This window comes from Argentina anserina, chromosome 6 (assembly GCF_933775445.1).
Source record: "Argentina anserina chromosome 6, drPotAnse1.1, whole genome shotgun sequence".
Lineage (NCBI taxonomy): Eukaryota > Viridiplantae > Streptophyta > Magnoliopsida > Rosales > Rosaceae > Argentina > Argentina anserina.
Genome location: NC_065877.1, coordinates 12,778,791 through 12,850,879, shown reverse-complemented (window position 1 = coordinate 12,850,879; position 72,089 = coordinate 12,778,791). Strand labels below are relative to the sequence as shown.

Sequence of the window (72,089 nt, the reverse complement as noted above, 5' to 3'; positions counted from 1 at the left end):
GGATTGTTACTTGAGTTTTTACCATTCAGTGATCTTTCTTTGAAGGTGGGTACTGGGTAAACGAATTAGGTGTTTCTCCTCCCCTCCCACACGACCCCAAACCCCATCTTCTTCTCCTCCCCCAAATCCATCCCTCTCAATCTTAGAGCCCATCTACAACTCAACTCTACCAAAATACCACATCGAAACAGCATTCGAAGATTTTTGTATCCAATTCAAAATCTCAGTCGAGAAGCTCTTCGTGCCGCTGGAGACCGAGATCAAGTACATCGATTTTCAAAAACATTGAAAGGGTCGATTTTCGAAAACAAACCGCGGTCGGTGGCGACGGCCAGCGACTCCTCGTCAAAGAGCATCTCGACCAATTTGCCGACTAAGTAGCTAACAACTAGCGGCGACAGCTGGGGTGGGACCCAGAAGGAGGAGCCGGGGACTGTCTCAGCCGGGCACGTGCCGAAGGGGAGCCAATCGAGAGTTAACCCTTCAGGACGATGATCCGCGAACGAAATCGGCGACGGTTGGCAGCGATGCCTTACGCTGCAAAACCAAAAAAGATAAGGTTAAGTGGTTAACCCTTTGGTTTGGGTTTGCCAATTGGGCCTCAATACCCAAAGTTGTGCGTGTCCCAAACCATTTTTTTATTTTTTTATTTTTATGAGAATGGAATTTAAATATTATTATTAATTAAAAAACTGACTATTAATTATTTACAAGATAAAATTCGGAAAATATATTAACTAACATCAATATTAATTTAGAAATAAATATTTTAAGACAAGGATGTAAGTCCGTGATCATCATTGCGTCATATGGATTTTTAATATTTTAAAATAATTTCAGGTTATTGAAAATGAAATAAACATCCATTGAGAAACACAAGGCACTGACTCAGCCGGGCACGTGTCCATTTTTTAATTTTTTTTAATTTATCAAATGATTTTAGTGATTAAAAAGACCTTTAAAATAGCTTTGTTGCTCGAAAAAATACATGAAAATTATTGTGCCATCACGTTGATGCATTCTACGCGGCCATGTAATTTGTTTTGGATAATTATGATTGTATACCACGGTCTTTGTTGAGGATTTATTAGGATACAAATGGTTAACAGAGTAAATTGAGACCCAACGAAGTAAAAAAAAAAGTGAAATTTTAATGGGACACATATTTCTGTATAGTGATCACATTCTAAATAAAATTGCCCTTAGGGGTAGTGTGTTACATAGGCTTTACCATGTCAAGCGAGACCCTATGTTATTGAAAATTGGTAAAATTTCAACATTAGTCATATTTTCACTACAGTGATGACATCCTACAGTTGATTTTTTCAAATTTTATTTTGGTAGTATATTTAGTTTGTAAACATATACATTTACTCAAAGTAAGCCTTTATGGTTATGCCACATTAGTGGACATGTTGTGATTCACGTTACTAAAATTCAGAAAATAAAACTCTGACCATTTGATGTGAATAATACACTGAAATATGGCTATAGTATGAAATTCACCAACTTCTGTTTTCGTTCGGATCTCGATCTACGTGGTCAATCCTAATAACATAATACCTCCCTAAAGCGAGTTGTGTGCGTGGTTAAAAACATTTCAAAATTTTTATATGAGTCGATAGATGAGATTATTACAAAATCGTTATAATTTTCGTGGATTTGAGCTATTTTTATGATTTTTAGAATATTTCAGACCATTTAAAATAGATAAAGTCAAAGAAAGGACACTTGGCGTGCCTCTGACCACCCATTTGTACACCTCATTTCTGTTTGAATTCTCAAATGATTTTGCAACTTTAAAAACTCTTTAAAAATAGCTCAAATGTCTGAAACATTCCGTGAAAATTACTACGCACTCTCAATGATGCGCTCTATCTACTCATGTTAAATTTTACGGATAATAATATTTAGGTAACACATCCACCCTCAGGAAAAATGAGAAATAAAGATTTAATCGTGTTGATCGATACCCAAGCATTAGCGAAAACTGATCCATTTTTTTTACCACGGCTATAGTACACTATGACGATGACATTCTATAGTTGATTTTTTTTCAAATTTTATTTTTCGGTAGTATATTTAGTTTACACAAAAGCAAGCCCAATGGTTATGCTAAATTAGTGGACGTGTTGTAATTCACGTTACTAAAAATCACAAAATGAAAACTCTGACCGTTTGATGTGATCAACACACTAAAATATGGATATGGTATGAAATTCGCTAACTTTTGTTTTTGTTCAGGTCTCGATCTACGCGGTCAACCCTCCCTAAAACGAGTCGTGTGCACGGTTAAAATTATTTCAAAATATGTAATCGACTCATATAGAGGAGATTATCACAAAATCGTCATAATGTTAGTAGAATTTTTCGAGCATTTGAGCTATTTTTTATGATTTTTAGAAGATTTCAGACCATTTAAAAATAGATAAAAGTAAAAAAAACATTTTGCGCGTCTCTAACCACCCATTTGTACACCTCATTTCTGTTTGACATTTCAATTGATTTTGCAACTGTAAAACTCTTTAAAAATAACTCAAATGCTCGAAAATTTCCGCGAAAATTACTATGCGCTCTCAATGAAGCGCTCTATTTACACATGTTAAATTTTGCGGATAATTTTATTTAGGTAGCACATCCGCCATTATGAAGATTTGATAAATAAAGAGTTAATCGTGTAGATCGATACCCAAACGTTAGCGAAATTGGTGAATTTTCTACCACAGCTATAATACACTATGACAATGACATCCTACGGTTGATTTTTCAATTTTATTTCGGCAGTATATTTAGTTTGTAAATATATAAAATGACTTGTTTGGGTTTTTTTTAAAGAAAGGAATTTAATCATATGATTTTGTAACATATATTTTCTTTTGACAAGGATTTTTTTTGTTTTTTCTACTTTGCTCTAGTAATTAATGTTTTTTACCAAATAGACCGTGAATCAAGAAAATGTTGTATCTCACTTACTTTCTAAACTCCCATTAAAATGAAAAAAAAATTATGAAGGAAAAAAGGCATTAAAAACACCATAAATTTGAAAAACTCAATGATTGAATTCATAGATAGAATTTAACATCCATAGTAAAGCTATGACACATTTGCCAACTCTGTTTGTTCTTGATACCTTCAATAGTCAGCAAATATATCCGTAGTCAGAATTTAACCTCATCTTTATTGATTTCTATTGGCCTCATCTCCAACTCACGACCAACTAAATTTAAAATGTGTAACCAGAAATCCTTTCATTTTCTCTATATTTTCTTCCTCCTCTTGTTCCTCTCTAACACGCTTACGACGAAAATCCATTCTAAATTTTTATGACCTGCTCCAACAGATATTAATTGAAACTCACAAACTTTACAACAAGTCAAATTACTCAATAACATAAAATAGAAATGGACCGAAAAATGTGGTTCATGATTCATTGGCACTACCAGTTCTCTGCTGCCCCAATTGTTTATGCTTCCTCTGCCACTCTGCACATGATCACCAGGCTCATCTAATCTGCACACACACATGTATACATATTTATGACACCATGAACATCAAGATTATTGATGTATATATATTCTTTTGTATGAATTGAATTCAGTGAGGCAGTGCCAGACTGCCAGGGTGCTCCAAACAAAGACCATGATAAGGGAAATACAATTGTTGATTGGTTTTTGACAGAGCATGAGCTTATACTGTATGTGTGATAAACAATGATACAATATTTCATGAGATTATTGTTCATAAGATAAGGGTAATAAGTTTTCAAAATTAAAAACACACCTCACTACATCCTTTTCGTAGCTTCTAATGACAGTGCAGCATCCTTGAGATGAGGTGCTGGCCAACCTACGTTCCCTGCAATAGAACACAGCAATCAAGATCACTCTTATCGATCTTTACTGTCTCAAAAAAGAAAGAAGTACAAGAAAGGAAGAGGTTAATTACAAGACAAAGGTGGAGTGGTTGACAATTGACTCGAGTAGCACATGCTGCTGCACCGAAACAACACTTGCTCATGAAGTAAGTAAAATATGCCTATGAATTCCATGACCAGGACATGATCTTTTATATCAACTGCAGTTTGGCATTTGATTCCATTTTTCACCAACCTGTACATGGTATACTTTAACCAACCCATATTATCATCAATTACTGGGACTGACAACCTATTGTGTATAACATCATATATGATTTATTAAGAAATTATTCGCTTACCTGTCCAGATCAATGTTTTAAAAAACTCGCCTCAAGGCTCGTCTGAGGCTTAAAAAGCTTAAAACTACTTACATAACGCCTCTGTTTTTCGATCTGGACACCGAGACTCGTCTTTTAGGCCTTATGTTACGTTTTTACGCCTTTTACGCATTAGAAAATAATTTTTTTAAATATCTTTTTATATTTATTTATATAATGTGTTTAATTTGATGAAAACTATCTAAAACGTTTGGATTATGAATTTCATTATATCTAAATGCAATAAATTTGTAAGTTCTTATGTATATTTATTATTTTTGTATGTGTATAATTATATATTTACACATTTAACTACTAATTTTTTATAACATAAAACTTACGTCTTATGCGCCTCAAGTTCTAAGACTCAATCAAGGCTTTTAAGAAAACGCATTAGGTACGTCTTCATTTTTTAAAACATTGGTTCAGACTCCTCTTTTCTTTCTCAGCCCATACCTTCACCATATCCCTAGTATTGTGTTTGCAGTATGCCTTTTTGTATCGGCGGTCTCCTTGTTATCACCATATCCCTGAACGTTGAGATTCCAACGACATTGGTCTACTTCGAATTCTTGTTGTGGAAATGCAGGTACGTCTCGATGCTTCGCCTTGGATCGGTTTCTCCATAGCTAGGCTAAGCAAGCCAGTTCTGAAAAATCAAAATATGAAACAAATGCGTTCTGTGTTGAATTTCAACCAAGATTTGATACAACTTTCAATATTTTCCAATATTGGGAATAGGTGGAAAACCCAACTCACAACAAATAGACATGCTACCGATATCGATTATTAGTTAAATCAACGTAACACTTGCTTGCTTCTGGGAGTGCGACTTCAATCTGCTTGCAAATCGATTGGATTTTAAGTTCTAAACCCAGATCACAGTCGCGAAAGTCACCTTCACCGAGTTCAACTCATTGCGTTTAATCTGGATCCGGCTGCGAAAGGATAAATCTCACCTAACCCACTTCTCTTCAATTCAGATTTCAAACACCAGATTCCCAGAAGAGATACCATCGCGTTTCTCCTTTTCTCTTGTTAACGCCGTCGACTGGGGTTTACCAAAAAGTAAAACAACAATCACTGCTTTTGTCCACGCAGCAGTTTCAACGGTCACGATGCCCCGTGTACCGATTAAGTTTCGACCACGTTGCTCATCAGAATAATCTTTTTCGTTATCATGAGGATAAAAAGATCATGAAGCTGGATTCAGTTGATGAGCTTCTATTTTTTTAATTGAATATGTTACACAATCACCTCGAAAGATCAATTTAAGACCTATATATCTGCTTATAACGAAAAATTGACGATATGTTCATGCTCAATGAGTTCATCTGCAAATCTAAGAGAGAAATCAACTGATATTGCCGTCCATGATTGTGGGATAATTGATGATTTGACTCGGAATTAGAGTGGAGCTAATATCAGGGACTCCTTTGGGAGTTTTCTTGGTGGTGGTGGAAGACCTCTTGCGAACTTGTACTCGGCTGAGCATGCTGGGGTACTTCCCTGTCAACATGCTATTTCTATGGTGATTGCTCATGACCTTATGCCTGTTATTGTTGAGATGGATGCCCAAGTTGTGGTTAACCAACTCAATAGCAACAAGGCTTCAAATTGCCCGATGTTGGGGAGGATATAAGGTTGTTGCTCCAGCGTAGTGCTAATGGGGCAGCTCATTCTCTGGCTGCTTATTCGAAATCTCTATCTGCAGAGACATTTTTTTTTTCTGTTCCTTCGTTTGCTTTGGCTGCTATAGCAGCTGACAATTTTATTATGTAATCTTTTTGCTTCTCAATAAAGTTTTTGACCTCTTTTTATCAATATATATATATATGTAATAACCCTAATTTTCTGAACAATATTTGGTTTAGATTTGAATTCTATAAAGTTGTAAAATTCAATTAAAATGAATTTAGTGGTTTGCGACTTTACGAAACAAAAACAGAAACGTTATCGGAACGTTTAATAAAAAAACGTTATGTTTCCGCAACGTATATATTGACTTTTATTCCGTCGCTCGGTTGCGAAAACTTCCTTCACGAAAGTTGTAGAGCTCGTTGATACGAGTTCGAGGACACATCCCGCGTTCGAATCGGACGTCGTACGTAAAAGTTATTAATACGGAAGTTAGTTTCCGATTTTAGAGGGGGGGTATAAAAGGAAACTTTGTGAAATAGGGTTTCCATTTTCGGAAACCCACTCCTTCACTCACCCCCGCGCCTCCCTCCTTCTCTCTCACCCTCCCCGAGCCCTCTCTCCCCCTCTCTCAAAATCTTCGCCACGATCTTGCAGCTCCGGCCTCCGTGGCTCACAGCGCCACTCTCTAAGCCACCGCGAGCTCGACCCATCCCTCTCCTAGGCAAGACGCGACCTCCTTCATCGTCGGGAAGCTACGCCGAGCTCCTGCATCTGCTGCGACGAACTGCCGCCGCTCAAGCTTCCACCGATTGAGCTAGGGTTCAAGGCAAGTGCATCTCTGCCGCTCTTCAACCGCAGTACCCTCTGTTCGAAATATCGGTGATATCAGCGATATATCAGTGATATCAGCGATATATCGGTGATATCAGCGATATATCGCTGATATTTCGAATCCGATACGATAAGAGCATATCGGTCCAAATTTATCGGTCAACGCAAAAATGATGGTCAACGGTCAAATATCGGTCAAACTTTGATTTTTTTTCTTTCATTTTTTCATATATATTTTTAATTTATATAAATTTTAAATATATATGATGAATTTCAAGTCTAAATAATCATTCTTAAATACTTATTTTTATTATTAGATGTCGTTCGTGTACTTTAATTGTCATTAAATCAAGTATTTATTTTCTTTAGTTTACTTAGTACCGTTTTTTAGTTTATTTGGTACATATTGAAGTATAATTTTATAAATTTTATTGAAAATAAGCAAATCCGATAAAACGATATATCCCCGATAAAACCGATATATCCCCCGATATATCGTTTTACCTCTCGACCGATACGATGCCGAAAACGATATTTAGACCATTGGCAGTACCGCCTACGATCGGAGGGGAAACTCAACGATGTGCCGCTCCTCACCTCGACTCTAGCACGATCGATCCGACGAACTCCGGTGCTTCCAAGACGTTGATTTAGGTGAGAATTTGATTTTAATTGGTTGGGTTGATAGTTGTTGTGAATTTGGGATTGAAATGGAGTGATTTTGGTGGAGATTGGGGGAAGGAGGAAGGAGAGGGTACCGCCGCCTTAGGCGGCGCGTGTGGGTGCGTGGAGGGGGTAGGGGGCGGCGTGAGGCCGGAGGGAGGAGAGGGGAGGAAAGGAGATCAGTGCACTGTCAGCGCCGACCTTTCATGGAGGACTAGATCATATGGTAACTGACCATTGGATCGAGGGTATGGAGACTTATTTTGAGATGATAGAGTGCACAGAAATTGAGAAGAGAAAGATAGCTACATTCTTTCTAAAAGATGATGCTCTAGACTGGTGGAAGAGCATGAGACAGACAGTGGATGCATCTACATTCACATGGGGAGGTTTCACTACCCTTTTTCGAGAGAAGTATTTTCCAGCCTTAGTACAGGAGAACTTAGAACTTGAGTTTCTTGCGCTGGTACAGGGAGACATGACAGTTAGAGAGTATGATGCTCGTTTTTCGAAGCTGTATCGGTATGTCAGGCCTATGGGTGCGACCTCTTTAGCTCAGAAGTATCTACGAGGGCTGAAACAGGAGTACAAGACCATGATATCAGTCATTTGCCTGACTACTAAGGAGTTGATATTTGAGAGTGCCATGAGCTTGGGTAGCAAGTGGTTATCGGCTCATGAGTACTCATATTGTTTTGATGTTGGGTAGCAGGTGGTTGCCCAATATCAGTGGTGTACTACGTGAGGGGTAACAGATGTGTACCATCGTTCATTAGTACCCATATTATAAATGTATTTGGGTAACCATAAGGGTTGCCCGATTTCTCATGAGCACCTTCATTTCATATATTTTTGGGACAACCAGATGGGCCGTTCATTGACTCATGAGTGCATTTATATTTGTCGATTTGTGGATTTTCGTATATATTGATATGCGAGTTATATTTTCATTTTACTCATACGAGCTATAAGCTTACCGGGTTTGTGTTTACAATCCTGGTGCACCAATTCGATGGTGTAGGAGATAATTCCGCAGGTGTTGATTAGTGGAGGTTGAGAGGCGACTCCGGAGACTCAAAGTTGTTCATTATCCTGCTTGTGGTGAGGTTTCTAGTGCGGATTTGTGTGCGAGAACTCGTGAGGATTTATTTGTGAGTTTTGTGAGAGATTGTGAGAATTATTACATTTCTATTTTATGTAATGTTGAATTATAAATTTGGTTTGTAATAATTGGTTGTCTGAGTTGTAATGTGAACTCAGTAATGATCCGCTGTGCATTTAAAACGATTTCGATTCGTTGAGATTATTTCGGTGTTTTCTCGACTTTGAAATTTTGAGTGTCTGTTCGAAATTTTAGAGTCGTTACAATATATATATATATATATGAGATGAGTTATCTCTCTTGACAAGTACACAAGAAATTTTATGGACATGTAATTAGGCAACTGTTCCCTCTTTGATTAAATTACAGTATTCTCTCACTCCGGTTGTATTCTAATCTGTAACATGTGTAGAATTGTAAGAATCTGAATCAATACTTGTCAAGCCAAACTTAGACCAACTGCAAGTTTCTATAATCAAAGGCTTAAAATAAGCATTTCACAATCACTACAATGATTTCTTTTTATTAGATTCGAACTGTGCACCAGCTTCTTTTAATTACTTTCCTGGTTTAATGCTTGTTGTCTGTGTAACACAGTTTAAAGAAGCTAGTATAAATTAGGGATAAACAAAAGGGTATACCTCATCCTCGAGCTTCCATAATTGTTATTGTCAAGTCATTAATAGAATACAGTTCTTTTGGATCAGCAAGAATGCTTGAATTTTTGGCAAAGACAAATGCAGGCTGGTCAGGAGATGGAAGAGATGTCTCACCAGTCAACATGAACACGACCGATGACATAGCTGGCCGGTCTTTTGGATTTTCTTGCACGCACAACAGTGCAACTTGAATGCATATCAAGACTTCATCAGGTTGATATGATTGTAATGACGAATCAACTATTTCTAAGGCTGCTCCTTCTTTCCACAGATGCCAAACCTATAGTTCAAAGTTCAAACATTTTATTAGAAAGGGTGCGAAAAAGAAAGTAAAATAACTTAGATCAGACGCACAATGTTGGTACTTACATGTCCTATCAGGTTCATGGAATAATCATCCTCATAAGAACCATTGTTTCTCTTGCCACTAACAATCTCCAATAGTATAATCCCAAAACCAAACACATCTGATTTCGTGGAGAATCTCCCATACACTGCATACTCTGGTGACATGTAGCCACTGCATATTAACAATAGAAAACGTTACAGCCAGTGATGAAGAATGTGACTTTCGTGGTTTATACTACGAATGTGCAAGTGTAAGCAGGCTTCTCACTATGTTCCAACAACTTTTTTTGTCTTATCCTGAAGTTTGTCCCCATCGAAGATTCTTGCCATGCCAAAGTCTGAAATCTTCGGGGTCATCTCAGCATCTAGAAGAATATTGCTGGTTTTTAGATCCCTGTGAATAATCCTTAATCTGGAGTCCTGGTGAAGATACAAAAGCCCACGAGCAACTCCGTTGATGATGTCAAAACGCTGTTCCCAATTTAAGAAAGACCTTGTCTTATCTATATCAAGAGAATTGAACTGTGTAAATGTATGCGTACATGTTGATTAATCTTCAAGCACAAATGAAAATTTCCTTTAGACATACCAAAAAGAAAGGAGTCCAAGCTTTTATTTGGCATGTATTCCAGGACCAGTATCCTTTCTCCTCCCTTTATACAACAACCTAAAAGCTTCACAAGATTCCTGTGTTGAAGTCCTGCTATCAGTTCAACTTCATTTTTGAATTCATCAACCCCTTGTCCTGAGCTGCTAGACAGCCTTTTTACAGCAACCTTCTGTTCATTTGGTAGCTCAGCCTGAAATTACAGGTCATCACTAATATTAAACTTTCACAGTCATTACTTTTGAAAAATATCAATTCCTCATAGTAGGATCATAAGGAAAACCATCAGATCCTCAAAAAGCAGAACATTCTTGTGTTTTTTTTTTTTTTGAAATTGAACCATATGCTATTTAGGACATCTAGATTCGGACTCACCTTATAAACACAACCAAAACCACCTTCGCCAAGTTTATTAACATAAGAGAAATTATCTGTGGCAGCTATTAGTGTGTTCAGATCAAAAAATTGCAATTCCGGATGTCTCTTGCTTTCCTCAAGTTCATCCACCTCCATAAAGTCTGGCCATCATAAATACATTAGTACATAAATAGAAGAACAATTAACTTATTTCTATACCATATAAGCTCTCCGTTTTGAATGCATTGATTCACTGATTATGAAAATTGAAGATGTTCAAGTGAAGTGCTTTGATATGATTTACACACCAGAAAGGTGTTATCATATGTGAGTGTTTATCAATTCAGAGCGGACGAGTGCTTTTAATACCTTTTATCTTCCCCCTTCTCTTAAGCAACCAACATGCAAGTGCATTGATTAGTATGAGGGCCAGTAGAGAAAACAGTACTGGAATAACAAGCATGCCTCTTCTGAAGAATCCTTGTTCATTCTCAGCTACATGTAAGAGTGAGCAAGATCAGCAGAACACAGGGAACTTACATGAACAAAAGCAGTAAAGAACACAATAAAATTTCTGTTGGCAAGAAATATAGTACCTAACTGAATTTTATCCACACGAACATATAAATCTCGTCCGGCTTCTGTGTAAACCAAAATGTCCATCAAGTCATCATACCATGTCAAGCAATCACGAACCCCATCAATCTTTTTGCTCAAATATCCCCTACAAGAGCAATTTTTTAAGCACTCCTGCTCACACTCTTTGGTACTCATACTTGTTTTCAACAATGCTCCTTTCGATGGGTCTGGATCTTTCACCTTTGCCACCTTCACAAACCCTTCTCCATTCCCACACTTTGACAACCCCATCCGTTTACTCACACATCCATCTGACCCATCCCTCCTATTCCAACCACTTATAGATTTTGGTTCATACCCCGGTAAACACTCACACTCAAACAGATTACCGCTGTCGGTGCTACATTTGCTGTTAGCACCACAATGTCCATACCAGTCACACTGGTATTTCGGTGACGACCACAGCTCCTTCCATTGATGCTCACCAGCATCCCATACTAAGTGCTGATGTAATCCAGAAAACTTCAACTTCATAATTGTAAGTTCATTGGTGTTATAACCTAGTATATAAGACATTTCCTCTGCATTTCTTACCACATTAGGCCATGGCTCTGGATCACTTCGCCAATACTTGGATAAATTCTTATAAATAAAATATTGGGATATGGCATTGATGTTCCAACTATGAAGCCTAAAGGTAAAGTCCCCAGTCCCAGGGTCATCTTGTGATTTCCAAGATGTTAAAACCCATTCTACCCCAGTTTTCCAATTCATCCCAACTTTCATACCAGGGACTAGAGTATCTGTAGGATAATCAAAACTTTGCCATACAAAGATTACATCTTTATCATTCCGAAACATAACTAAGTTACCAGTATCCAAAAGCTGAACATATGCAGATAAGGTACTGCTGTTTTCAACTGGATGAGACACATTTGCAGACCATATAGGACTGGTCTCCGTGTTATAAGCATAAAGCACTAGCTCTCCGTACCTGTTTATAGTGAAAACTCCAGAGGTATCATTGATGGGGTTGTCTCTGTTTGCAATCCACACCACTGTTTTCTCAGACACTCTAGATTGAGAGTACCATATGCCCACGTATCGGTTGCTTGAATTTCCAGGGCTGAAGAAACCCAACTCAAAGTTGCTTTCTTTAGACACCAGAAGCCCACCATCTTCATCCTTGAGCTTTTCTTGGTTCGATCTCAAGGTGTCTCTGCAAGTGCAAACTTGGAAGAGGAGGAGGAGGAGACGCAAAGACTTCAAGAGCATCTTCGGGGCATTTGCAATTCCACAATGCGTGTGAAACTGTCTGTGGATACATATGACCAATTGCTTCTCTCTTGTTCGTATTTTAGTCGGTGGGATTCTCTCGGTTTTCAAACAGGGTGAATAAGATGCCTTAGAAGTTAGAACTTGTCTTCGATGGTAACCTGAAGCTATAGCTTTTAGGTCTATTTAGCTAGACCATTCCACATTGTGCAGGATTCGAAACATAGTTTTAAGATTGATAACTTACATATTTTCTCTTTTGATATTTAGCAAATGTACTAATTAGTCTAGTATATAAGTCTCATTTTTGAAAATAAGAAATCGAGACTAATCATCGATATGAATAGTATGTCATTTTGTTATTTGAATCACAAAAACAAGACTCCCTCTAACACAAGTTTTAGGTTTCGGTCTTCATATAAGACAAAGCAAGACAAGTGTTATGCCTACTGGCCTACTGGCCTACTAGCTAGCAACTTCATGTCCAAGAACTTGATATATAAGCTTGGAAGATCGCTTCTCTGATCATATCCTAAGTATTGGCTAATAGGCTTAAATTGTATGATGAAAACTAGAAAGAGACTCGGCTACAACTCTAATCGTCTAGTTTATATAAAAAAAATCAAAATAAGGACTAAGATAGTCATGGACTCATGGCTAACCTGCTAATTGACTTCGGAAAAGGCTGCTGATCACTCGTGTGTTAAAATATGATATGTTATCCTTATATCCTACACTGCCACGAATATAGAGTTATAAATAAAAATGAACTACTACAATGATTACATGTTTCGGTGGCCCGTAACACCATGCATGCACTGCATGAGTACATTACTTTCTTGGTTTTTTATTTATTTGATAAGACATCACATAATTCTTTACAAGTCAGATGAAAGACTAAAATATAACTACTGACCATCTTAATCGCATTACCAAACAAACAGAGTAGAACATTGACGACACAATTTTGAAATTTGTTGTACAGTGATTATTCAATTCGTTTCTACCGATGACTAAAATATCGACAATCATAGAAATATTGACGGTCTGAAAAATAGAAATTTCAATGAAAATATCGATTAATATAAAAAGTTACGGAAATTTGAAGATAAACATAAAAAGTTTAAATGAAACTTGAAAAGATGTTTATTTACTCAATTATTTATCATATTCAATAAAATAGCCTGGTATAACTATTAATCTATATTGAGTGTATTACTCAAGGTGAAAAAACAAAATCTAAATCATTAAGTATTCTCAAAATATTAGTTTAGACATCTAATGCATTATCTAATATGATGTAAAGTGAATAGAAATGTAATTAATGGGAGATGTAAATATTAAATTTTGTCTAATTATATAAACAAAATATTTAAAGGTTTACAAAATTTGAATTCATTGGTAAATACTAAATAGAAAGGCAAGTAAAAAATAGAAGTAATTGGGTTTTAGATTTGTGGAAGATGTTATAGTAATTAAAGTTGCCATATATGACAAGATATGTGGTTAGTCCAGTGGCAAACATATTGGGTTTTGAAATTAGGTGACCAAGTTCGAATAAGGGTAATTGGTTTTTTGAGTTGAATTTTCAAATCTGAAGGGAAATGATGAAGTGGCACGTGAAATATCATGAGATATCGGTGATTTTGCAAAATTTTGAAAAATATCGTGAAATATCGAATATATCGGACGAAAAGTTATTGGGTGGTTAAAGATATATCGCCTAGTGAAAAAAAACAAAAAATATGGCCTAAATATCAGGGATATTTTTGATTTTTCAGACCATGGTTTCTACTTTCTACTCTCTAGTTTGTTGATCAAAGAGAGGACCTGTCATTTTTCTCAAAGTTTGAACGGACAACTATACAATATCCCCTCTATACTTGTAATTCAAATCAATGACCAAATAATTAAGAGAAATTAAATTAGTACATCCAGTAGTATAAAGATACGTATACAACGAGCCTACAAGATTATATGATTATTATGTGGTGATCCTTTATTGCCATTGCCTTTTCTATTTGCCGGAGAAAGTTTTGAGTTGAAGAAACTCATTTTCCACATTTCAGACCAAGTAAAAAACTCAGTTTCCTTTCTCATAAAAAAACCCCTCAGTTTCTATCATGAACGTATGAAGCAATCCGTTCCCACCTTACTCCCCTCTTGTCCAAATCTCTCATTCAACATCTCAACAAATTTGGCACAACCGTTAAGATCTAATGTCTTTTCAGCTCCCACGCCCATCTTGTCAAGTCTATATCTAAGTTGCATACAATATATAACTACATTTACTAGTATATAAACACATAGCAGGGGTCATTGTCCATTAAGGTCTGCTGGACCTAGTCTTCATTATTGGGAAAAAGTTGATCCCATAAACATTTTCTACACTCTGGTGACTGGATCAATAGTGATACAAAAGTCCTACCAGTTCGAGTATTATTTTGTAAACATACGAGATTACCTCGTCTCTTATTCAGTCATCAGCTCCTAGGCTTACATGGGTCCCTGCTAGATAAAACTGTTTCATCAACAATTCATCTCTAGTCTGAACCATCACATTAAGATGCCAGCTCCTCTAATATGTATTAGGTATCAGAAGGATGCTGAGCAACCGCAACTAGGTCTTGAATCAAATCATGGCTTTAAACAGAGAAAATAATCTCGGATTACACCACCATTCATGCAGATGAAACAGGAAAAAATCAATGTGCAACACTTTGTTCCTGAGATAGAAACCACTCACCTGTTTCCATTCTAGCTTGTAGTTCCAGTCATGAATTTATATGCTCTTTCTATAACAACCATATGAGTTTCACATGCCCAACCCTGAAAGTAATACTCGTCTGTCAATAAGTTAAAGATAAGGGATCCTGCACTAACACAAAATTTCTAGGCATATCTGATCTATTACATAAGATTACAGGATAATAACATAACAAGATAAAATAAAATAAAATAAAAAGTTTCCAGAATGCATATCTCTTCATATAGAACTGTTGGCACAATTTGACCTTTATGGTTGCTCGTATAACCATTCTCTCTATAGTCTATAATGACGATTTCGTTGAAGAGTATAGTACTACCTGCATTACCGTCTCTTTACAATTTCTTCATTACACGCTCATAGTAAGTCATATGCCGAATAGCTTTTACGGCTTCTTCAAAGTTCCGGCTCTCAAATGTCTTGGAAAAATTATTAGACCACTCCTTCAGTTTTTCTTGCATCTGCATGAGAAAGAACACAGGTAAGTTTGGATTTAAATAAAGATAACAAAAGTGTGTTAAACTCCTCGTTATACATATGCAATTGACTGAGCAGGCGACACAAACCAGCTAGCCAGCTCTTCCATCCCAAAAAGAAGTAAACACAGAACTCTTACTATATCAAACGCCCTTTGAATCAAGAATCTAAAGTAATCTGGTGAGTGGTAATCCGTAGTTCTTTCATGAAATTGCTCTACAATTGAGTGTGCCAGCCACATATGTGTAAGCTAACAGAATTTTATACTCTTGTACTGACTGCAATTATTAATAAAGACTTGGTCACACCTGAGTCTGAATTTGATTTAACGCCTGTGCGTCAGAAGCCTCTTCAACAGCTTCCCTTATTTCCATAATCTGAAACATTTTAAAATCAGAAGAAACAGATATCTGAACTCTTACTGGGGATCAATATATCAGAAAACTAGAGTATCAGTGAGTTCCATCAAATCCAAAAAACAGGATAAAAGCAGCCCACCACTCCAAACATCTACAGGAACTATGCTTTCTCCAATATCATAAAATTATGTCCTGAATTAAGTTTAAAGAACAAAAAGATTCCTAAATATATAAATAAAGACACCATCTCCACAGAAATCATCTCAATTGCGATATTATCACTACTTCACTTGCAAAATCCCAATTTGTGTCCTAAAAAATACCATGCTCCAACCATCTTGGATTTTACAAACTTAGTGAATGTATGCCAAATACTTCCACCGCAATTGATTTTACAGAACCAGACGAGTCCCTGAGAAATGCTATTGATCTCAAACATGTTGAATTAAAAGTAAAAAAATAAAAAACTGTACATGGAGAAATAACCAGACACATGGAGCATGTGTAGATTTGAAAAATGTGAAATCATGTTCCCATTTGTAATTCACTGTTACTCTTAGGCTTCAGTATCAAGCAGATATAATACTAACTCCAAAGGACTAGATTTGTACTGATACAGCAAATTCAGGTTTGCAAATTACCTCACTTAATAAATCCAAGTCTGTAAGTGTCTCCTCTTCATCAATGTCTACACCTTCAAGCTTCAGCTGAAAAAGATATAGTTCAGTTCAATTACATAAACTTGTGGAAATCATGAATGGAAGACATCAAGCATCATTAGTAAGGAACAAAAAAATTATGCACATGATATCCTTCATGGAAGTGCTAACAATAATTAGATCTCAGTAATTTAGTATTTACTGTACCAAAATGACTACTCAAAAACAGGGTTCATCATTTGCAAGGAAGCAAAAGAAACAAATGACCTCTGGTGATGAAAATGTTTTAAGATGAGGGCAATATATTACATTTTATAAAAGCCGGACAGACTCACACCATCGGTGTCCTTTGGGAATTTTCAACATATTGATAAAAATTTCAAAGTTCTGTGGATATCAGTAGAGTAGGCTCGAATCATTGCAGTTTTTATAAATATTTTGAAACTTTCTGCATTATACCATCCTAGAGCTAACATGTCTATTATAGAGGAATGCATTACATTAAGGAAAGAATCATCAGGATGTTCAATTGATCACTCACAATATAAATTGCCCTCGCCAAGGGGTTGCTAAGAGTCCGGTATGCATCAATCACCCGAGCAGACTGCTCCGCAGCGTACTCTCTCTCCTTCTGTCAACACAATAAACAACAAGCCAATAAAATTCACCTCCTAGATAGCTGACATATTCACTTAATTCCCCCCAATACATTCAAAAGTATGAAGAAGTCTCATGAAGAAACCTCCGACTTCGAATGAACAAGATCAGGGTGCAACTTCTTCTGCCACTCCTTATACTTCCCCTCTAAATGTTCCCTCCACACTATCATACTTCCTCTCCCTGCATTTTTTTTTCAACCAAAAAAGAAAAAGAAAAAGGCACATGAGCTTCAAATGTTCACTCTTTTTACAATCACAACCACCAAAGGCATAACCTTTGTTTTCTAAGAACCACTACTTACTATCCAAGGTTCAAACTTTCCATTATGTAGCACAAAATAAACATATATAAACTACAATATGATAAATTAAGCATCAAAATCTCGAAGCTTGAGTGACTTACAGTCGGAAAATCTGGAAGTAATCGACGGTCTGGATGCAGCGACAGGAAGGGCAGAGTAGAAACGGCGTCGTAGAAGCGGCGGCGGTGCAGTTCCAGCAGTGGGCGGAGTTGGGTTGGGAGGAGGAGGAGGCGGAGAGAGGAGAGAGGAGAGAGGAGTCTGGAGGTTCTTCTTCCACATCCGGTGAACTTGGAGAGGACGGTGCCTTCTAACTTTCAAGCAGGGTTTAAGCTACAATGGCAATTCTGGAAATATTTGCTCTCAAAGAAGGATACCAGGGTAAATTTATCTCTTTTCTTTCCAACTATGTTTTACTCCGCGTCTCCCACGGATTCTGCTTCTAAATACTGCCCTACCCTTACTTCTGCTTGTTGAGTTCAAGGAACAAAATCTCCCCGATATTTCCTATATATTTTCCGATATCTCTTTTTTAAAAAAAAATGATATATTTTAGGGGTAAATATCTTGTTTTTTTCCTATATCTGTGATATTTCTCCGATAACATAAAATATCTCTGATATTTTTCCGATATTTACGATATATCCGATATATCTTCGATATTTTAGAGAAATATATGAAAATTTTCACTTAAAAAAATTTAACTCAACTTGAGGATGTCTCGGGCTCTCCTTGACATGGAGTTTTTGATTAATTAATCACTTCGAGCCTCGAGAGATATAAAAAATAAGACTATAAGAGTATTCATTCAATCGACTAATTTTTAATTTTTCATAAAAGATATTGATATGAGGAGTGAAAGTTTAAATCTTAACTCTTAAAAGTCAAGCTATATCAATGACCATTGTTCTTCTTGACCTTGAGGGAATCCAAAATAAAGGGTCACAACGTAGTCTCATGAAGGTCATAAGAGAATACCCAGAATTCCAGATGAAGAGTGAGTTTTCGAGTCATTTCAGTAACTAGTGTTCTCCTCGAGTGATATAGAAATAGTAGTAATTTTTAATTCTTTATCATTTTATCTTCTTGACGTCCTCTCAAATGATATCTAGATAAAGAGTGTTCTTCTCGAGCACTATTGGGGAAAGTAAGAAAACATGAGTCACATTGTAGTCTTTGTCTCCTATAAGTTTCCTCATACCTTCATAGATTGTTAGTAACTCGTGAACCCATCATGGAAGGATGATAATACTGAAATTTGATAGTGGTGGTGGTGGTGGTGGTAATGGTGATGGTAGTGGTGGAAGTCAACAAGGTGGTGGAGATACAACATTTGAATACAGACAATCTTATGTAGGTGGAGGATTTGAGCAGTTTACTTGGAAAGTAATTTTGATCATACTACCCAAGATGAGAATCATGGATCTAAAGTAGGCGGTCATGGTGCGCAACAGCAAAATAGGTGCGGGAGGAGGACAAGAGGAACCATTAATGATCAAAGTATTTCATCTGATGTTAGTTCAGTTGCCTTAAGTTTTGATTCTATCAGTTTAGGCACAGAGCACAGTGAGATGTCAAACGAATCACATGAAGTCAACTATCATGGTCATCATATTTACAATTATGGTCAGTTTGGAGACGTTTATGATCAATTATCGAGTTTAGTTCATTCTTACTATCTCATTCTCGAAGAAACTGTAGGTAGCTCAAAAGAGATACATGACTATCATGTTAACCATTACAATTCGTAGTATATGGCGCGTATGTCTTGGGCAGAGTATTGTAGTTTTGTTGACCAACATGCATCTTTTCAAGTACCTAAAGTCTCTTTCTGGTACTAGATAAAATTAATAATTGTATTTGTTTGTATGTAAATCAATAATAAATAAATAAATAATTTCAGAAGAGGAACGATATTTTTTTTCCAATATCCCCGATATATCTCCGATATATCCGATATCTCCATTTTTCAAAAAAACGATATATCTCCCGATACCGATATTTTGAACCTTGGTTGAGCTTACGAGCCTTTGACTTTTGGAAGCAGCGGGTGCAAAACTGATTTACCAAACACTTATGTGGGCTTTACTTATAATTACCGGAGGCAAAAAATTTACCAAACACGGCCGGAAGTTTGTAACTTTGTTTTCTTTAATCGAAAAAAAAACATTAAAATAGTGATAATAGTTGCCAAATTGATATATTACATAAACCCTTTAATTGATAAAGGAGATTGCCCATGATCGACCCTTTTTTTTTTTGAATCACGGTGAGGACTTGTTCCGTTCGGAGCCCCCAATGTTCATGGGTACTCATGTGCATGATTGACCTCATATTTAATTAGCCGTGGAAAGATGATATGTAGAGCAGAGAAGTTAGGATCGATCTCTGGAATTTAGTTCCAATAAAGTGGATAAATAATTTTAGTAGTTTGTGAATCAGCACAACTGATGATACTGCATGGAGAAGTCAGAACACTGCCACTGTTCTTTGCAAACTATCGCGAAACATGCAGCTCGATCTATGAGTGAACCAGGCAGCGAATTCTCTTGTGTTGCAGAAACCCAATGGGATGAGAAGTTTTCAGGGAACTAATAATTTTCAGATCATTTTGTGGTGGCCACGAAAGTCTTTCCTCACATATGACCTGATTAATTTGTCCGTTATAAATCGAATTCAATGTTTAGAACCTGTAAGGAAGATTTGAAGCAGGAGAAAGACTAAGAACATGACAACCAGTACATCAAACACTGTATTTAACACATAATCGACCAACATGTCCCAAGAGAAAACATACAATATATCTGCACCTATTAATTAATTTTCCATTATTACTTATTATGCAATTGGCTTTTATTTATTACAGGTACATCATTATCATCCCCCTAATTACTTGCTTGTATAATTAAACAGTTACAAACTTACAAGCCACATCAATCATGAAATGATACAATTCAATCCTCAATCCTCAAGCAATCAATTAGGCTTAGAATGTAGAACAGTGTAGTAACTTACAAAGTTTCAGTCTTGCAACTTTTAACTTAATCACCTCTTAAGAGTTAAGAATCCATCTGTCCTGAATTGATGCTGAAGCAACAGAACCCACGCCTTCTTTGCCACCTCGACTTCATCCTTTTCTTGGGACTGCTTTGATGAGTCTCACTTTCTTTGCAGCTAACTTGGTCGGTACTATGCATGATGTTATCCACTGCAGGTATTTTTGCAGTCCCATCTTTGGAGGAACACAACGGGGAAGTAGGTACTATTCTGTTATGGTCAACTTCCTTTGCGAAATAATTTGAGCCTGCATAACTGCAACATGAGAATAATAGTAAGAGTTTGAATGGCTCATAAGTATGGGTAACATTCCATATGCACTAGATGAACTTGAAACGAATTCCTAAATTATCAAGGAAGACAGGCTGACAACAGAATAGCAAGGGAACCCTTTGGCTTTTAGATAATATGGAGTTAGTTAAAGATTTTTATGGTACATTGACTTAAGTCCCTTATCTTTGTTTATCTGAAGACTAATTGAAGAGACCAAATTGTGTTAAAAGGAATACTATAATTTAACAACTTGTTTTCCATTCTTTTTCCGATCAATTGACCACGGAATGACATGATTTCGCATTACATTAAGAATAAAGGATCAAAGAAAGGTAGAAATTGATTTTCTGCAGTCAGGCTTGATGTTCGAGTGGACCAAAATTTGAAAGACTGCAATTATTATACTTGTTTCCACCTTCATGGTCTCAAGTCTCAACTATGGATTTCAGACCCCATGTAAAGTAGTATATGTAACATTCAAATGATTTTCTGATTCGTCCAAAAATAAAGATTTTTTTTGTGTTTTGAGATATTGAAAGAAATAAAGTCAGTAAGAACACGGACAAAAAGGAGGTAATAAAGATGTGACATCAACTAACCCAACCAAAAATCGACAACATGCAGGAACATGTTTACGAGTAGTACCTTATGTTTTGAATAATAGTGCTACTCCTTAAAGGTGTTGCCGGTGCCACTTCAGTGTCTTCTGTTTTAGGTACAGCAGAAAAAAGTTCACTTAAACGGACTTCATTTTTTAAGGACTTCAGGTTACCTCCATCATTTTCCTTTTGTGAGACTCCATTGTTGAAAGCAGAGGACGGCATTTCAGCATTGAGCCTGTATTGCTGAACCCTCAAAATGACCTTATCTATTGTTCCTATAGCATGTTCCACCTCAGAACTAATAAGAACATTTCTAATGCCATTTATATGTTCCCTTTCTGGAACTCTGTTGGGTGTTTGATCCTGAAGCTGCGTGCTTTCTTTGCCCTGTACCTCCTCGATCTTGCTTTTTTCGCTTTCCATCTCTTCAGTCTTGCTTTCTTCACTCTCTATCTCCTCAATCTCACAACAAGTGTTTCCGCCAGTAACATGTGTATCATCTGGGGTAGCTTTACTTGCAAGGTGTTCATTTTGGACTTCTCCATCCGTATTCACCAACTTCATATCATTTATTTTATCTGTAGTTGGATGTTTTTCAGAGAGATTGGATGCATCCAAATACAGCTTTTCTCCCCCCAGAGGCCTGTTTGATTTATTAAGTGAAGAAAGAGCTTCACGTATTCGGGAATATAGTGGGCCTCCCAAAGCCTTGCTGTAATCTTCATCACGGTTAAGCTTAGAAGAGACTACCTGAAAGTTTGTAACAGCAACAAGGATTAGAAGATAAAACAGAACGTCAGATCATGAAATCAAGGAAAAGATGTTCGCATGCAGTTACTGGCCAAGGTGTCATTTTGATTTGAACCCATCCCCCTTCCTCTTTTGATCTAGGAAATAAGGACCAAGTAAATTTCTGTAACTTCTTAAGGTTCAGCTTCCTTTGTTTTACAAATTTGCACCTTCTTCTATTTTGCTCATCATTTCTAACATCTAAAGCGTTAACTGTGACAGTATGCCAGAGTTTCAACACTTCTTAAGTTCCCTGCTGATAGCTACATATGAATAGATAACCTTTTGGCAGAAAACAGATTGAGCTGTGGTGTTAGTTCAGAAACTCATTAGAAGCTCCTTTGAATATATATACAGTGAACATACCACCTTTTGATACAGTCTGAAACCATTGCCAATAAGCTGCCTTGAGACAAAATTTATAAGGGATGGTGGCATTAAGTCCATCTTTATATCCATATTTGCTATCGTCCTACAAAATTTGACAATTCAAAACCTTTAATTACATTCCAATAGCATAGTAAACAAATACAATATTCAAGTAAGCATAACATACCGAAAGTAACTTCTATCATCAGTAACCTTCTGCAAAGCAAAGCCACCTACTACATCTATCCTAACCACATCTTTCGCTATATCAGTTGCCTCATTTTTGAGGTCACCTTCAATGCCTTCAAAATCAGAGATCTGAAACACAAAGTAACAATAAAATCACTTCATTCAGGTTTCCTTCTTTGGAATTTCAGACAAATGATGAGCGAAAAGGGAATAACATCAGCAACATATTTAAAATCACTACCGTGTTCAAGAGAACAACAATCAGGTCATCTTCATAATACTCGAAAACAAAATAGTGCACAACAGCCTCCCTAGCTGAAAGTGGCCACGGAATCTTCATCCTTTCTTTTCCATAAATATATACAAAAGTCAGCATTGGAAATAAAAAAAAAATCTGGATTTAGATAATTGATGAAAATCTGATAAATCTTTTTGGAAATGATAGAGTTTAGAGTTGGAGTTGGACAAACCTCACAACAGATATCTGTTCACCAATCCCAACCCTCTGCAAACACTTCCCAGAAAGAATTTTGAAAGTTGGAATTTTAGACTGAGGCCACCTGGAGAAGGATAAAACTAATTATGTCCAAACGACGATATCCCTACAGAGCATATTAGAAGTTCTTGAAGTTGTTTTTTCAATAAATTAAATATTCTATATACATAGTCTGTTTGTATGTGGTTGCACACGTGTGTGTATGTGCGTCTATGTAGTCCACTACCTAGGCATAGAAATAGAGCATATAATGCACGATGCCAGAATAAATATACACATACTGCAGTACCGAATTGTTGTTTTATGAGTCTTCAAACTCCTTAATGAAGCCCTCAGGTCAGCATGGCATGTAAACATCTCTCAGACATATCCTAGTTCATGTAATATGTATCAATTTGAAGACTTATGTTACCACAACAACCACTCATGTAGTAACTAGGAAAAATTTTGTTAAGGTATTAAGGGCCTCATTTCAATAAAAATACAAAGATATACATATTGGAGTTCATATAATTTCTTTTTTGAGGTTCTAAGGGCCTCATTGGAGCAATATAGCTTCTCATTTGATTAGTTGAGTCCAAAGTTTGGCAAGTTTATATATGTCGTATGTTTAACATATTGTCAAATTTTCCCATTTTGTTTGGATAAAAAGAAGCAATAAATAGTAGTTTGATGGAGAACATTTAGAATGACCCACAAAGAGGATATACCATGTGTCATTACATATATTATTTATAAAAAAAACTGGTGTACAATGCAATGTTTAAATGACCTACCATTTATAGTAAAGTTCTGCCTCACACGAGATGCATAAACCTGCAAGGAATTTTAGAGTTTTGTGAAAAAAAATTATTAAAGTAGAGATATTGGTTCAACTGTCTCTATAAGGTAGCTGATCTGAAGTTCATCCTTTTAGCATGAGGCATAAAAGTGACCAATATTTTAGCTCAACTTACAGACATCTACTGGCCCATCTACGTAACCTTCAACAAGTAATGTATGAAACGGACTGCCTTGGATCCCCTCACGATACATAACCCTGAACTCCTCATTATCCTGTTTTAACTGTAAAAAGAAGAATGTTTATTGATGATGAACCAAGAGAAGAGAACGACAATTTACGTATATAAACTTCCTAGATATATAGAGAAGAGAAAGACAAGAGCCGATATACTTTATAACAAAGTGAACAATTCTTTAAATAACCAGAGTTGGAGAAATATAATGCAGATTGATAGCATACTTTCCATTCAGGTTGTGATGAAGGCTCACTAGTTTTCAATCCCTCGTCATCACCGAGTGAAGCACTCCTCAACATGTCAAGCAAATTTGACACCTCAGAGGTCCTTTCATCTATAACATGTGGATTACAACCTGCAGAACCCAGAACAATAAACTTATAACGTGCATACCAAATGCACCAGATGAAACCAGGATGCTTTATTAGCTTATAACTTCAAGAAAATCTGTATACTGTGGGTGGGTGTTGAAGAATTGAAAATAAGAAATTCAGAAGAACTAGCCACCTTGAATTCCATTTTCTGAAGAATGGAGGAGCTGATCTTTGACAAGGAGTTTTAAAGCATCCTTATTTGTAAGATTAGGAGATGTCAGTGTCTTGTCCAGCCTCTCCCTGTATTGAGTGATCTTTCTCTTTTTCTCCATCTTTGCATTTCCAACCAAACAACAAAGAATCCTCTCAGAAAGGCGTGAGGGTTATCTAATCCAGGTATTACTAATAGATTACAGTTTCATCCCCTGAACCCAAAATGATATTTACAAAGAAGAGTCAGATCCTGTACCCCGGCGAGACCCTCTAAAAGTCTTAAATCATATATGTCAAAAGAATTTGTATAAAGAACCCTTATTGATGATAACAAATGACATATTGGGATTACACCAGCAAGTGATGACACACCAAATGTTTAAATATACTGTATTAGGCAAAAAAGCTATAGAAGCTCTAAAATATTCAACATAACTACAAGGAGTTAACATTGAAAACCTCTCCACTGATAAACATAGACTTTTCAACACGACCAGCACCCAAATATCGACTTCTAAGCATATGGGTAGTGAAAAGTTCAACAAAACCTCAATGCTCATGAACAAAAGATAATCATTCAAGTCAAAAACATACTGAGCCAATAGAATCCGAATGTAAGCATAGAAGCTGAATGTAAACATCAACTCCAATACCAGAAACCATAAACTGATCCAGTTTAAAGCAGCTGATGCAACATGAAAAAACAGAATCCAGCATACATGCATGACCATCATCACAAAATAAATCAACATCATACATAATAACATAACGAAATTCATTGAGATAGTTCAAGAATCCAAACTCACATAAAAGCTCTCCTCAGCCCCAGAAGTCCACTGCCCAGTTCCAGTTTCCTTCTTTCCAATTATGGATTCTGAACAAAACCCAGAAGTTGTGTACTGTAATATCCACCACCCAGGTGCAGATCTCAACAAAAAATAATGATTCTTTCCACTGAAACTAGGGACAAGCCCACCTGATGTGATAACCCCAACAACAATACACCCCGCCCTTTATTGGGCAAACGGATTCCAAATCTTCTCCACTCAAACATACAGACCATATAATAAAGAAAAGAAAACCCAACCAATAAAACTAACTTTTTTCTAACAGATTATAAAGTGAAACAGTAACACTTGCCCACAGCTAGTTGTTGTTTCTGAGACTTCTAGTTAAACTGGCTTTATGACAAGGGTGGTGCACAGTTATGGTGGGTGGGACAAGGCTTTTGGACAGCACCGGCTAACTGTACTCAGCTAATGAGGTGGGTCTGGGTCGGAGGAAAAACTGGTAAGACCAACTAAACTTGAAGTGTGGGACGGGGACACGTGTGATTCTGATTATGAGTTGGGGTACGTTCAGGAATTAGGTGACGTGTGGCGCGGTGCAGCGGTCGCGCACGGCGGCTATATTCGCGCCTTCACGCGCGGTTGAGGGTGTTTAAGGGCTTTAAGCGGTATCAGCCGCCCGTGTTTCTGGCTTTTTGTAAATAGATGAGGAAGTTTCTGCGAGAGAAGTAAATAATTCAACATGTTGAATATGATGTAATGGATTGATAGTAGTGGTGTGCATTTTTGCATCATTGCAAATTAAATTATTATAAGTATACAGAATATATTGTAAATAATTTGCTTTTTTGAAGAAAAAAAAGGCAAAAATATCTAACAAAGTTTTTTAAGACAATCAAAATTTGCAATATCAAAGAATAAGGCTTAGAAGCCTCACAAGAAACCATTCCAATACAAAGGGGTTTTGCTAGAGTGGTTAATACTAGCAATAACATCCGCTACAAAATTAGCCTCACGAAAAAATATGTTTAAAGCTAATGAAATCAAAATTAGTTGTCAACACTAATGTAATAATAATAATAATAATAATAATAATAATAATTGATGTCATTAGCGATATATTATACTCTAATGTAAAAACAATTTTCTTTTATAATGTCAATGATGTGAGTAAATAATATATATATCAAACTTATATTATTACTAGTTCCTCTATACTTGATGTGAGAAGCGTAGACACGATAGTAAGAAGTTGTGTCAAATATCGAAAGTCATGTGAGATAAAATAGAATTCGCTATTCATTACAGCAAAGTTGTAAAAATAATAGATAAATTATTCTCTAATAATAATGTTGTTATTGATATGAAAGATGTCTCAAATACATAGTTTGATGGTGCTTATCCATACCTAACAAAATCACAAACCTAATCAACACACAAAATCTTATGAATCCAATTTAAAAATGAATCAAATGACCTTGAATAAAAGAATCCTAAAACAAAAATATAACTATTCTAAATAAAATCAAAACTCAAATCATATAATTAAGATTACATATTCATACATCAAATCTCATCTTACATCAATACGATAGAGGCAACATACATAAAGTACTAAAAAAATTAGTTCGCACTGAAAATCAAATTCACGCGCATCATGATTTTTGTTTAATTGCTAAAACAACTTACTTCCTCTGGGAAGTAGGTAGGAAGTAGGTAGGAAGTAGGTATGGACAAATCATTGAATGACCTGGAAACTACACTTCCCTAACTTTCCATTCAAATGTCATTCATAATCTAGCTAGTTCATTTTGAGCTAATCACATAGAGTAAAGTTAACAATTGATTTACAAATACCGACATAGACGATTCTTCCTACTTTGTGAAAATAGCCAAAAATCTCAAATGTAATCAAAATATCAAATAGGCGAAAATCAGTTGTCCAAAACAGCCCATTAGAACCCGCTAAAAGACATTAAAAAAACCCCCAAGATAACTTCTTACTCTCTCTTTCGCACATGTTAACTCTAGTACTGTTGCTGCAAGTCTTCCCTTTGAACTCGGGATTTGTATAATACGTTACTAGCCTCGGAATTTCTGTACTATTTACCTCTTTTTCTTCTAAGAGAAATTGTGGAAAAACAAAACAAGATTGATGTTACAATCCCGAATTTCGAATGATAAAAATTCGAATTCGAAACCATGAAAACTCTAAAACAATCCCAAATATATTGAAATCATCTTATCATAACAATGTATCTGAGTCCCCAGCATGACTCAGTTGACTTGAATACTATAATTCAAGCATTATATCAAATGGAAATGTAAAATCCTCTCAATCCTCACCACAAAATAAAATAAAGAAACTTCAAAGTCTTCAGAGTAGTCCATCAATTCTGCTAATCCACACCTGCGAAACTATTTCATACACCATCGAATAGGTGCACCGGGATTACAAACACAAATCCGGTAAGCTTTGCAGCTCGTATGAGTAAAACAACAATATAACATGCATAGTAATACAAGAGTAAATACTGAAAACATTCGATTATAAATGTACTCATGAGTCACAAGACGGCCCATCTGATTGTCCAATAATATCTGAAAATATAATTGCTCATGAGAAATCGGGCAACCCACATGTTTACCCAATTACATTTATAATACGGGTACTCATCTGTTACCCCTCATGCAGTACACTGCCGGACATTTGGCAACCCATCTGTTACCCAATATCTCAAAAATATGGGTACTCATAAGCTGGTAACCCATATGTTACCCCTCATACAGTACACTGGCAGATAGACTAGAGCTTTAACTGAATCGTAACTGTCGCCCGGCCAAGGCTAGGTTTCAACATGCCAACACGTCCGAAGACAAAAAAACGTTTTAACATAACTCAAGTTAAAACCATGTATAATACATTTCTCACATGTTATTGCACAAAAAACAAGCGATTCATGCTTAAATAGAACAAATATCAGGTTTATAAATAAACTATAAATAAACTCATTTGAATAAGAATATGACAGTATATAATATAGCAACCCATATATATATATATATATATATATATATATATATATATATATATCCATTTTACCATTTATACACATACACAACATACTATATCATATACATATCATATTTCGATCTTTTAAAATAAGACGTAATTATGAATCACCGACAAGGGTAGACTCGTCATAGTGATTTACTCATCATATTTTCCTGAGCGTAATTTCCACAATATCGAAAGCAAACCCTTCACTTGTTTAGCCGATCACCTAGATTGGATAAGAAGTGATTAGAAACATTACGTAAAACCTCAAATGTCGAATCAGTTCTACTGTTACTGATAAGCAATTTACGGTGTTTACGCAATTACTGTTTACGTATTACTGTTCATATATGTACTGTTTACGTATTACTTTTCATGTACGTACTGTTTACGTATTACTATTTAGTAAATACTAATCACTGATTTACCTTTTCAGAAAAATTACTTTTATAATTATTGTACATAAATTATTTATACATTTACTGTACATAAATTACTTTTATATTTATTGTACATAAATTACTGTTACATTTAATGTACGTAATTTACTTTTAAAATTACTATACGTACTTTTTACAAAAATTTACTGTTTGAAAAATACTGTTCACGCGCCACCTCCGGCAGTTGCGTGTGGAGTTCACGCGCCGCTCCAACCGGCGCGTGTGGCTTGCCCACTGATCATTTCGATTACTCGAGATCAATATTAACCTTATAAGCATCGTTAGTAGTATAAAGCAAGAGGGTATCGTTCACAAACCGGGGATCCAACCAAGGTAAAGAATCACAAACATTTAACAACGAATTCATAAGAGTTTAAAGATTTGATATAGGATCAGATCAAGAACATAAAAATAAATCCTAAACTAATATATATACATGTGATCAACCAACCAACACATAAGCAATCACCAAACAATAACAGAAGAACAAAGGTAACGAAATCTACTCTCAATCATGTTCATGCCATAAGTATCATAGTTCATCTTAAATTCGATCATGCATCAAGTTCCTACTTGGTTCTTAATACATGGATATTATCGAGTTCAACTACTTGTCTTCTACGAAATCTAACATACCAATTCATCATGCAATTACGTATCACAAAGAGAAATCAACATGTTTAAAGCACCTATCCAATGTCGAACTTAAGATCATAATCGGTGGATGAACAAATGGGACAAACAATTAATCAACTACTTGTATCAAAATTGTTTTTAACTTTGAATGATTAACATATGCGACATCAACTACTTGTCTTAATCACACATGCAATATAAGAACACACCGAAAATGAATTAAGAACATAAATAAACAGAAACTCATGGCATAAAACCTAAAATAATTGAATTAAAATCGAAAACCTTAATTCATCATGTCATTCAAAAGTTACAAATATCTCATAGACAAGAATAAAAATAACTTTAACAAAACCTAAACATAAATCATCCAAGAACAAGAACATAAAAACCCGAAAACTAAACATGAAGATCATAGAGTTACACTTTATAATTCTCCTCCCAAGGTTCCTTACAAAGGTAGCACGAAATCTTCAAGAGTATGGTATCCTAGGCTCCCAAGCTTTGGACAGAAAATATGGTGAAGGGTGGTGAATTCGGATTCTATGATGGTGAATGAAAGTGTTTGGGCAGAGCTTTGGTAAGTCTTGTGAGCAAGGTTGATGATGTTTTTCTGTGGAAATGAGGTGCTATATATAGAGGAAGAAACCCAAGGGAGGATGGCCACAAAGTCCACAAAGTTGAAACCAAATTGGTTGAGGTTTTCTAGATTCGGCAGATCTGACATTTGTCCCTTATTGTGACTATAACTTTCTCTAGAAAATAGATATTGAGATGATTCCAACTAGCAATTTTAACTAGACTTCCGTGGATTTTCATCCAGATATCATAAATTTTCTCAATCATTTTGAGCTGTCCAGGGGAGCCCGTCAAAGTTGGATGATCTACACTGCCAGAATTCTGATTTCTATGAGGATTGGATATCTTTTGCATTAATTGCATATCTTCTTCATCCTTTAATGCTGATTTCTTTTGCAAAAATTTCTTCCTTAGAATGAGGGAGGCAGCAAAAGTCTTAATTGTTGCAGCCATGTTTGATTTTCTTACCTCTCCTCATTTAATTTGCTGCATGCCTTCTTTGACTTTGTTACATCTTCTCATTAAATTTTCTGCATGCCTTCTTTGACATTATTTGGTGCAGGGATTTATGGAGATTTTGATACATATTTGTGCTCTATATGCAGGAGAAACAAGGTCTCAAGTTTCCCTCATAGCCCTTGGATCAAAAGCAAATCAATGGCTGAGATAATTCCGCCGAGCTCACTGGACCTCCGAGTAATGAATTGGTCATATCTCCCTATAGGAATAAGATATTGATTTGATTCCAATTCCTACATAAACTAGACTCACATAGATTTCTATCCATGTAAGGTACGTCTTCTAACTCCATCGGAGCTATTCAGGGGAGCCCGTCGAATTTGGACTACGAATCTTGACAACATTTTGATTCTTGCATGGATTGGGCTTTTAAGTGTATCTTCTTCTCCTTTTTCCTTGTGGAACTAGGATTGCTTTTCTTCTCCAATATGGATTTGTTTTTCCTAATAAGAATAAGTATGTTAGAAACAAAGAAATACGAAAGGATGAATCCTACTCGAACAAGGAATCATATTTCAACAAGGATTCTTAACACTTAGCACGATTTTATCATCAATTCACTCATAATTGATATAAGCTCTACCTAGACATTTATTGATACAAAAGAAACTAAAACATACTAAATAAGAGGTAACAAAGAGTAAGAATATGACATAATCACATTAAGAACGTCACACTTTGTGCTCCTATCACCCACCGCCGCTTAAATCTCTTCCTTCTCTTCCCCTCTACCCTTCCACGGCCGAAGGCCGTCTCCTGCCCTCCTCACATTCCCTCACGCGACGCCCTAGGTGGTGGTATGAATATCCCCTCCTCCTCCTCCGAAACTCCTCAAATCTCCATCATTTCATCAACAATCAAACTCAACAATCAATAAAGCAAACCCTTACATAGATAGGACTTTAGAATCACCGGGAAGTCGCCGGAGGTGCTTGAATCTAGGCAGCGGCGAAATCAAGCAGGGGTGAGGCGGCGGCGCAAATCTAGCTCTAATCTCCTAGCAGGTGGCACCAGGGGTGAGAGTCAAATGTGATAAGCTAGCCCCCGTGCTCTGGTCTCGCCGGTGACGAGCTTGGACGACGGAGGAAGTCGCATAATCCTCGGGTCGTCGCTCGAGCTTCACGACGGCGAGGGTGAGTGTGTCTCGTTCGGGGTTCGATGCAGTCGAGCTTGCGGAGGTTGTGGATGCGGCGGTGTGAGCAACGACGGCCTGGGTTGAGAGATCGTCGGAGGTGATTTTGAAAGAGAGTGAGAGGGGAGAGAGAGAGGGAAATGGTTGCGGGTGAGAGGAGAGAGAGAGAGAGAGAGAGAGAGAGAAAGGAAATGAGGGTTTCCGTTTTTGGGAACCCTAGCCTCTGAAAAATCATTTTTATACCTTTTTTTCAAAATCAGAAACTAACTTCTGTCGTTAATAACTTTCACATACGACGTCCGATTAGAACGTGTGACGTGTCCACGAATTCGTATTGACAAGCTCTACAATTCTCATGAAGGAAGTTTTCAGAAACGAGTGATAAGGAGTAAAAGTTGACTCATGCGTCGCGGAAACGTAACGTTTTTCCAATTTAGGTTTCCGAAGACGGTTCCGTTTTCGATTCGACATCGTCGTGAAGCGAGAAAAATGTGATTTATTGAATTTAACAAGTTTATAAATTTCTAAGAATTCATACAAATTGAACATGAAAAATCGGGTTATTACAACTGATATTGAGTAGACTATTGAAAAGATCATCGGTAGTTTTTATTTATGCGCACTGAATTGTAGGATCGTGATTTTCTATTTCTTTTTCTCCTTCTATTATTTCTTTTCACTTTTATAATTTCCAAATTATATTCTTATCATTCAAACTAAGGACTAAAATATTTATAATTTCCTCGATATTTCCGCGAAAGTTTCCATTTTTCGGCGTATGGATATATATGTTACATACCAATCATTTTTTGATAGAAAATTTTAAATTTCCCAATATTTCCCGATATATCCGGAAATTTTCGAAAATTCCTGATATTTTCAAAATATCGCCACGTGTCAGGCAAATTTCAAATAAAATAAAAAATCACTGGTTAGGAGAATCAAACCTCTGATCCATCCTTTTATAAGCACAAAGTTATAATAATTCTACTACACCAACTTATTGTTATATATGGCTCCTTTTATTATATATTACATTCTATGTCTTAACATTCATCTAAAATTGAAATAAAACCTAACTAGTTTTTGAGGGGAATCGAACTCTTTTGGTCTAAGAGGAAGCAATGATGGACTTACTCTTATGGGGGAAATTTAACATGCTCCATTCACCATATTTATTCTCTAATGAGATGCAATTAAGTGAAAAAACATATGGACACAATATGATGCACAATCTTTACAAAACTATGGTTATGGTAAAAGTCGAGAAATACTTGATCCAAATGGGAACTACTAGTACCACAACCCACAGTCAATCATCCACGACTCATATGGTTGGCATATAAGTCAGTATATGCAAAATTATAATAGGAAAATATCATTTAATGACTATTTTTCACAGTATACTTAGGGTTTTACTCAAGGACATGATGAAGGTAGTGAAAAATTTGTACCTCATAGATCATTTATGTGGTTCTAAATCACTTATATAATTTCATATTTAATGTATTATATGTAAATAAAGCGTGATGACTTAGCTTCGTTTTGGGTAAAAAAAGAAATATATATATATATATATATATATATATATATATATATATACAGTCCTTATCCAGAGTGAAGGTTCACTCTGAAGTTTCAGAGTGAAGTTCCAATTTTTGCACACTTTTCGGTCAAATTTTTACAGTATAAGCGATTCAATATTTAGGTATGCTATTCAAGATCATCTCTATAAAGTTTCATCCAATTTGACAATGATTTGAGCTTTCAAAATTGAGATTTACACGAACGGTTCACGTTGAACAGTTTTAATTCATTCATTGATTTAATCTAATTTCAATACCTTAACGATGTCCGAATTAGATGAAATTTTGTAGAGATGATCTTGAATAGCATACCTAAATATTAAATCGCTTATACTGAAAATATTTGACCGAAAAGTGTGCCAAAATTGGAACTTCACTCTAAAACTTCAGAGTGAACCTTCACTCTGGATAGGGACTGTATATATATATATACATGTGTGTATATATATTTATATATTTTTAAGTAGATTTTTAATAATGTTCTACGATTATTTCACCTCAAATTATTATAACTCACTATAAACTAATAGTTATATAATAATTTATTATGACATATAGTAGATAATTGATCAAATAAACAATTTTTCAAAGTTTCATTCAAAATTTTCATATTTTTATATAAATTTCCACCAATTTACTTAATTATTATTTTTAAATCGAAATTTTCAATTTTCAGACCCTCGATATTTCCGTTCTCGCCAAAAATTTAGTCCTTAATTCAAACCATAGCCAGATAAATTTTAGAGTTTAATAAACAACGGACAATTTAAAAAACATAAAAATTTAACCATTCTACTCGATTTATTAATAGAAGATTTAGGAGTTTGAAGCCTTCAGATAACCTAGCCGACTTGGAATAGGAGTTTGCTGAAACTAAAGAACTTAGGACGACCTATATCTCCACCTCTTCTCCTCCATGCTCTGGTATTTCTATTTACCAAACGTCCAAAAGTCCCAATGGATGACCAGAACAGGTGCTCGGAGCATCTTCCTGATGAATTGCTTGAGATGATAGTGAAGCGTCTAGCCCTAGTCGATTCCATCAGATTTGCTGCCGTGTGTTCTCGTTGGAGACGTGTATCATCGCAATGGTTTCAACGAGTAACCCGACTTCCATGGCTCCTGCTTTTGACTTGGTTTCTAGACTCAGAAACTGTGAATTATAGTCTCTACGACTCTACAGTCCAAGTGAAAACGCATTAATTCCTCCACCTCAAGCTTCCACGCGAAAGTGCTTGCACGGGCTCTATCGATGGCTAGTTGATAATTTCTGAACGGACAAGAGATGCGACGTCGACGTATACCAATTACTTCTTGAATCCAATGAGGGGTGATCGTATTAAGCTACCCCAGCTGACCGAAATCATCCCAAATAGCTCCACAGCCTCTACAGATCCAAGATGTTCTGATTGCATCGTTACATGTGCACAATTTTCACAGTTGGTGTTTTGCAGACCAAATAGTCATGAATCATGGACTTGGAAAGAGCAACAAAACTTTAAAATAAAACACATCAAATTTCATGAGGATGACAAGTTATACGTATCAGAAAATTATTGTAAGAACAGTGATATATTACATATATAATTTAATAAACTGAATTATAAATAATTATAAATCAGAAATGAAGAACACGAAAAGAAATTCAACCAAAATACTGAACGATTGGTGATGGAAGAACTAGTCGAGACGTGTGTGATACCACACTGTCCTTAAGACGTTTACACCTCCTCTAAAGGTGCAAGGATGCTTGGCGCTTGTCTCCCATGATATAACGACTAAACGATTCTAGGAAATTGCACTACTAACTAGAACCTTCAACGAACTCGAAATGTACCTCTTTCTATCACCAGAGAAAAATTAAGAATTTTGAGAGTGGGAGATGATTGTGTTTCGAATGGAATCATTTTACAATGAAATGATGGTGGCTATTTATACTGTGAGGATTTGCAATCAGCAATTAATAAGATGGTTGTTATAGAAATCAAAAGATCATAACATATATGAGTTACATATGTTACAAACATTGATTTCAATTCTGTTATAATTCTCCATAACACACAATAACTCAGTTGTTACAAAAGAAGAATTTGAATAGTCAAGAGAATTTGAAAAGTCAAAACCGAATTTTCGGAAATGCAAAAAGAATATGCGTTCCGACCCTCAATTCGGTGTTGCATTCGTGTCCGCAGGTCGCACGGGCATACACGAGTTTCCCTTGTGACCTAGGATTTGCACCCCCATGCGCGTGCGCGAGAGGGTATAAAGGGGCTTACACACTTTACAATCCATACACAATGGATTCTATATAAAGTCTTTTCAACAATTCTCTTTTCCAATGTGGGACAAATACATTTCTCTCATTCTAAATAGCCATCTTTGAGTGACAATTTCTTATTCACCCACAAACCAAATTACACAAACAAACATATGATCTTGTAGCCCTCATTATGGAGAACTCAATTCTATGTTCATCTTTGATTAATTATAAGTTTAACTTAATTTAATTAATCAATTAAAATTTGGTTTTAAATAGTTTTTCCAACCATTTTCCAACAATTCCCCACATGAATGAAATTGGCCACCAAAGACTCGATAGAATTTGGTGATAGATTTCTACGGTTGAAACCTGCATAGGATAGGTAGGTTTGACCCTTTGAACATTCCCTTATAAAAGTATGCTTACTTTACTAACTAAATAGTAGACGCGATGTCTTTGAACTATTCGTCATTTGTGTAAATGATGACATACTTTACACATGAGTCTCCCTGGTACACTTTGGTTCTCATTTTGGTGCCCATTTTGGCCATGGAACACACGCCTGGTTCTGCAAGTAGTTTGATAAGAGTTATGCCCTCATTAACTCCCCTAGAAGCGGCCCCACTTCTCTCTTGCATAGGTGATCTCTTAATTAAGAGTAACCCGCATTACTCTGCTCGATTTCTCGACGCATAAGAATCATTAAAAGTTTTAGCTTAACCTCATCCATACGGGTATCACTGTTTTTTATCATAGGAATGGACTTGGGGAACTCCCCACAGTGATCCGAACTAATCTCTACAATTTGGTTTTCCCTTTTGAAACTAGATCTTGGGATCTCCAGTCAGCTAGGTTGGGTATCCACTGTAGTGATTTTTAATTTCCAATGGGTTTTAGTCTCATTCCCTTCGATGATTTTTCAACTAACTCTCTATTTAACCCTTTAGTTAAAGGATCAGCAATATTATCCTTAGACTTTACATAGTCTATAGAGATAACTCCAGTTGAGAGTAGTTGTCTAATGGTATTATGTCTTCGACGAATGTGTCTAGACTTACCATTATACATCTTGCTCTGTGCCCTGCTAATTACAGATTGACTATCACAATGTATACCAATCGCAGGCACAGGTTTTGTCCATCTAGGAATGTCCTCTATGAACTGGCGTAACCATTCTGCTTCCTCCCCACATTTGTCTAGTGCTACAAACTCAGACTCCATTATGGATCTAGTTATAACTGTTTGTTTTGAGGACTTCCAGGACACGGCTGCACCCCCTAGCGTAAATACATATCCACTAGTAGACTTTGAGTCTTTCATGTCAGATATCCAGTTAGCATCAGTGAACCCTTCTATAACAGCTGGGTATGATGTGTAGTGCAACCCATAGATACGAGTATACCTTAGGTATTTGAGTACTCTAGGATTTCAGAACCTTCCTTGTCAAATTTCCCAAGAATATTGTCCACATAGTGTGTTTGACTCAACACTAGCCCTTCTGATGTTCTCGTAATTTTAATTCCTAAAATGACATCAGCAAGTCCCAAGTGTTTCATGTCAAACTTAAAATTCAACATGTCTTTAGTAGACTTGATCATCTTATCGTTGCTCCCAACGATAAGCATATCATCTACATCCAGACATAGAATGATATATCCATTTTCAGTGTCTTTGACATATACACACTTATCACCTTCATTTATTCTAAATCCACTGGTGATCATGACATTATCAAATTTCTCATGCTATTGTTTTGGTGCTTGTTTTGAGCCATATAATGACTTAACCAATCTGCACACCTTCTTACTCTGAGAAGGAGCAGAAAAACCTTCTGGTTCTTCAATGTAGATTTCTTCTTCTACATCTCCATTTAGGAAAGCCGTTTTTACATCCATTTGGTGTACTTCAAGTTTGCGCAACGCTGCAATTGCAAGTACCATCTGTATGGAGGATATTCTCGTCATAGGAGAATAAGTGTCAAAATAATCCAAACTCTCATTTTGCCTATAGCCTTTAATAACAAGTCTAGCCTTATACTTGTCTATTGACCCATCAGCTTTTAATTTCTTTTTGAAAATCCACTTGAAAGTCAAAGGCTTACACCCAGGTGGCAAATCCACTAATTCCCAAGTGTGATTTTGCATGATGGAGTCAACCTCACTTTTGATTGCTTCTTTCCACAGAGGACCATCAGTAGAGCTAACTGCATCTTTGAAGGTACGGGGATCACCTTCAACCATATATGACAGGAAGTCAGGTCCATAGGACTTTGCGGTCCTTGCCCTTTTACTTCGTCTAGGTTCAACCTCAGACTCATATTCGGACTCCGACTCAGATTCTTGATCCTAAGCATCATCAGTTTCGGCTTGGTTGTCTTCATGTGCCCGTTTAGAAGAATTAAATTCCTCTCTAGACTTCCGTGGAAATACATTTTCAAAGAAAGATGCATTTCTCGATTCCATTATCGTATCCTTATGGATTTCAGGAATATTCGAATCGTGGACTAGGAATCGATAAGCCGAACTGTTATGTGTATATCCAATAAAGATGCAATCAACCGTTTTAGGCCCATTCTTCACCTTTTTAGGTTTAGGAATTTCCACTTTGCCAAACATCCCCAAACTTTTAAGTATTTGTAGGATGATTTTCTCCCTTTTCATAACTCATATGGAGTTTTCTCTTCTTTCTTTTTGGGCACCTTATTTAAAAGGTAATTTGCCGTGAGAATCGCGTCTCCCCACATGTTGGGTGGCATCCCAGAACTGAGTAGCATAGCATTCATCATATCCTTTAGAGTACGATTTTTGCGTTCTGCTACACCATTGGATTGTGATGAGTATGGAGCAGTCTTTTGATGTATAATCTCATTCTGAGCACAAATCTCAACAAATGGCGATTCATACTCACCCCCTCGGTCACTTCTTAGTGCTTTAATTTTCTTGTTGAGTTGGTTCTCAACCTCATTTTTATAGAGAATGAACTTCTCTATGGCCTCACTTTTGCATTTTAGCAAATACACATAGCAATATTTCGTGCTATCATCTATGAAAGTAATAAAGTATTTATTATTCCCTCTAGATAACGTTGATTTTAAATCACACACATCTGCATGAATCAAATCAAGAGGTTCACTATTTCTTTCAACACTTTGGAAAGATGATCTAGTCAGTTTAGCCTCTACACAAGTTTCACACTTATGTTTTGAATCAATTTGGAATTTTGGTAAGTGTTCCATGTTAATTAACTTTCGCAAAGTATCATAATTAACATGTCCTAGTCTACCATGCCATAAATTGGAAGACTCAATCATGTAGGTGGAAGTAGAAGCTTCATTCATTTTCTTGATCAAAGTCATTACATTCATTTTGATCATCCCACCCGATACATAGCCCTTACCCACAAACATTCCATTCTTAGATAAAACAAGCTTATCAGACTCTATCACTATGCGGAACCCATGAGAGTTCAACATTGCACCAGAAATCAGGTTCTTGCGGATCTCCAGAACATACAAGACATTGTTCAGAGCCAACTCCTTTCCAGAGGTCATCTTCAGAATCACCTTTCTTTTCCCCTTGATGGCGGAGGTTGCAGAGTTCCCCATGTACATAATCTCCCCATCCTCAGATGGTTCGAAGGTGGAGAACATCTTCTTGTCAGCACAGACATGTTTAGTGGCTCCAGTGTCCATCCACCATTCCTTGGGGTTTGAATCCACCATGTTCATCTCAGATATCATACAACAGAGGTTCATGTTTGCAACATCCTGAGTGACTGCTTCAATCAGGTTTGCCTCCCTCCTTTTATTCCTCTTTGGTTTGTTGCAGTCGACAGACTTGTCACCAGTCTTGTCACAGTTGTAGCACTTGCCTTCAAACCTTGGCCTTTTGGAGATGCCTCCTTTTGACCCCAGCTTGGACCCTTGATACTTGCCTTTCTTGTTTTTGGAACCTTGACCATGTTCCATCATGTTTGTCTTGGCAGAGACGCCATTGATCCATGTTTTCTTTTCGGATCCTCGGTTGTCTTCCTCAATGCGAAGCCTAACCTCTAGATCCTCCATGGTCATTTCTTTTCGCTTGTGCTTCAAATAATTCTTGAAGTCCTTCCAAGCAGGTGGTAACTTTTCAATAGCACATGCCACTTGAAAACTTTCACCTAGTTGCATTCCTTCAGCGTGAATCTCATGCAGGATTAGCTGAATCTCAGAGAATTGACTCATCACAGTTTTGGAATCCACCATTTTATAATCAAGGAAGCGGTCCACGATAAACTTCTTGGCGCCGTCATCCTCGGTTTTATATTTTTTCTCCAAGGATTCCCATAGCTCCTTTGTCGTTCCCTTGCTAATGTACACATTGTACAATGAGTCGGCTAGACCATTCATGAAATAATTCCTACATAAGTAGTCAGAATTATTCCATGCATTCACAGCAGCAATCTTTGCTTGATCGCCATGGTCATCTTCCTTGAACTCAGGAGCATTCTCCGTCAAAAATCTTGCCAGATTCAGAGTGGTTAGATAAAACATCATCTTTTGTTGCCACCTCTTGAAATGCAAACAATTGAACTTCACAGGTTTTTCCCCATGGGATACTGAGACAGATATAACAGGAGCAGTAGGCACAGTTGGCACCAAAGGTCCTTGCCATTTTCAGAATTTTCTCCGTTAGTCATTTTTAGAAACTGAAACACACACACAAGGTGTCAGTTTACTTGAAAAATTGTAGATAAATATCAAATACAAATTATATAAGCAATATCAAAAGGAAACGTCTTAAGATTGTTGTAAGAACAGTGATATATTTCATATATAATTTAATAAACTGAATTATAAATAATTATAAATCAGAAATGAAGAACACGAAAAGCAATTCAACCAAAATACCGAACGATTGGTGATGGAAGAACTAGTTGAGACGTGTGTGATACCACACTGTCCTTAAGACGTTTACGCCTCCGCTACCGGTGTAAGGATGCTTGGCGCTTGTCTCCTAGGATATAACGACTAAATGATTCTAGGAAGTTGCACTATTAACTAGAACCTTCAACGAACTCGAAAGGTACCTCTTTCTATCACTAGAGAAAAGCTAAGAATTTTGAGAGTGGGAGAGGATTGTGTTTCGAATGGAATCATTTTACAATGAAATGATGGTGGCTATTTATACTGTGAGGATTTGCAATCAGAAATTAATAAGATGGCTATTATAGAAATCAAAGATCATATATGTTCAGACCCTTAATTCGGTGTTGCATTCGTGTCCGCAGGTCGCACGGGCATACACGAGTTTCCCTTGTGACCTAGGATTTGCACCCCCCTACGCGTGCGCGAGAGGGTATAAGTGGGCTTACACACTTTACAATCCATACACAATGGATTCTATATAAAGTTTTTTCAACACTTCTCTTTTCTAATGTGGGACAAATACATTTCCCTCATTCTAAGTAGCCATCTTTGAGTAACAATTTCTTATTCACCCACAAACCAAATTACACAAACAAACATATGATCTTGTAGCCCTCATTATGGAGAATTCAAATCTATGTTCATCTTTAATTAATTATAAGTTTAACTTAATTTAATTAATCAATTAAAATTTGGTTTTAAATGGTTTTTCCAACCATTTTCCAACAAAAATAATAGGGTAGCGTTTTTCTAAGAATTGATGTTATGGTTCTTGTTTTAGATCTCCTAAATCAATGTCAGGGCAATGGCAGAATTACCGCTTAAAGGGAAAAGACGATATCAGCTGGAGACCTTCCTCCGGTGGGCTATGTGTCTCCATATTTTTTTCTGGTCCTCTACAGGTGAGTTGTTACTGGTTCGAATAGAAGGCAATCCCAAAAGGCCAATTTATGTGTTAAAAGAGAGGTGATAAAAGTGATCATAACAATCCTACTTGGGTGAACTTGGAGACGAATGATATTGCTGAAGTAAGTATCCGGCTCAAAATGCACCTTAATGACGACGTCCAAGTCATTTATGACAACCATAGACGAGGCTTTTCTTCAATGTTGTCGCGGAAAGTTCTTCATCTGGAGTTTGAATGGGGATTGGATTACGCCCGTTATTGCCATATACGACGAGTAAATCAGATTAGCATTTTCCATTACGAGACAGAAGGAGATCTAGATATAGAATACTGTAAGGATCGAATATATATATATGAACGTACGTTCAGTATCATATACCAAAAACTACTATTGCTGTGGTTTAATTTTTTTTTCCTTTGTTTCTTCTTAGATCTTTGTCATAGAGAAAATTTACCGGTAACATTGTATAATATTTCACTGGTGAACTGCTCACTTCAAAAAGAGAAGAACTACATGTCTAGCTCATGCACGCCAAGTGCCAAGCAGGCAGGTTGTACCAGCAATGGGCATATCATATGCAGGCTGTGTAGCTAGAGCAGCACCAATTCTGAAAATGGATGCACTGTAGATCATAAATTATTTAACACCTGGCCTCCCATATGTTCCAGTTTCACCAAGTGAAGGCTATCCAGCCGATTAAATTTAAGGGAAAATTATAAAAATGTAACATTCCCTAATTTATATTAGAAAAATGTCACTACTTATGAATTAATTATGAAAATAACATCACATTTAAGTGGAAATTAGAAAAATGTCAACAAAATTAAAAAAAGTCATTTTAAAAATATTTTATGCATTGTTTTGTCATTTTCTCACTTTTTTTCTTCTTTTTTTTTAAATCTAATTTCGGCCATAACTTTCCCGTCCGACGATAGATTTTGACGAAATTGGTACCGTTAGAAAGATCTCGCTCCCCTCTTTCATTTGATATACTACCCACTCCGAATTGACAAACCGTACAAAGCGCAACAACCATCGCAAATGGTTGCCGCCATCGATGGCGGTGCTCCAAGCAATTCCGGCGAAACTGAAGCTCAAAGTTCCTTAATTTTAGTTATTCTCTTCATTATGAGCATACTTATACCAATCTCATTTGAATTTTAACAAAATTTCGCGTATTTCCACATTTCCTCTCGGCATGTCACACCTACTGTCACAATCACTGTTACAGACACTGTCACACTACCTCTTACACTATCTGTCACACATACTGTCACAACCGCTATCACACACATTGTCACAAAAGCTGTCACACTATCTCTTTACACTAACTGTCACACCCACTGTCACAACCTTTGTCACACTACCTGTCACAACCACTATCACACTACCTATTACACTAACTGTCACACCCTCTGTCACAACCATTGTCACACACATTGCCCTTGTCACAACCCATGTCACAACTTCTATCACACTACATGTCACAACCACTATCACACCACATGTCACAACCACTATCCCACTACCTATCACAACCACTGTCACTGTCACTGTCACACTTTCTGTCACACCACCTGTCACACCCGTTGTCACATTGTTTTATGTGACTATGTTGTGAAAAAATGAAGAAGAAGAAGAAAAAGAAAAAAGAAGAATGACTAGAACTAATGTATATTTTTACAATTATGTGATCTTGAACTTCTTGAATCAACTCATACGATCAAAATATCGATATTAATGTAAAGTCACACCCCAACCACACTCCTATCACACTAGCTATCACACTAGCTATCACACTAACTTTTTGCTGTGACATGTAGTGTGATAGGTAATGTGACAGCTATTGTGACAGCTCAAGGATGTTACTTTTTGATGTTGGATCCACTTAAATCGAGTACCATGAGTGTCTGTAGCTCTCCAGTCACCTCAACATCAAACTTGAGCTTACAATTCTCTAGAACAAGTGTCTGAAGCTTTTTCAAAAGAGGGAGGGATGGGAGGCTTGAATTCCTGATTATTAAAACCTTGAGATCTTCCATTCCATTGAATATTGTGGCTGGCAACTCCAATTTGTTGTTGTCCCAATGATATGAATGATATCCCTCCAAGAGTAGAAGTTTGGTAGTACTCGAATTGGTTGTCAATGTACAATAATCCTTGAGCCGGTCATCCAATTCCACTATATGTTGGAGCGGATCATTCTTCTTCAATTTCCACACTTCTTCAATTCCCAGATCTTCAAGGGCCAAAACCAGTGCATCTCAAACGTCGCCTTCTCTTTCGAATGATGCCTCGGTGAGGCGTGCTAGTGAAGTTGCCGACGAAGAACTGACGAAGAAAGCTCTTGTGAGAAGGCCTAGATCGAATTTTCAGATCGGGTCAATTGATGTTGCAATAGTTGGTCAAATGCAGTGGCACATTGTAATTTTTAACAACTATAAGGGCAACGATATAAGAGATTTAAAAAATAATAATTTTTTTATAATTTTCAAATCTTACTTGACTTATTTCTAAATACATATATTAAATATGACTTTTTTATAACAAGCCCTAAATTTAACTTATCAGATTTCCTCAAATTCTTTATAAAGAGATCTGAAGCAACCGACTATTAAAATTTAGAGTTAATTTCGTCATCGGTACCCAAACTATTGTGGCAAGGTCAATGTAGTACCCCAACTCTGAGTTGTACCAATGTAGTACCTAAACTTGTAATTCACTATCAATGAAGGGTCTGAGCTCAATTTCCGTTACGGCTTCGTTATCTCGGTCACGTGTTCCGCACGTGACCACAAAAAAAATTTGAACATCGGTACCCAAACTCTTGTGGCAAGATCAATGTAGTACCCCAACTTTGAGTTGTACCAATGTAGTACCCAAACTCGTTTTTCTCTATCAATGAGGGGTCTGAAGCCAATTTCTATCACAACTCCATCTTCTGGGTCATGTGTCATAACTTCTCGTCTTTTCTCATTTTCTTTTCATTCTCCTTCCCTCTCACTCCTTCCACACTGTATTTCTGAGCTCAGATTTCAAGGCAAAGCAACACTACAGGTTGTGTTTCTTCCAAACTCTTCAATCACGATGACGACTTCTCCCAGCTCGGCAGCTCGGCCTTGAGCCACAACATCGTCTCCCTCACATCCTCCACCTACGACATTCTCTCCCTCCACCTACGACATTTGAGGCATGTAAAGCGGCGCGGTCAGCGGTCGAGAATCTCATAGTGAAGTTATGCGATCGTGACGTGCCGATGGATCAGGGGTTCCAAGGAGAGGTGGAGGAGCTCGAAGATGGTGTTGGTGGTGAAGGAGGAGGCAGTGGGGATGAGAGGAGGTGGAGCTCCTCGATGCCGCCCTGTGGTGGTGAGGCGTCCGGAGCATAATGAGAATGAGTTAGTGTTTTGCCCAATTTGTAAGTTGTTTCTTAATTCTAGATATTTATTGTAAGAGTTTCTTATTTATGGCCTTAGAACCCACATAGAGTTATTTAGGTAAATATCCTTTTTATTTTGATCCATAAGATGAAACCGTGACGTAAATTGGCCTCAGACCCCTCATTGATAGAGAAAAACGAGTTTGGGTACTACATTGACCTTGCCACAAGAGTTTGGGTACTACATTGACCTTGCCACAAGAGTTTGGGTACCGCTGTTGAATTTTTTGTGTGGTCACGTGCAGGACACGTGACTGAGATAACAGAGTCGTAATGGAAATTGGGCTCAGACCCTTCGTTGATAGCGAATTACAAGTTGGGGTCTACATTGGTACAACTCAGAGTTGGGGTACAACATTGACCTTGCCACAATAGTTTGGGTACCGATGGTGAACTTTTTTCTAAAATTTACCAGATAGTTGAGAGGTAGACCATATCAAACGTATAAAATCCAAGGTTCAAAAAAAAGCTAGGCGGTAGCCGGGCGGACAGTCACCACCTAGCGCCTAGACGGCGCCTAGGCGGTTTTAAATTATCAAATATTTATTTATTTTTATACATGTATTTAATACTATTTATATGATTAAAATATATAATGAGTAAAAAAGTGCTCAATATTAATGTTAAAAATCAAAATAGTCTCAACTCATCCAAAGTTCATACCATAATATTAGAAATTTAGAACAAAAGGTAAATATTTTTTTACAATTATAAATGGTCTAAGCCCCAAATCCAAAAAAAATGAGATTAAAAAAAAAAGTCAAACTGCCTAGGATCGCCTAGACCCGCCTAGGACCGCTTAAGCAGCCAACCGCCATGGATAACCGAATAGCCTAAAACGCAACGGTGACCCGCCACCTAGCGCCTAGGCACCGCCAAGACTGTCTAGGCGGCCGTTGTTTAGAACACTGAGAAAATCCAAGGGCATAAAAACAGCATATCAGGGAGAAAACTCAAGGCAGGACTGCCAGGACATTTCAGCAGTTGAACAGTCATTCGAGGATAGACCAAAATAGCTCCCTGATCCAATTTACTATTCACTTTTGAGTTTCTGAGACTGTTCTTCAGTGGTGAGATCCTCCATCTCTATGGGAAATAATTCTACATAATGAATAAAAGAACTTAGAGAGTGGATGAAACAACACAAATGAGACTACAGATATAACTGATTCCTATCGAAATTTGTTTTTATCGTTCCCTGAGATGACCAGTTTCATAACAGTTTCCATCAATGCAGTTGAGAAGACGAAAGAAGTTGACTTAAATTCAAATAATCAAGGGGACGCAAAAGATAATTATCCTTACAGTACTCCTTGCCTACCAGTGTACTCTTGGCCCTGGCAATGGTTACATGGAACTAGTATTATATCAGACGTATTACCAATTCATCAATATTGGTAACAGGAGACCATATTCATATCTAATTTACTAATTTGCGAACTTATCATTGTACCACCCGTGTGTCACAAGCTCTTGTTTAATCATTATTCAAGGAAAGAGTAGCACAAAAAGTCATAACCAGATTCACGAGTTGACTACATTTTAATGAATTGCTGATGAAAATAGTACTTGTTTAGCGAGATGACCAAAATTCAAATGAAATTAAACAGAAAATAAGAAACACATGAATTTGCAAGTTCAAGAACTATCATTCACAAAATTTCTTTCTTTACTTTGTGAATCACTTGGCTTCTTACCAGTTCAAATTTCAAAAACATCGTTACTCTTGGCTTCTTACAAGAGTGGTATGCCGAGGCTGATTGTAATTAGGAAACATTTACTAAACCATTGCAGCTTACAGGAAAATATAAACCCACTTACTAGTCAATTACATTTCAATTCAAGCCAACAGTTACTACTAAGTACTAACCAACCCAAAAATAGGAATAACATTTAGATTTGAGGGCAGCTTAACATTACAAAGTGAATCATAGATATGATAATACGCTACAAGACAATGGTGCCAGGCATGTAAACATATATTCAGTCTTAAAGTTTTGACCAACTTGAAAAAGCCACCACATGGTTAAGAAGTGTCAACAGAAATAAATACACAAAAAAAAAATCACCTTCATCATTTGCTTGGACCTTTAGTTGGGTGGACTTTTGAGACTTGCCATCTGGTTCTGATGATGTTCCTCTTCATTGATCCTGCCATCATCATCTTCTTAACATGGATTATCCTTTAGATCTGAAGAGTTTAACTTTACCAATCAGCTTCATCTTCATCAATTTTGAGTACCTCCATATTTTTTCAGGACTCAGCACTTCGTTTATTTCTGCCGAAAAAAATTGCTACATATAAATGTAATTATCCTTTAGATCTGAAGAGTTCAACTTTACCAATCAGCTTCATCTTCATCAATTTTGAGTGCCTCCATATTTTTTCAGGACTCAGCACTTCGTTTATTTCTGCCGAAAAAAATTGCTACATATAAATGTACAAAGTTCACTAAGAACCTGAAATCAATTATGCTGCAGCAACCACTGTCAAACACTACATTACGCATATCATCAACTTTAAGTGCATTGTCTAGGAATACACTTTACAAGTTACAATGCCATATTAACAAGAATTCAGAGAAGATTTGAAAAGTATTCCTATCATCCTATCATTCTTAGGCATTTGAAGCAGAATATCTGTGCATGAGTAGCAATAGATTAAGGACAAAACCACTGGCAAAGGTGTAGTAACTTTGCAGTTGGAGTGGCAAGTAATGTATATACTATTTAAGCATCCGCAATTCCGCATAACACATTCCAGACTTCTCTAACAAGAGATTCTAATATAAAATGTGTATGCAAAGTCAATTAGCAGTCTGTGTATAACAAGTGCACAACTGAAGACCTCTCAGTATGCAACCATCCTTGGACATATAAAACTTCTACAAGGTATAAACTGACCAAAGAAAGAACAATGAAAACAAGCTAATGAATGAGATAATAACTACCCTGCATTGAATTTCATTTCCCAGCATCAATATATTCAACCCGGTCAGGCCATTAAGCCTTTTGCTTGACTGATCCATTTATGCTACAACTCATGAATAAATGACTCTAAGATGTTTCAAGAGTCCTCGTAAGCTCTGAAAACCTCGTCAATCTCCATTTCAGAATCATCAGTATGTGAGTTATTCTCCAAATGAATGCTGTCTTCTTCAGAATCACTTTCACTTTCAGAATTGCTCGTATATAAACCACTATCTTCTATGTCTGACATGTCGGTAAAAGTCTCAATCTTCTTCTTTTTTCTGTAACCAATAAGGCTCTGAACTTTTTCTTTCCAAATAACCAAAGGACACTTCTCAATGAGCTCTGAACCTTCATAAGCTTCTGTTAAGAAGACACTAAATCTCTTCCCTCTCTCTGATACATAGAAAATGCCAAAATGCTTCAGAAATAGTCTCATAAGCTTTTGGGGCATCACAAGCTCCTGTCTGAAGTGAGTGAGGTGATCAGTTACCAATCTCTTTTCAACAGTAAAGCTAAGAAGCTCTTGCATAATAGCCACTGCCCTCTTGTCAAATTCTTTCGATCCAGCTTTGAGTCCCCTGGCATCTGCATACGGTGACAAATAAGACCTCTTCTGAAAATGATCAAGCGCTCCCCGATATTTGTACACTCTCTTCTTGTAATTAGGAGGAAACTTCAACGGAAACGAGAGCGACAGCAAACCAGGGGTATGAGCACTGGCATCAGCAACCCCCATTGTCTTCTTCTCCAACTCTGTTATAGCCCAAGCAGGATTCCAAGAAACAAGTTCCAAGTACTCAATATCATCATTATTCCTTACCAACCTAAAGTACTGTGGATACTTATGCACCCAAGCATTCCTAAAATCACTAGGAAGACCAAAGTCTCTCCTGTAATGAGCAATCTTGTCCACACGAAGCCGCTTATCGGCAGACATCATAAGAAACCGAGTGACGTACTCAGCAGCCTTATCATGATGCTCCTCTAGTATTTTATCCTCCTCCTCTACCAACTCCTCAGCTTGCTCAGTCATCCCACACCACAAAACTCCCCTCCGATCCTTATACAACTCGAACAGCTTCGGCGACTTTTTAATGAAATCAGACATCCTATGCGGCTTAGGAAGACTAATCTGCGCCCGGAACTTGTCCAATGACCTCACCGGAATGATCATTTCCTGCTCCTTCTTCAATATTTCCATCAGAAACAGCACTTTGGAAGCTATCTTCCAGTTCTCAGTCGCAACCTCAAGGTCATGAACCCTCTTCATCTTGCTCCTGTCCTGCACCCGCTTGCTGGTGGTCATCAACCGCTTCTGATTCCTTGACCACCACTCGCCGGAGGACCAGTACCTTTTCCCAAACATCATTAACCTACATCCAATCGAACAATGCCATTAAGGAACAAATGCAATGTCAACACACAATGTAGCTACAACGCTTACAACGTGTTTGTAACAATGCCCAAGAGAAAGCCTTGTGGGATTGAAGCTATCTGTTTCTTCAAGGACATGGATGGTATAAAAGATAATATTCACGGAAGTTTAACAGGCAAGCAGGAGAGGACTGACGGCGACCAATTGCTGCTGCTGCGGCAGAAACGGCGTTTGCTCACTCTCTTCCCATTTTTTGGGTTTGAGACTGAAGCAGAGTTCTCTTCACAAGGACATTGCCTATTTTTAATGACTATTTTATCCAAAGGACAGTAGATCTTGGCTTTTGATCATGAATGGGCTTTTTGGGTACTTCAAAGGTTTAACCATTAAAACAAAAGTCCCAACATTTACAAATGTCACAAGTAAACTACAACCGGTAAACTGGGGTTTTAGGTTTGCAGTTGTGCACTGGTAAAAAGCACACAGCTTTCACTCAAACTCTCCTTGCCCATAAACCCCAAGTCACATTTGGTGAAACCCAATTTGTGTTTGTTTGTTTTCTGCAGGTTTTCAATTGTGAGGTGAAGCCATGGTGGTTTGGCAGAGGCATCTCCACTCCTTAATCCGCCAAGTCGGGAAAACCCTCCAAAGCAATCGCACCCAATCCGCCGCCTTCTCTTCATCTTCTTCTCGCTTAGAGGGTTAGTCTCTTAAAAAAAATCCCATCTTGATTTGCTTATTTGCTTTCATTGATATAAAGATAGAATCTTTACATTGTTGTGTGCAGCTGGGTTGCCTTGTTTGCAGAGACTCTGCAATAGACCATCTTCTCCGACCATCCCAAGGCCTCTATATAACTACTTGCAGCAATTGGTAATCCCAGTTTCTTTCTTTTTCTGATTTGGTTGCCATGGTCATTTTCTCGTTTAATGTTTACTTGTTTATAGTTTGTAATTTGGAACTGGGTTTTTATTGGTATAGGGTATTTCGAGTTCCAGGAATTTACTAGCAGAAGAGCCTGTTTCGTCGCCATTGAGGCCTCTTTTGACATCAAGTACTGCAAAATCTGAAGGGCACAACCAGAAATCAGTTACTAAACCTGCCACAGTTCAGGCTATCCTAAAGAAAATTAAACAGGTATTCCATTTTGCATGCTTGTTGTGTTTATTGTGCAGTTTGTGCTGAAATGTCTGGGAATTTTGAGCCTCTGGATGAGGTTTATATACATATTTGTGATTATAGGTGCTCCTTTGCTGCCTGTTAAATCCAAATTTAGTTTAAGAAAATGATGTATTCGTGTACGTACCAATTTCTGCTACCTTGGGATGTATTACTGTCAAGGGAAAATGCAGCAGTGGAAATCTAGTCTGCAGGTTTTCTTTTTGCCAAGGAAACCGTGCTTTTTGTTCATTGGAAATCTGGGGCGGTTGAGCATGCAGTGAGCACGTTTGAGAACATGTCTGAGAGGGATTTGCTGTCTTGGAATACAATGATATCTGGGTTTTGCCTTCAAGGTGATTATCTGAGATCTTTGGTAAAGTTAAGTCAGATACTTAGGGGTCATTCGGTGCTGCCGAATCGATGAAGTCTTTGGTGTGTGGAAGAGAGGTTCATCGATTTGTTGTCAAGCGTTGGCTGGATGGTGATCAGTTTATGGTTTGATTGATATGGTAATATGAAATGTGGGGATGTGAAGAATGGGGAATGTGTTTATAGGAGAGTTGTTGGTGATGAGTGGACTAGAGGGAATACGGTGATATAAAATATGATGATTTCGGGGTATGTCTCTAATGCGTGTTGGCTGCAGGCAGTGGAGTTGTTTCAAGAGTGTTGGTGACTGGGTTGTTACCGGATACTGCCACAGTGGTGGTCATCACAGGTTTGTGCTCTGAGCTATTGGATTTTGCATTTGGTAGGCAGATCCACGAGTTCCTATTTGAGCACTCTCGGTTGTACACTGATGTAAGAGTGGGAACAGCTCTTATGGACATGCGTTTCAAATGTAATGATTTGTGTAACTGGTTCTGAAATCTTCAGAAGGTCCGCAACATGTCCATGTGGAATCTCATATTTGGCTCCAAGTAGTCCTCATCATGAGGCATGGAGTCTGTTTAGTGACTGTATCATAGAATATGGCTTTGTGGATTCTGTCCGTCTTGGCTGTTTTGCGGGCTTCTTCATATGTGTCTGTTAAGTCTAGAGGGATAGAAATCCATGGGTTAGTTAAAAAATGGGGTTTGATTCAGTTGATTTTATTGCCAGTACAATTGTTGATATTTATGCTACATGTAGAGATGTCGAATCTGGTCAAAAAAATATTGTATAGACTAATAGCTAGAGATTTGGTATCATGGAGTGCCTTAATATCCGGATTTAATCAGAAAGTATTTACATGAAGCTTTAAAGGCATTCTTTGACAAGCATCTTGCAGAATGTAAACCTAGTACTGTGACAATTGCTTAGGTGGTCAGAGAATGGACTGCTTTTGCTTATGTATTCTGTCAGTTTGTACTCAATTTGTCAGTCATGATGTGAACAAATAAATGGAGATGCAACCTTCAATTGGCCGGGTTCTAATTAGGAGGACATTCAACTTTTAATTCTTTCTTTTATCTTTTTGTGAGTTATATTTATGGAAAATGCATTGGTAAAACTGTCATATGCAGGCTCCCTTTATGCCCAGGGAAGCCATGTTTTGTGATTCTCTTTTGCACTCAGATGGGAGCCATGCCATAGCATTTGTAACTCTTATATCTTAGATAGTTTGTCTTTGTGCAGTTTAAATATGTATGAAAGGATCTGATCACCTAAATGATTCCTCTTTAAGTTGTGTATGGTGTTATTCCAAAGTTGTTCCTCAATTCTTAGGGCACTTTTATTAAGTCTTGAATTCTAGCTCACTCTCTGCTCAATATCAGAGTCCTAAGAAGGTCAATTTGGTTGCTGAACTGGTTCGTGGCATGCGTGTTGAAGATGCATTGTTGCAGTTGCAAGTGACAGTAAAGAGAGCTGCAAAAACTGTTTATCAGGTAAAGCCATTCATCTTGTTGAGTCAGGAATCATGTAATTGATGTTACTCATGATATATATTTGGTGGGCTTTGTATAAACATCTGCCTAAAACTCAGAAGTTACAGGGTTTTTTTTGGTGACAATACAGCAGTTGCAGGATTGAAATAATTGGTATCTTTTGGTTAGCAATTAAAAATGTGAGAGAGTAATCATAATAGTAGCATGAGAAATCCATTATACGAGTTAGAGTAGTTACAATGGTAGATCTCAACCCTGTACTAATCCTTCAGAGGGAGAAGGTAGTATACAAGAAAATAGATCGGGGATCAAGCTAAAGACAAAAGGTAACTAATATAGGTCATTTAAGTAGATTGCTGATAATAGATTGGCTGTGATCATACCATCTAACAGAATACTAACAGAGTCATTGGATGAGAGACATGGGACCTTCATTCTCCATCAGAGTTTCTTATGATAACCGACTTTATTGACATTCAAAGTTTGAAAGCAGTAGAAAGGTTTGATGAAATATAAACAACGCCTTGAATCCTTGATTATGCTTATCCTTGTATCATATGAGAAATGGTTACAACAGAAAACTAAAATATGCAATTAACTACTTTTTCCAGGTTATTCACTCAGCCCGAGCGAATGCAACTCATAATCATGGACTTGATCCAGACCGTCTCCTTGTTGGTACATAGTGCAAGTGAAGTTAGTATCATTTTCTTCTTTTGCACTCTCCAACCTCTCACTCTGCATTCTCTCCTTGTGTGCAGCTGAGGCATTTGTTGGAAAGGGGAACTTCAAGAAAAGAGTTTCAATTCATGGTAGAGGAAAATCTGGAGTTAGAGTGAGATCAGAATGCCGACTAACAGTGGTAGTACGGGAGATCACCCCTGAGGAGGAGGCAGAGATAGCCAAACTGAAAGTTAAGAATTTTGTTAAGCTCAGCAAGCGGGAAAGAAGGCTTGTTCCACATCAGTTAATTGAGACAACTTCAATTTGGGGCCGCAAAGGCAAAGGTCGCAATCATGAAATGAACGGTGTGAATGCTTGAATAAAGCTTTCTTTCAAAGATTTTTTAGCTTCGAAAGAAGGCTCTGAGGAGTCTGAGCTACTTCTATGTCCTTGCATTTCAATGAAGGTGTCTTGTAGACATTCGTAAGGTCGTTTTGACGAGTACGAGCAACCTTGTTTCTGTTTTGTTTGAATGCTTACTGCATAGAATCCGATCTGATTATTTCCACCTTTACTGCCTTCATTTGGACGAATAAGGTTTTGAAATAAACCATGCTCATGTAAAGCATGGTTACATTTCTGAATTAATATTCATAGATCAAAAGCATAACATTATAGCCACTTAGTCCACAAGATCTCGTCCTGTAACAAAAAAAAATGGTGCATTTTTTATCGCCTGTTGTTGGTTCCAGGACTCTCACAGTAGAAGAGAAGACGAGTTAGCTGGAAATGTTCTATGTATACAGTTTTGTAGTCTCTAGTCTCTACGATGCAAGTTGAGTTAAGGGAAGCTCAACCTAAATGTATAGTAATTTACATAGACTGTCCCCAGATGCTTTTCATTAACTAAACTACTATAGGAGTATAAATGGTGGAAGATTAATTCAGAGGCAAGATACAAATAACTAATACATATAGATACACAGTTTAAGGGCCGTATGGAGGGGGTTTAGGAAGACCCTTGACGATGCCACATAGAGGGGTCTGGTCTAGCAACATGTACTCGTCCCTAAGAGAGCGTGCGACATTTTCAACACTCAGGTAGAGCTGTTGTCCTAGGTACGCCCTCTCCGGCTGTGCTGACCTCAAGTTCCACATTCCGGCATTGTCGAATGTCAACATTATGGCAGACCATGAGCCGGGATACACTTGGACAGTGTGTCGGCTTATGGCATCCATAAGATTGTAGTTCCTTCTCTTCTCTGGTGCCCACCTCCCGAACTCGATGGCAACGGGAAAGAACGCAAATCCATCCAGATGCCATGACTGAATGCTCTTCCCGTGGTTCTCAAAGATAATTTCGACGAAGTCCCTGAAGGTTTGGTTGACAACATTAGGTGCCAAGGTGATCTTGTCTTCTACTTCAGCTGAGGGGTCGTCCTTGATGGTGTCGTACTTGAAGACCTTGTCAGCAACTCCAAAGTACTGGGCATACTTTAGAGGTGTTTCAGTGTCAACGTGGGAGACTCCGTTTACGGCATAGCGCAGCTTGCCGTCAACCTTGCTGGCAGAGTTGACGAGCTTAATGGTGCGGGTGATGTTGATTGCACCATATTTGTAAGAGCCTTGGGGGTTAGGCCTGGCAGCACTAGCAGTGAGGTTCCATCTGAAGGAGCGAGCTTGGTTGAGAGACCAAGCCAATCCCTCAGGGGGTAAAGGGAGTTCAGGGTTTGCAGGACCATTAGCGTTGGTGTATCGGATAATGCCTAAGCCGGTGAGCAAAGTCTTGGTGAATCGGGTGTCAGCTATCATGTAATAGTCCCTGGGTTCTTTGTCAGCGGTGACAAGCGCCGATAGGCATTGCCCTAGATGCACATCTAAAGATTCGTACGTGTTCTGTACGACGTGAGAGCCTTCCATCTCCACGAGCATCATTGTGTGGTCTTGGATCCTGAAATTGAGGGAGTTCTTGAGGCCAACATTGCACACTCGGAACTTGTAGGTCTTTCCGGGCTTCATGGTGAAGAGGGGCTGATCAGTGCCGTCTCCCTTTGCGTTCTTGCCGTTAATGAGGACACCGTCGGGCCTTCCCAGAGAGCGACCCATGTCTAGTTGTTTCTTGAGACTGCTGTGGCTTTTGGTGTACCAGTCGCCGATGAGGACGGTGTAGTCATCCTCAGGATCATCGTATGGAACTGGGATCAAGAGCCGACTGTTTACGCGAAGACCACCAAAAGCACCACCAGCTCTGTGCATGGCTGTGATGGGATAGTAGAAATAGCTTCCAATCTGGTCCTTCACTTGGAAGTGGTACGTGTAGTTCTGACCAGGAGGAATAGGGCACATTGTCCCCGGTGTTCCATCTTGCCATGAGTTCTTCCTCTGTTGGATCCCATGCCATGTGAACATCAATGGTTCGTCAAGGTTGTTGAAGACGTTGACGACGATATTGTTGTTGGTGGTGGAGTTGATATTAGGTCCTGGAAACTCGCCGTTGATGAGAATACCTTGCTGGGGAACTCCTAATGGAGAGATAGTTCCATAGGTCACATTCCATGTGAAGAAAAGGTAAGGATCCTCACCTTGAACGACTGAGATTGAGCCAACCAAGAGGCATAGAAACAATATATTCATCTTTGCAACTACAGTTCTTTCCTTTTCTTCTCTTGCGAAGATTTAGAAGAAATGGTGATGGATGCTTTCTGGTTTTTCCCTCTAGGTTTCCAACTTTTATAATCTCTTCAGAAAACTTTCAACCATTGAACTTTCAAGAATTTCCAGCGTGACAAAATAACAGAAAAACTAGTAACAAAAACAACAACGTTAACTATTGTTCACCCAATGAAAAACTAACTAACAACGACAACGTGTGAAATGAAAGGTAAACGTAAATACCTAGAAATAAAACATTAATTGGTAGTATGTACACCTTATCATACAGTTTTAAATATATTCTAACTTCCAACTTTTGTATCTCCACAAATTGATTGATAACGATAGTTTGTTAGTGTCTAACCGCTTTGACAGATTCGAGATTCGTACTTATTATTGCCAAGTCACTTGAACTGGTTACATGTCTTCCTTAATGCAATTTTCCAATACTCTAAAGTTTTTTTGGTAATGAAAAATAAAACTTCAGAGAATTAGAAAATTGTATTAAGGAAGACATGTAACCACTTCAACCAATACTTTAAAGTTATATTGTAGAAAGCACGCGGGCGGCACGAAAGTATTATCTTAAACTCAATTTTAGAATAGCTAAGAATAGGGATGGGCATAAAAAGCCGAAATCCTGATCTCATTCCAAAATTCATAGGGATGGGATGTGATGGGACGGAAGTCTAAAATCGTCTGTTTCGTCCTGATTCTGTTCCGTTTCATAATAGTGGGACAAGACGTGAGACGAATAATTTTTATCCCGTTTCGTCTCGTCTCGCTTTAAATTTCATTTGAATTTTAACCATCAAATATTTCATCATCATCATACATTTATAATTTATGAGAACATCTTAGATACATTTGATAAGGAAATGACTAACTTCAAATAATGAATATTGGACCTTGGTTCATTTCCTAAAGATAAACAAGTCCCGGTTAATTTTCTCATTAATATATAGTTCAAGTTATGTGATATAAATAAAGACGATTTGAATATTACAAATTTCTATGTACTTAGCAATCAGAACCTATATAATCTTATATACAATATATAATTATATAGGCAAAATTTCCAAAATACACCCCAAACTTGGCTAAAATTGTCAATTTGCACCCCGAACTTGTATTTGAGTCAATTTACCTCCTAAACTTGGTAAAAATTACCGATTTGCACCCCATCCGTTAAATTTAACTGTCTCTACCTAATTTTGCGTCACATGTCATGCACATGAGGGGTAATGTTGTCATTTTCAATTTATATTTTTCTTAAAAATAAATAAAAATATTCTTTAAAAGAATGATTATTTTTTAATCAAATTATTGTTTACATCTTTTTTCTACATATTTAACCATACTTCGAATTATATATTCAACATACCCACCCATTCACATTGTTGGAGGAGGAACGAAACGAGAATAATAACGACGTAATGGAACAAAACGTAACCGTTTAATTATTGAAAATGGGGGCCTATATATAGGCATTATGTAACCACAATCCCGTAGGATTCTGAGTCCTAATCTATTATTGTAATAACCCTATATTTTCCATTCCATTATTTGATTTAAATTGAATTCTATAAAGTTATGAAATTCAATTAAAGGAAATTGATTGTTTGCGAATGTTACGAAAACTGAAACGGAAACGTTCCGAGAACGTTTAATAAGAAAACGTTACGTTTCCGAACGAATTTATCGACTTTTATTTCCATCGCTCGGTTGCGAAAACTTTCTTCTAGGAAGTTGTAGAGCTCGTCGATATGAGTTCGTGAGTATGTGACACGTTCAAATCGGACGTCGGAGGTAAAAGTTATTAACGTCGGAAGTTAGTTTCCGATTTTTGAAACGAGTATAAATAGACATTTTTCAGACCTTTTCTCTCTCCTTCGCCACCTCCCTCATTTCTCTCTCACTCTCTCGGTTCTCTCTCGCCCTCCCCGAAACCCCCTCTCCTTCACGACCCGAGCTCACTCCAACTCCCTCTCGATTCGAACTCACTCTCTCTCTCTCTCCCTCGCACCCTCCCTCTCCTCACCGACGGCAGCTGTGCTCTCCGCCATCCCCTGCTACCACCTCAAGCACGTCGTGCCTCTGTCCGCCTCCAAGGAGCCACGACGAAGAGGGAGCACGAAGCTCTTCACCGATCCAAGAGTTCCCGACGGTTTTGGACTCCGATCTAGGTAAGGAAGCACTTGATTCATGGTTGTGATGTTTTGTGGTGTTTTTGGATGGATTGGGAGATTAGGGATTCGAATTGGAGAGATTGGGGAAGAAATCGAGTGAAGGAGGGTGGGAGATACCGCCGCCTAGAGGCGGCGCGTGAGGAGGCTAGGGATGGCCTAGGGGCAGTCGGAGGCCGTAGGAAGGTAGAGGAGGAGGAGGGGGAGAGGTTGGGCACGGCGGTGGCGCAACACGCGCCGTGGTGGCGTCGGCGAGTGAGCCCCACGCGCCGCCTGCCGGCGGTGTGAATAGTTTCGACAAGAAGGGTATTTTGGTAATTTACTGTATAACGGTAAATGTAAATGTAATTTTTATTTACTACGGTAAATGTAATTAAATTTTACCTTCGGTAAATGTAAATATAAATTACTTTCAGTAATTTGTAAAAGGGTAACTTAGTAAATTTTATTTACTGAATTTGTATTTACATTTAAATCGTACATATACGAACAGAAATACGTATTAATATTTATACGTACAGAAATACGTATATAATATTTATACGTACAGAAATACGTATTAATATTTATACGTACAGAAATACGTATTAATGGTATATTTGTACATTAACAGTGAACAGTAACCCGGAACAGTAACTTCATAAAACCGAAAATTTGCTGAACAGTAACCGATTATTACTGTTGTGGCATTTAAAGGTTTACGAAACGAATCTAAATTATTTTCTTATCTTTTCAAGGTGATCGTTAAACCGAGGAAAGGAATTATCATCAGGAATTGTGGAATTACGCCCGAGTCGATAAGGTAAGTAAAATCTCACTGAATTACGAATCTACCCTCGTGGTGATTCAACATTTTGCAAGTGTGTTTATTAAACGAATTACAACATGTATATAATTTAGTGGACTACATATATACAGTATAATGGTAATAAGTACATATATATATAGTTCATTAAATTACGTACTGTTATTAATTCATTAAAAATAGTCATTTCAGTGACAGAAAAATTTGGCATGTGTATGTGATTCAAATGGTACGATATGATGTGAGATTATCGTACGTAATTTTCAGGTGTTTATGAAATATGATATGTATAGGATATAGTGGACTATGTATATATTGTATAAATGGTAAATAAATACGAATATATATAGTTTGCTATATAATATACTGTTATGATTTTATTGTGGTTATATCGTGAAAGTTTTAAAACGTACAATATGATGTGAGATTATTGTACGTGATTTTTAACATTGAGATTGTTAAAATGTGAATTGTCTTCGGACCAGATTTTTGGTACAATATGATGTGAGATTATTGTACGTGATTTTTAACATTAAGATTGTTAAAATGTTGATTTGTCTTCGGATGTGATTGGTACAATATGATGTGAGATTATTGTACGTGTTTGGCAAGTCGGAACCTAGCCTTTGGCCGGGCGAAAGTTACGATACAGTTAGAGCTCTAGTCTGTCAGCCATAGTACTTCATGTGAGGTAACGGGTGGTTATCTACTCATGAGTGCTCAGATTGTTTTGGATGTTGGGTAGCGGGTGGTTACCCAATATCACCATAGTACTTCATGTGAGGTAACGGGTGGTTATCTACTCATGAGTACTCAGATTGTTTTGGATGTTGGGTAGCGGGTGGTTACCCAATATCTGCGTAGTACTGCATGTGAGGTAACGGGTGGTTATCTGCTCATGGGTACTCAGATTGTTTTGGATGTTGGGTAGCGGGTAGCTATCTAATATCAGCGGTGTATTACGAGAGGGGTAACAGATGTGTACCAGCGTTCTTGGTACCCGTATTATAAATGCATTGGGTAACCAGAAGGGTTACTTAATTTCCTCATGAGCGTTTCTTTTCATATTTCTTTGGGACAACCAGATGGGTTGTCCATTGACTCATGAGGGCATTTATATTTGTTGTTTTGTGATCTTTCGTATATTTTGATATGCAAATTATATTTTGATTTTACTCATACGAGCTATAAGCTTACCGGGTTTGTGATTACAATCCCGGTACACCAATTCGATGGTGTAGGGGATAATTCCGCAGGTGCAGAGTAGTGGAGGTTGAGTGACGACTACAGAGGCTCGAAGTCGTTCGGATACTACTTGTGGTGAGTTTTTAGCATGGATCAGTGTGTGAGGATTTGTGTAATTTCATTCGTGAGATTTGTGAGTGTTTTGTGAGGATTATTACATTTCCATTTTGTGTATGGATTATAATTTGGGTTGTAATAATTGGTTGTCTGAGTTGTATTGAGAACTCAGAATTGATCCGCTGTTACACTTTAATGATTTCGATTTATTTGAGATTATTTTGTGTTTAACGACTTTAGAATTTCGAGTTTTTAAGCTCGAAATTTTGGGGTCGTTACAATTATAGAGATGTGAATCTATCTCTAACAGAAAACCTAATAAGGCTAAGACACACACAATTGTAGAATAGTAATTCTCCCAGAACACACATTTATTTTTAATTTTCAATGTATTTATTTATATTTTTCTAATATTTTTTAACATACCATATTACGTAAAATAATAAATATATAAATCAATAACATGTTTCGAAAAAAAAACATTGTAATAAGTGTTCATCTTAAGTAATTTTATTAATTTATTTCATTATTAAATATGAATAAATATATAATGACAATATTGCCCCTCAAATGCATGACATGTGACTTAAAATTGGATGGAAAACATTAAATTTAACGGATAGGGTGCAAATCGGCAATTTTTACCAAGTTTAGGAGGTAAATTGACTTAAATGCAAGTTCAGGATACAAATTGACAATTATAACCAAGTTTAGGGTGCAAATCGGTCTTTTTTCCAATTATATATGTTTCTCTTATATGATAACACTAGAATTTTTATGTACAATATCTATAACGTTATAATTTGATTGATTAATTTAATTTTATAATAATTAAACTCATGGTATCGAATTAGATGATGAAAGAAATTTGGAACAATCTATATGTTTCTTCTATTACAATAATTGGTACTAAAATTTTATTAATAGTAAATTAAGTATTTATTATTTAAAGTCCGAGAAGGTGGGATAGGCCTAGTCCCATCTTGATCTCGACGGGATTGATTCCGAGTGGGACAAACTTTTAAAAACACAAATTTCGTTCCGATTTCGTCCCGAATTCAATGAGTGAGACGGGACGTGTGATTAGCCTCATCTTGTCTCATCATGTCCTGTGCGCACCCCTAACTAAGAACAAGATTATTTGCTTTAGCTTTTCTATCTTTCTACTTCTTCATTTCGACTACGTACAACAATATAAATAAGAAAATGTGCGCTATGGCATTAATATTGAAGCGGATCTTTGCACGTACTATCAAATTGTATGTCACTATGTGGTTCAATCGTTCAATACGGTAACAACCATTTGGCATTTCAATAATGCTGCAACTAAAATGAACTATATATGGAGATGATTGGACACTGTACATCATCTTAAACACTTATTGACCAAGAATGCAAGACCCAATTGTCCAACTACCATTGCAAGCTAAACAATGCTGTTTTAACTTCTTCAAAATCGAGTATTGGGCTAATGGCACGCGGCGGAGTCGGTAATATTGCATAATGTTCGTCCACCCTTAGTATCGGAAAACCTACATTCGGCCGTCCTCAAGTAATGCCTCCAACATTTTCTGTGATAAGCTCTGCAGCACGAGAAATTTCCATTAACATCTTGTATAATTACTGCAAGAAAATACATGCATGCATAACTCAGCCAAAATAATTCAAATTGAAATGAAGAGCATGTTATTGAACTATCACCTTTATAGAGTTGTTGTTAGATGGAGTACTAGTAGCCGCGCTGGAGAAACCCATATGAAGCTCGGATGACAACTCCAAAGTACGCCTAGCTAAGAGCTCTATAGTTCTCTAATGATGTTGGTAGTGCCGCAGTTGGCACATTGTTAACAGACAACAATGTGATATTCGCGATCGGCACAGGAGGAACTTTTACTTTCTGTAGTTTTTTTAAAAAGAAATATTGATCTGCATGCATATGTTGTTAAAAGAGTTGGGAACTTGGGATAAACTGCATTCAGAAGACATTTTAAGCAACTGATTTGAGTTGTTCATGTACTTACCGCTGCCTGAGGTCTGGAAAATATCGAGGGTGATTTTGTGGCAGGTTTGAACTTCTTAAGATATTTTCGCAAGTTAACAAACCATTCAGTGTGACGACTAGGTACATCGTAGAAAATCTGTCCATGTGTTTCCTGTTAGTGTTTCTGTTTGTGGATTATGGCTAATGAAAGAAAATTGCTTCAAAGGCACGTAAGAATTTACGTTGTCCTTTAGACTTTATTTGCCCCACAACTAGTGTGCAAAGGGGTTTGATCAAATAAGCCTTTAGGATACAATGAAGCCTAGCACCTGCTATTGTTGGTCTTCGGTTTGCACTCACGAAGAACAACCTCACACTCGATCAAAGGTATACAAGAAACTCAAGGTTGCTAGAGACTAAAACTGCAGTATAATAATCTCTAGATTTTTACTGTGTAAGAAAGTAGGAAAAATTGGTGGGATGAATTGATAGAGAAGAGGGAAAAGGATCGTTCTGTGTCTCTTATCTGCATAAAACTAATCCTAATATATAGGAGTTAGTTATACCTTTTGAAACACTATCATACCTTTTCAATTTGAGTTACAACTCTTCACCAACAGGTAAATATAATTACCAACTGATATGGTTAGAATTAAATTCAAGTCAATAGAAATTAGTCTGAGACACATTTTCGAAACAATGTTTGCACAATTACAGTTCACTAACAATATTGTTTGAAAACTCGTATGCCTTATGCTCTTCTTTTGTATATTTTGAAAATATATTCAACAATCCTCCACCATTTTCAAAATATGAGTATATATATATATATAAGTAAAATATATTTTGGAAAATCCTTGAGCAAAGTCTTGGAAAACATAATGCATAAACTAAGGTGTCTTGTGGACTTGAACCTTAGCTTAGTGAAAATACATCAAAGTTAAATTAGGATGGCGAAGTAGCATTGCTTTGAACTTGTGATCCTTTTGTGACCTAACCGGGCATATCTCACACACTAGATTTCTACTTCTTTCGAGTGTAAAAAACCGACACGTGGATTGGCCTTGTGTCTTGTATCCTTTTCATGAGTGCTCTAGAGACTAGTCCAAGTCACATAGAAGGCGGCACCACCTTCGACACTCATATAGGTAAGCATGTAGTACCCATGTAACTATAGTACTTTCCATCATGCTTATTAAGAGTTTTATAACTCAACCTCCACCATTCATTACATGTACCAAGCACTGTTACCTTGGGATGGATATGATACATATGTGTATATATATATATATATATATATATATGTAACCAATCTTATATGATGTACTTTACCCATTGAACTCAAGGACTTGATGTTTCAAGCGTTGAGTTGAGTTTCCATTATTGGTGATTATTAGAAATGGACTTTAACCCCATCCCCCTTGATGTTTTCCACACCAAATTCCTTGCAAGTCCTTTTGTTAATGGATCAGCCAAATTATGGCATGATCTTACAAAGTCAATGGTTATTATACCATCAGTTATTTGTTGCCTCACAGAGCTATGTCTCAAGCCAATATGTTGTGATTTGCCATTATATGTTTGGCAATAGGCCTGCGATAGTGTTGCTTGACTATCACAATGAATAGAGATTGGAGGCACTGGTTTAGGCATATTTCTATCTCTATCAATAGATTTCTTAGCCATTCAGCTTCTTTACAACATGAAGCCAATGCTATAAATTATGCTGCCATGGTGGAATCTGCTATACATGTTTGTTTCTTAGAGCCCCATGAAATGGCACCTCCACCAAGTGAAAAAATCCAGCCACTTGTGGATGTATGATCCTCTTGATATGCTATCCAACTAGCATCAGTATATCCTTCCAAAACTCTAGGATACCCACTGTACCATATTCCATAATCAATGGTACCTTTTAGATACTTTAACACTCTAGAAATTGCATTCCAATGTAATTGACCAGGATTACTAGTATATCTACTTAGCTTGCCTATGACAAATGTTATATCAGGTCTAGTACATGACATGGCATACATTAAGCATCCAATTACTCTAGAGTATTCTAATTGATCAATAGCTCTACCATCATTTCGATATAACTTCACATTTAGATCATAAGGTGTAGAAACTGAGTTTGTATCAAAATGATTGAACTTCTTGAGTATTTTTTCTATGTAATGTGATTGAGTTAGTACCAAACCATCATTACATCTTTTAATTCTAATACTAAGGACAACATCAGCCTCTCCCATGTCCTTCATATTAAAACTAGAAGATAAGAACTTCTTAGTTGATTCTATGCTTTCAATGTCAGTTCCAAATATTAGCATATCATCAACATATAAACAAATTATTACACCCTTAATATTTTGGAACTTGCTATAAACACACTTATCAGATTCATGGATTCTAAATTCATTGGAGATTATAACTTTGTCAAACTTCTCATGCCATTATTTGGGTGCTTGCTTTAAACCATATATTGATTTAATTAACTTGCATACTTTTTGTTCTTGTCCAGGCATGACAAACCCTTCGGGTTGATTCATATAAATCTCCTTATCTAATTCACCGTTTAAGAAAGCGGTTTTTACACCCATTTGATGTATATGAAACTTATAGATAGATGCTAGAGCTATAAGTATCCTTTTGGTAGAAATTCTAGCAACAAGAGCATAAGTATCAAAATAGTATACTCCTTCTTTTTGTGTAAATCCTTTTGCTACTAACCTTGCTTTAAACTTATCAATGGTTCCATCTACTTTCATTTTATTTTTAAAGATCCACTTACAACCTATTGGTTTTGAACCAGTAGGTAAATCAACCAATTTCCAGGTCTTATTTCCAATGATAGAATCCATCTCATCATTAATAGCTTCCTTCCAAAATGAAGCATCTTGTGATTTCATTGCTTCCTCATAAGTTAGAGGATCCGACTCTACACTAGGTGAAATCATTGTTTGCCTTTTGTGTGAGTCTCTTGTACCTTCTACAAGATACACAATGAAATCTGGTCCAAAGGATCTTTGTATCCTTCTTCTTTTGCTTCTTTGAACTTCAGGTTCATTAGACTCACTACAGGGTCTAGATATGTTAGATGAAGTTGATTCACTATCATTGTTTCTTGGCAGAACCTCCACCTCTTCACTGTTATTTTTAGATAAAAAGGTGTACTTATTTTCATAAAATTCAGCATCTCTTGATTCTATTACAGTATTAACTGATACAGAATCATTGGGCTCTATAACAAGGAACCTATATCCCTTGCTATGTTCTGCATATCCGATAAATATGCATTCAATTGCCTTTTGTCCCAATTTCTTTATCTTTGGTTCTGGTAATCTTATCTTTGGTTCTGGTAATCTTACTATGGCTCTACAACCCCAAACTTTAAAGTAATTTAAGTTGGGTTTTTTCTTGAACCATAATTCGTAAGGTGTGATCTTTAGAGTTTTAGTAGGAACCCTATTTAAAATATAACAAGCAGTAAGCAAAACTTCTCCCCAATAACCCTTACTTAGATTTGAGTTTTGTAACATTGCATTTACCATCTCTACAAGGGTTCTATTTTTCCTTTCAGCAACTCCGTTCTGTTGCGGAATATAGGCTATTGTAGTTTCATGTACAATACCTACTGATTCACAATAGGAAGGAAAATGATACTCTCCTCCTCTATCAGATCGTAGATACTTTATCTTTGTTTCACAAAGATTCTCTACTTCATTCTTATAAATCTTAAATTTATCTAGAACTTCATCTTTAGAATGCAAAATATAGACATAACAGAACCTACTGAAGTCATCTATAAAGGTCACAAAATATTTCTTTTCTCCTCTAGTAGGTGTATTTTTCAAAACCAAACATCAGAATGAATGATTTGCAACAAAGTAGAAGTTCTTTCAACAGTAGGAAAAGGCTTTCTAGTTATCTTTGTAAACAAACAAGTAGTACATTTATCATGCATATCATTTAAAGGTTTTGGAATTAAATCTAAACTTGCCATATGATTTAATTTTCTAGTATTAACATGTCCTAATCTATTATGCCATAAGGATAAAGAATCAAGCAAGTAAACAGAAAATACTAGATACTTTATTAATATTAACTTTGAACATTCCATCACACATATATCCTTTTCCAACAAAAATACCAGCCTTGGTCAGAATAAACTTGTTTGATTCCATGACAAGTTTGAAACCAGACTTGTTCAAAAGGCTAGCAGAAACTAAATTCTTTCTAACTTCTGGAACATGGTAAACATCAGTAAGAGTAAGAACTTTGCCTGATGTGAACTCCAATTCACTTGTCCATTTGCCTTTGATAGTTGAAGTAGAAGAGTTTCCCATGTAGATTACATTGTCATCTCCAACTAATTCATATGTCTTGAACATCTGTTTATTCTTGCAGACATGCTTTGTAGCACCAGAATCAATCCACCATGCTTCAACATCCTCTATCATATTGATTTCAGAAATCATAGCCACATATTTTTCATTACTGCTTTCTTGCTTGTTCTTGAGATGACGACAATCTTTCTTAAAGTGACCAGGCTTGCCATAGAAGAAACATCCTCCTCTCTTCTTCTTATTTGCATTCTGACCTTGGAAGTCTTTCTTGGAAAAATTTTCCTTCCTCTTCTTAACATCATGGCTGCTCTTTGGCTTTTTAGGCCCTTCATCCACCATATGAATTTTAGAAGAGGCAGGTATCATCAGTTTTCTCACGGGCTTTGCATTCCTCTTCTATACGAAGATGAGTCCCAAATTGCTCTATGGACATGTCCTCTTTCTTATGTTTGAGACCCTTCTTGCATTCCTTCCATGATGGTGGAAGTTTATCCATAATTGCAGATACAATTATAGAATCATCCATATGCATGTTGAATTGATTGAACTGATTGTGTATATGCATAATCTCATGGAATTGTTCAACAATTGATCTATCATCAGTCATCTTATAATTGAAGAACTTGGAGACAAGAAATTTCTTACTAGTTGCATCATGGGAGATATATTTAGCTTCTAGTGCATCCCAAATTTGCTTTGCAGTAGCCATCTCATGGTAGATATCAAATAGTGCATCAGACATGGAATTGCAGATATGACCCTTCATACATAATCATCTTGTTCCCACTTTAGTCGGCCACGTTGTGCAGTCAAAGTTTCATCTTCAGATTCTATAGGTTTTGGAGTAGTAAGCACATAGACAACCTTCAAGCTTGATAGTAGAAAATGCAACTTCTTTTGCCACCGTCTAAAGTTTGCATCATCAAATCGATCAAGTTTCACGAAATTTGTAGTAAACTCCTTCAATGATGCCATTTCAGAAGCAAAGTCTAAAGATTGTTAGTGTTTCTGTTTGTGAATTATGGCTAATGAAGGAAAATTGCTTCAAAGGCACGTAAGAATTTACGTTGTCCTTTAGACTTTATTTGCCCCACAACTAGTGTGCAAAGGGGTTTGATCAAATAAGCCTTTAGGATACAATGAAGCCTAGCACCTGCTATTGTTGGTCTTCGGTTTGCACTCACGAAGAACAACCTCACACTCGATCAAAGGTTTACAAGAAACTCAAGGTTGCTAGAGTCTAAAACTGCAGTATAATAATCTCTAGATTTTTACTGTGTAAGAAAGTAGGAAAAATTGGTGGGATGAAATGATAGAGAAGAGGGAAAATGATCGTTCTGTGTCTCTTATCTGCATAAAATTAATCCTAATATATAGGAGTTAGTTATACCTTTTGAAACATTATCATACCTTTTCAATTTGAGTTACAACTCTTCACCAACATGTAAATATAATTACCAACTGATATGGTTAGAATTAAATTCAAGGATAATAGAAATTAGTCTGAGACACCTTTTCGAAACAATGTTTGCACAATTACAGTGCACTAACAATATTGTTTGAAAACTCTTATGCCTTCTGCTCTTCTTTTGTATATTTTGAAAATATATTCAACATTTCCAGCTTCAAAGATTTCACAAAACCGAGGGCGAAATTTCCATAGCCTCACGAGGGCATCAATGATAATGTTCTTGTTCTCGGCATCTCAAGTTTATGCCAATGATTTTAATTGATTGACTGATACTTTAATTTCATTATCTCCTGATTTGAACCACTCGGCCCTTAAGGCCAACTTCCAAGACAGGGAAATTTACGAATTACTTCGTTTATATTTTGGTCAGTAACGCTGCAATCAAAAGTAAATAGTTCCAACTCCTGTTAATTAATGCAAAAGACTGCTTCAATTCAAGGTCCAAGGGAGTTACTCTGTCACAATATGTAACGACCCTAAAATTTCGAGCATAAAAACTCAAAATATTAAAGTCGTACAACACTAAAACAATCTCAACGAATCGAAATCGTTTAAATGCACAGCGGATCATTACTGAGTTCACAATACAACTCAGACAACCAATTATTACAAACCCAATTTATAATTCAACATTATATAAAATGGAAATGTATAATCTTCACAAGAAAGTCGCACAAAATCCTCACACAAGCTGGAACTAAATATCTTCAAGTCCTCTGAGCGGTCCGTCAATTCCCGCTAATCCACACCTGCGGAGTATCCACTACACCATCGAATTGGTGCACCGGGATTGTAAATACAAACCCGGTAAGCTTTACAGCTCGTATGAGTAAAAACAACAATAAAACTCGCATATCAATATATACGGAACTCCACAAAAACATCAAATATAAATGCACTCATGAGTCGATGGACGGCCCGTCTAGTTGTCCAAAATATGAAAACGAAAGTGCTCATGAGAAATTGGACAACCCTTCTGGTTACCCAAATGCATTTATAATACGGGTACTAATGAACGCTGGTACACATCTGTTACCCCTCACGTAGTACACCGCCGATATTGGGCAACCACCTACTACCCAACATCCAAAAATATGAGTACTCATGAGCCGATACCCACTTGTTACCTCACATGCAGTACTCCGGCAGACAGACTAGAGCTCTAACTGTATCGTAACTTTCGCCCGGCCAAAGGCTAGGTTCCGACATGCCAATCATGTACAATAATCACACCTCATATTGTACCAAAAATCAAGTTCGAAGACAAATCAACATTTTAACAATCTCCATGTTAAATTCACGTACAATAATCACACCTCATATTGCACAAAACAAAATCACGTACAATAATCACACCTCATATTGTACAAATCAAAATCACGTACAATAATCACACCTCATATTGTACAAATCAAAATCACATGTTCGATATATAAATCTCGTCATTAAAATGACATAATCACGATAAAATCATAACAGTATATTATATAGCAAACTATATATATATATATATGTACATATTTACCATTTATACAATATATATATATATAATCCACTATATCATATACATGTCTTATTTCATAAACACGTCCGAAGATAAAAACTCATTCGAAGACAAAACTCGTCCGAAGACAAAACTCATTCGAAGACAAAACTCGTCCGAAGACAAAACGTTTTAACAAACTCCATGTTAAAATCACGTACAATAATCTCACATCATATTATACAAAAATTAAGTCCGAAGACAAATCAACATTTTAACAATCTCCATGTTAAAATCATGTACAATAATCTCACATCATATTGTACAAAAATCAAGTCCGAAGACAAATCAACATTTTAACAAACACCATGTTAAAACCACGTACAATAATCACACCTCATATTGTACAATTTAAATCACATGCTCAATATAATTCTCGTCATCGAAATGACCTATTCACAATGAATTCATAACAGTATATAATATAGCAAACTATATATATAAGTACTTATTTACCATTTATACAAATATATATATTCCACTATATCATATACATGTCGTATTTCAATATTTAAAACTCTTGTAAAAATCTTGAATTCACCGCAAGGGTAGATTCGTAAATATGTGAGATTTTACTCACCTTCCTTCCTGCGTGCAACTTCCACGACACTGAAAGTAATTTCTTCACTTGTTTCGTCAGTCACCTAATAGCATGATAAATGCTTAGAAAATGATACTTAAAATACCAGGTGACGATTCCAGTACAACTAAATGTTGTTCATAAAACATTGTTCACAGAACATTGTTCATGATTTACTAATCACAGTTTTTACTAAAACACTGTTCACAGTTAATGTTTTTACCAAACACTGTTCACATCTACTGTTTGTCATGACACTGTTCACTGCTACTGTTTTTACCAAACAATGTTCACATTACTGTTGCATAACACTATTCACAATACTGTTCATGCGTCGTCACTGTTCACCGACCGCCACCAATCATCACCAAATTTCACCACCACAACTTAAACAACATTTCCAACAACTTTCTAGTTGACACCAAGGTCTAAATCCGAGCCTAAACAGTCCAAACAACGAAGAACATAAATTCGGCACTATTCACAAACCCTAGAAATTGAAATTCTTGATTCGGGTACTTACACTTCGATTTGGCTCGATTTCTTTTATGGGAATGTTGCTGGGACTGAGACAAGCAAAACCCCTCAAGAATCTCGAGCTATGGTGGCCGGAGGAGGCAGCGCCGACACAGCAGCAACTTCCGGCGGTTGCTGCACCGTGTGTGGTTGTCGCCAGAGTGCAAGGCGTAGCTCAAAAGATGGAGATCGTCGAGCCCGTCAGTTTGATAGGTGGCACGACACGAGGCGATGTCGGATGGTGGAGAAATCGGCCGGAGAAGATTTTTTGGTCGGGTGAACAATACCCAAACTCGGGTGAACAGTAACCGAGCTGATTTTTGGAAAAAAACTGATTTTCTGATTTCTAATCTTCTCTCCTTCCTTTTATACTATTTTCAAAATCGGAAACCAAATTTCCGTTACTAACAACTTCCACATTCGACATCCGATTAAAGCGTGTTGCGCGTCTACGAATTCGTATTGACGGATTCTACGACTTTCGTGAAGGAAGTTTCCTTAAAAGAGTGACGGATTAAAAGTCAACTCTTGGGTCAAATAAACTTAATCGAATAACACACCTTTGGCTCTCGAAACCAATTTTTATTTCGAACGACAAAATAAAAGGCGTAAAATGTGAATTAAATCAAATTACCATTCCCTTAATTTCTGATAAATTAAATGAAATGGTATTGAAAATTTGAGTTATTACACGATATCTAAGAACTTGAAGACTGGCTGCTTCAACCTTGTACTTAGAAGCTTCAGATCAAAGTCGATTGAGATCGATAAAGCTTCTTTAGTTTGGAAAAATCAAGAATTTCATGGTATTCCACCTTTTCACAGTTGAGGAGACTCAACTTCTCAAGTGATGGGCATTTGAAAAGGAGGTACCCAATGATCAGGCCATTCAAATCGACATAACTTAATTGGAGCTAGCTCCTTTAGGCAACAAAAGGAGCTCATACGCTCTTGAATCAAGTCTCTCTCCACAATGCACTTATATAAACTTAATGCAACTAACGACCCAACATCAAAGCATGAGAAAATTTAATTGTACAGCGGGAGTTCCAGATTGTATAAAATAAGCCTTTTGACATAATGTTTAGTGACCACCTTCATCCACCGATCGACATGAGAAGTTTGAATCTCATTGATATATCTCCCACTCAACCTAAATGAAGGAATTATATATATTCGAACTTCATGTTCATGGAGTACTCTCAAGGAATCATCGACGGAAGTAAAGTAATTAACAAACTCTTCCATTAAATTTTCCTGGTCTGGTCATTATTACGATTTATGAGTCATATCAAAATCAAAGTTCTGAGAGACCAGTAGTCTCTGGCTCTCTGCCATAGTTTCTGTCATGTCCGAGATGAAAAGCTCATACGGATTGAATCGGACGCTGGCAAGTAGCGAAAGAGAATCCGCTCCATGATGAGCTCTGGCAACAAGGAAATCCGATCCATGTCGTCTACTATCATGGCCATGTATGAGACTATGAGTGATGGATGATAGTTCATGGTCATTATTTGTACGCTTGAGACATTTTTTTTATAGATATAACACCCACTGATTTCTTGTTGCTTACGGAACCAT

The 72,089-nt window shown here is 36.9% G+C and overlaps 6 protein-coding genes across 10 annotated transcripts; 1 reads left to right on the top strand and 5 right to left on the bottom strand.

Annotated features, from left to right (window-relative positions):
* Positions 1-9,003: 9,003 nt before the first annotated feature.
* LOC126800167 (G-type lectin S-receptor-like serine/threonine-protein kinase At1g11410) lies at positions 9,004-12,329 on the bottom strand. The gene is made up of 7 exons (XM_050527449.1): positions 11,038-12,329; positions 10,811-10,936; positions 10,460-10,602; positions 10,067-10,277; positions 9,746-9,980; positions 9,499-9,649; positions 9,004-9,409 (listed from the first exon to the last, which is right to left on the bottom strand). The coding sequence occupies exons 1-7, from the start codon at positions 12,293-12,295 to the stop codon at positions 9,113-9,115; spliced, it is 2,421 nt and encodes an 806-aa protein (XP_050383406.1). The 5' UTR covers positions 12,296-12,329; the 3' UTR covers positions 9,004-9,112.
* Positions 12,330-15,108: 2,779 nt separating this feature from the next.
* On the bottom strand, positions 15,109-18,722 carry LOC126796912 (iron-sulfur cluster co-chaperone protein HscB homolog). The gene is given in 8 exon segments (XM_050523625.1): positions 15,109-15,523; positions 15,848-15,916; positions 16,540-16,605; positions 17,099-17,188; positions 17,300-17,365; positions 17,367-17,397; positions 17,620-17,825; positions 18,717-18,722. Coding segments are annotated over 8 exon segments (660 nt in total). The 3' UTR covers positions 15,109-15,397.
* A 1,594-nt stretch (positions 18,723-20,316) lies between these two features.
* On the bottom strand, positions 20,317-26,323 carry LOC126800174 (uncharacterized). Of its 5 annotated transcripts, none has more exons than XM_050527472.1 (12): positions 25,643-26,323; positions 25,431-25,521; positions 24,817-24,955; positions 24,534-24,664; positions 24,247-24,355; positions 24,067-24,106; positions 23,265-23,354; positions 23,036-23,135; positions 22,793-22,923; positions 22,606-22,708; positions 21,491-22,197; positions 20,317-20,827 (listed from the first exon to the last, which is right to left on the bottom strand). In XM_050527472.1, the coding sequence occupies exons 2-12, from the start codon at positions 25,497-25,499 to the stop codon at positions 20,575-20,577; spliced, it is 1,872 nt and encodes a 623-aa protein (XP_050383429.1). In that variant the 5' UTR covers positions 25,500-25,521; positions 25,643-26,323; the 3' UTR covers positions 20,317-20,574. The 5 variants fall into 5 exon arrangements, with proteins under 5 accessions (XP_050383429.1, XP_050383431.1, XP_050383433.1 ...); XM_050527474.1 differs by having other exon boundaries at positions 24,817-25,048; positions 25,643-26,322; XM_050527476.1 differs by lacking the exon at positions 25,431-25,521 and having other exon boundaries at positions 24,817-25,048; positions 25,643-25,710; positions 25,937-26,322.
* Positions 26,324-47,641: 21,318 nt separating this feature from the next.
* Positions 47,642-49,700, bottom strand: LOC126800182 (protein WHAT'S THIS FACTOR 1 homolog, chloroplastic). The gene is made up of 2 exons (XM_050527493.1): positions 49,507-49,700; positions 47,642-49,432 (listed from the first exon to the last, which is right to left on the bottom strand). Exons 1-2 carry the CDS (start codon positions 49,569-49,571, stop codon positions 48,154-48,156), a joined length of 1,344 nt encoding a protein of 447 aa, XP_050383450.1. The 5' UTR covers positions 49,572-49,700; the 3' UTR covers positions 47,642-48,153.
* A 159-nt stretch (positions 49,701-49,859) lies between these two features.
* On the top strand, positions 49,860-53,696 carry LOC126800187 (uncharacterized). The gene is made up of 7 exons (XM_050527500.1): positions 49,860-49,905; positions 50,001-50,135; positions 50,222-50,307; positions 50,416-50,571; positions 52,353-52,463; positions 53,075-53,141; positions 53,225-53,696. The coding sequence occupies exons 2-7, from the start codon at positions 50,024-50,026 to the stop codon at positions 53,503-53,505; spliced, it is 813 nt and encodes a 270-aa protein (XP_050383457.1). The 5' UTR covers positions 49,860-49,905; positions 50,001-50,023; the 3' UTR covers positions 53,506-53,696.
* A 417-nt stretch (positions 53,697-54,113) lies between these two features.
* LOC126796911 (L-ascorbate oxidase homolog) lies at positions 54,114-57,686 on the bottom strand. Its single transcript, XM_050523624.1, has 3 exons — positions 57,657-57,686; positions 55,914-55,953; positions 54,114-55,717 (listed from the first exon to the last, which is right to left on the bottom strand). The coding sequence occupies exons 1-3, from the start codon at positions 57,684-57,686 to the stop codon at positions 54,114-54,116; spliced, it is 1,674 nt and encodes a 557-aa protein (XP_050379581.1).
* Positions 57,687-72,089: the final 14,403 nt, after the last annotated feature.

Coding starts and splice junctions, on each gene's coding strand:
- LOC126800167 (XM_050527449.1), bottom strand. CDS start 12,295: ATGCTCTTGAAGTCTTTGCGTCTCCTCCTCCTCCTCTTCCAAGTTTGC. Junction 10,278..10,459: donor GTTTTGGTTGTGTTTATAAG/GTGAGTCCGAAT, acceptor CTGTAATTTCAG/GCTGAGCTACCAAATGAACA. Junction 9,650..9,745: donor AAAAAAGTTGTTGGAACATA/GTGAGAAGCCTG, acceptor GTTAATATGCAG/TGGCTACATGTCACCAGAGT.
- LOC126800174 (XM_050527472.1), bottom strand. CDS start 25,499: ATGGTTTCTGGTATTGGAGTTGATGTTTACATTCAGCTTCTATGCTTA. Junction 24,356..24,533: donor CATCACAACCTGAATGGAAA/GTATGCTATCAA, acceptor TTCTTTTTACAG/TTAAAACAGGATAATGAGGA. Junction 23,355..24,066: donor GCAGAACTTTACTATAAATG/GTAGGTCATTTA, acceptor ATCCTTCTCCAG/GTGGCCTCAGTCTAAAATTC.
- LOC126800182 (XM_050527493.1), bottom strand. CDS start 49,571: ATGTCCTTGAAGAAACAGATAGCTTCAATCCCACAAGGCTTTCTCTTG. Junction 49,433..49,506: donor TTGGGCATTGTTACAAACAC/GTTGTAAGCGTT, acceptor GATTGGATGTAG/GTTAATGATGTTTGGGAAAA.
- LOC126800187 (XM_050527500.1), top strand. CDS start 50,024: ATGGTGGTTTGGCAGAGGCATCTCCACTCCTTAATCCGCCAAGTCGGG. Junction 50,136..50,221: donor ATCTTCTTCTCGCTTAGAGG/GTTAGTCTCTTA, acceptor TGTTGTGTGCAG/CTGGGTTGCCTTGTTTGCAG. Junction 53,142..53,224: donor TCCAGACCGTCTCCTTGTTG/GTACATAGTGCA, acceptor CCTTGTGTGCAG/CTGAGGCATTTGTTGGAAAG.
- LOC126796911 (XM_050523624.1), bottom strand. CDS start 57,686: ATGAGGGAGGTGGCGAAGGAGAGAGAAAAG. Junction 55,954..57,656: donor TGGCGAAGGAGAGAGAAAAG/GTCTGAAAAATG, acceptor GGTGAACAATAG/TTAACGTTGTTGTTTTTGTT. Junction 55,718..55,913: donor ACTAGTTTTTCTGTTATTTT/GTCACGCTGGAA, acceptor GCTCAATCTCAG/TCGTTCAAGGTGAGGATCCT.